This window comes from Chenopodium quinoa, unplaced genomic scaffold, assembly GCF_001683475.1.
Source record: "Chenopodium quinoa cultivar QQ74 unplaced genomic scaffold, ASM168347v1, whole genome shotgun sequence".
In the NCBI taxonomy this organism is placed as follows: Eukaryota; Viridiplantae; Streptophyta; class Magnoliopsida; order Caryophyllales; family Amaranthaceae; genus Chenopodium; species Chenopodium quinoa.
In genome coordinates this window covers 2785370-2857458 of record NW_018745068.1, presented here as the reverse complement: position 1 = coordinate 2857458, position 72089 = coordinate 2785370, and the positions used below count along the sequence as shown (strand labels likewise).

The following is a 72089-nucleotide window of genomic DNA, read 5'->3' as shown; positions in this document are numbered from 1 at the left end:
AGCCTTTGCATGGCAGCACTAAGCATCACAGCACATGCGAGGGCTGGGGCCAGCTCGAGGCTAGGCCTGACACTCGCAGCCTCGCACAAGCAGTGTCGCATGTGATGCGTGTGGGCTGGCAGTGCGTGGTGCGTGGCACATGGCTGATGCGTGTGCATGCGCACATGCCTCGCATCAAGCACAAGCAGTGCTAGGCACTGGCTGTGCTAGCAGTGAGGCGCGAAGAGTGAGTGCGTGGGCTGCTGGGGCTAATGGCAGCACTAGGTGCTAGCAGCGCCCAGCGCCAGCACGTAGCACCAGCACAGCCCAGCAGCAGCGTGCACTGGCTGGCTGGCTGGGTGCTGGGCAGCAAGGCACGCTAGCTAGCAGCCCCAGCTGGCACGCTGGCTGACAGCCAGCTAGCACACCTTGACCCGGTTTTGGGCATGGTGTGTGGGGACCAATGCATAGCCTTGGGGATCAAGGCAATGGTCCCCCCAAGCCTTGGTCCTCACTTGGCCTTCTCTATATTTGTGCCATATGTCGATTTGTGATTGAGTTGATTAATTATTTAATTTTGGAATTAAATAATTATCATTTTTACCAACTCTCCCACATTGATGGGAGATTGGAAATCAATGGATCATTTCCCTATAAATACCAATTGGTATTGGGATTTGACACAACCTTGAGTGGAAAAGTAAAGGTAACTCCATTGTTGAGTAAGCCTTGAAATTCGTAAAACTCCAAGTTTGTTTTGTCCGGGCCTCGACTAACCTTCGAGGCTTAGGACGCTCGGGTCGGGTCGAGGGTACGATCCGTCGGAGATCTCGTCTTTTTGGGATTTTGAAGTAAGAGCTCTTTAGGAGCGAAGCACGCGTCAAAGGTATAATTCTTATCCTTAATCTTGTTTGATTAAGTTAATTATGCTTGTTTAATTGCTTTAATTTAGGGGCGGGTCTTGGTGGGTTTCCTTCCGCGTAGTGTCGGGTCACTACGAAACCCTACAGCGGTATCAGAGCCACGCTCCTTTTAATTTTTTGAAATTATTGTTTAATTGAGGTGTTTTAAAGAATTTATTTTTCTGGTTCATGTTCATCTAATTAGATTAGATGCTCGTTTTAATTAAATTTTAAAACTCGATTTTATTATCGATTTGGCTGTTGAACCCAGATTTTGGCTCAAAAATAGTGATTTTTGGGTGGAATCGACATTCTGGAACTGTTTCAACCCTTACAGGATTGTCCAGAAGCCAAATTCGAACCAGAAACCCATTTTTTCTGGGGTTTTTTCGTTTTTCAACGATAGTTTTAATTCTTTTTAAACCTTGATTAATGCAAGCATTACAAGGTTAGATTAAATGCACATTTGCATCACTAATCTACTGGTTTTAAAATATCCTTGAGCATAATAATGGAGTGTTTATTAGTGCTTAAGTTGATATACCTAGTAATCACATAAACTTGTTTTTCACAATTTTGCTAATAAATTGCAATAAGGTGTGAAAACTTGTTGTGATTTTGTATTTTGAGTTCCCAAGTAATGTTAAAGTTCTAATCTTTAAGTGTTGAAATGATTGGAACCCTAACCCTAAATTCCATGTTGAACAAAGTTTGGATTTTTTCATGTTTTTGGTTGATTAAAATCCATTATGTTCAATTACTTGTGAGTAAAATTTGATTAATCTTCATATTGGAAGATGTAATCTTGGTATTTTACACAAGTATGCAAGTTGGAAAATTTTATCATTAGATGATTATTTTGTTTTTCCAACTCCCTTTTGTCAAATCCATGATTAATTTGCATATTGGAAAGATTAATTTTGGACATAGCTCATTTTATTTTAAGCATAAAGCTTGACCTAATTTTGTTCAAAATTGATAATTTTGGATAAATTTGGGCTTGTGCACCAATTAAAATAAAATTGTTTAAGTTAGACTTAACATTTGTTTTATTTTATTTTTCCCTCAAAATTAATTCTAAAATTTGATTTAGAATTGATTATTGTCACACACAAATCGGAATTAAATTCCGAGTTAAATGCACGCAAAACGATGCAAAATCGCAAGCGTCACCAAGGATAGCCGGGCTGCCTAGCAGCCCACATGTAGGCTGCCTGTGGTGCGCGTATGGCTGTGCATCGCTTGGTGCGTAGCTGTGTGGCGTGGAGGGGTGCGGTGTGGTGCATGTGCTGGCGCGCAGGGGCCTTAGGCTGCTGGTATGCTTGTGCGGCTGCTGGGCAGCGAGGCAGCAAGCCCCAGCCAGCCAGCCCCTGATGCTTGTGCCAGCAAGCTGCTAGCATGCGTAGCATGCGTAGCAAGCTGCTGGTGCCAGCATGCTAGGCAGGCTGTGCTAGGCGCACCTGCTAGCTGCCAGCACCACGCACCATGGCGCAGGGGCCATGGGCTACCTAGCAGCCATGGTGCGCCAAGCATCATTGGATGATGCTCTTCTTGCTTAAAGATGAGCTATGAATTTTGCGATTCTTCCGTATTAATAATTTTAATTAATTATTTTAACGAGGCTAAAAACCTCGATTTTCGATTTTGCAAAATTTTGACAAATTATGGGTTATGCCGACTTAATTAACCGGATTAATTAAGTACGGATACGGAATTTAGTGGGAGCTTAATTGAATGCATTGGCATTTTGCGTTTAGAAATAATGAATTAAACCACTTTGACTAGTTTTAATTAGGCGCGTTAATTGGATTAACGACCTAAGTTAGTTACTAGTTTTGTGTGTTTAATTATGTATTTCGTAAAATTGCATGGGCCGTTCACAAATAGTGAACGGGTGAATGAAAATTGCTTTCAAAACAGGTTGTTTGAAAATGGCAACTAGTGGGGCCCGACTAGGATAGAAAATACGGACTGCGTTCCGTTATGTATTTTTGTAAATCTAAATACGGTCTGCGAACCGTTAAGTATTTTTGTACTATTTAGATTAATCTTAGTCGTTTTAGCTAGCTTCTTTTATTTCATTTTGGCCAAGAAGTCTCAAGACGGCGTTTCGACGAAGACGAGCCAAGATGAAGACCCATGGAAATTGAAGATTTCAAGGGGTCATGCTAGTTGCCAAATGCATCCTTTTATGCCTTATATATATTGTTATATATATATTTTTGTTTGCTAGATGCATGTCTAAGATTTCTATGATGTTGCGATGATTAGTTAAGTTCACTTAAATCAACCAACATAGAAACCCTAGGTCCCTTAATAATATTGAGCTAAAATTTGCCATTCCAAGAACAACACTTACCGAACTAATGCGCGTACGTGATGGATTACGCCAAAGCGAGGCATCACTACTTCCCTAGGAACGTAAGGTATACTAGGTATACAAGTTGTCTTGGTTAAGCTCAACGATATCAGTAAGGAGTCCTTAGATGTCGTGGCAAAAGAGATAAAATGTCAAGTATGCATTAGATGCGACATTTTATCAAACCGAGAGTAGCTTGGAGCTATTAGCAATTGGATTGCTTACCTTAAGATATTTAATGGTTAAGACAAGCCAAAGCATGCTTGACCATTTCTTGATCTTTGGGATCTCGGAATCATTTTATTCTCGCCCATAAGGGACAATCTTAAATTGCGTGGATAAAATGTTCAATAAGTGTGAATAAATGCATGAACGCTTTAAATTTCAACTTATTGATGTATGAATGGTTTTTCATTTCAAATTCTTTCAATTGTAGAACAATGTCTGCAAGTAACTCAAACAACAACCAAATGTGCCCGGAACTCCCCGAAAAGTTGGCATTTCCCTTGAACTTGGTCAACTTTAAGGAATGGGAAGAGGAACTCAAGAAAACTCTCCGGAATTGTTCCTTGGAGTATACTCTTGATACTCCCATTCCAAGCTTCTTTTCTAAAGGGATCATGACCGACGAGGCTCATGAAGAGTGGTCTTCCAATTGCAAAAGGGTCTCACGACTCATGGCAAATTCCATCCCGGAAGACTGGAAGGAAACTCTTACCTCCTACCTTCCGGACATGTTCCTCAAAGCACTTGAGGACGTTGTCAATGTAAGAGTCACCAAGAGTGACAATGGCAACTTTGATGGACTCGTGTTTGACTTGACCAGGTCACTTTCAAACATGAGAATTAAGCCATTAAATGTTGGGTGTCTTGCTAAGGAAAGGCAACGGCTTTGGACCATGGTCTACAATGCTAAATTGAGACCAGGCATGCCCCTCCGACCTCATGTGCTTGGTATGACTTGGCTCTTCAAGCACATGCAGCTTCTCGGAATTCCATTGGAAGATGAGATGGCGGGGCATATCTTACTTGCTTCACTCCACTCGGGCTATGATGCACTTAGAGTGCATATCGCTGCGGGAAAGGAGACACACTCCTTCAAGGAGGTGGTGCAACTACTTAGCCAAGCCACTTCCTATGGAATGACCAAAAGGCCCTTGAGAGCTAAGAAGAAGGAGTTCAAGAAGGTCAAGGCAAAGATGAGATGCTTCCATTGTGGCATGCAAGGCCATTACAAGAGGGAATGCATGCTCATCAAGGAAGAGGGGATCACTTCGACCACCTCAGGTATCTTCCTTAACACTTGTGGATTAAGCTTATCATAAGGTATTGGATACCAAGTATGACTCACTTAATGTTGCCTTTTCAGGGACCAAGTGAGAAGCTTATCAAGTGTTGGTGCATGAAGACGACGAAGATGATTTTTTCGGTCGTGCTTGCATGCACTATTTTGTCTATGACATGTAATTAAAACTATTTCTAGTTTTATCATGCTTTGAACATATTATCCATGGTGTTGGACACCTAGGAATTTCAAATGTAAGACTTTTAACAATAGTTGTTTCAAGTTTACAAATTTATGTTCAATTAAATTGCATGTTTTACATATGACAAAAGTTGATACCACTAAGCTAAGACCATCGAGTCGAATCAAACCCACTTGTGGCATTATCGTCTTGGCCACATTAACATCAAAAGAATCAAGAAACTTCTTCAAGAAGGTGTTCTTGACTCATTTGACTTAGAGTCATTTGAAAATTGCGAAGGATGCTTATTAGGCAAGATGATCAAACAACCATTCTCCAAGTTGGGAGAAAGGGCAAGTGACTTATTAGGACTAATACACACGGATGTATGTGGACCTATGAGCACACCCGCAAGGCAAGGTTACCGATATTTCATCACCTTCACCGACGATTATAGTAGATATGGCTATATCTACTTAATGTCGAATAAATCTGAATCTTTTGAAAAGTTCAAAGAATTTCAGAAAGAGGTTGAAAATCAACTTGGCAAGAAAATTAAAGCACTTCGATCGGATCGAGGTGGCGAATATTTGAGCCATCAATTCGACGATCACTTGAAAGAATGTGGCATTCTTTCAAAGTTGACACCTCCTGGAACTCCTCAATGGAACGGAGTGTCCGAACGGAGGAATCGGACCTTGTTAGACATGGTTCGGTCAATGATGGGTCTTAGTGAACTCCCTATCTTGTTTTGGGGACATGCGCTACAAACAGCAGCACTAACACTGAATAGAGCTCCGTCAAAAGCTGTTGAAAAGACTCCATATGAATTATGGACTAAGAAACCTCCAAGGTTATCTTTTCTCAAGATTTGGGGATGCGAAGCATATGTCAAGCGATTAATTTCGGACAAACTTCACCCCAAATCGGATAAGTGCTTCTTTGTGGGATATCCAAAAGAAACCAAAGGGTATTACTTCTACAATAAATCCGAGAACAAAGTGTTTGTTGCTCGTGATGGTGTCTTTTTGGAGAAGGATCACCTTTCCAAAATGACAAGTGGGAGGAAAATCGAACTCGACGAAGTTCGAGAGGACGAGCAACAACAATGTCAACCTGACAAAACTGACAATCTGGATACTTTGGAAGCATCTGAGAAGATTGGTCAGAGTCAAACAGACAATGTAAATGCTCAACCGATTACCCTACGTAGGTCGCAACGGCAAAGATCTCAACCAGACAAATACCTTGGTATTGTATTAACTGATGATCAGGACATCCTAGTTATGGATGGTGAAGAGTCGGCGACATAAAAGCAAGCTATGACGAGCCCCGACTCTGCAAAATGGCAAGAGGCCATGAAATTCGAGATGGACTCCATGTCTGAAAATCAAGTCTGGGACTTGGTGAATTTGCCCGAGGGTTATACACCCATTGGTTGCAAATGGATCTTCAAAGTGAAGACAGACAAAGATGGAAATGTATCGGTATACAAAGCTAGACTGGTGGCAAAAGGTTATAGACAAGTCCACGGGATTGACTATGATGAAACTTTTTCACCAGTTGCAATGCTAAAGTCCGTCCGGATTATCCTAGCGATTGCTGCATATTACGATTACGAAATATGGCAAATGGATGTCAAAACCGCCTTCCTTAATGGGATTTTGGAAGAAACTGTGTATATGACACAACCAGAGGGTTTTGTCGCTCCAGGCAACGCTGGAAAGGTTTGCAAGATGAAAAAGTCCATTTATGGACTAAAGCAAGCCAGCAGGAGTTGGAATCTGCGATTTGATGAAGCCATCAGCAAGTTTGGTTTTATCAAGAATCCAGATGAGTCTTGTGTATACAAGAAGGTCAGTGGGAGTGATATTGCATTCCTAGTCCTGTATGTCGATGACATACTGCTCATTGGAAACAGCACAAAATTGTTGGAGTCCGTAAAGGGCTGGTTGGGAAAGTGCTTTTCAATGAAGGACTTAGGAGAGGCACAGTACATATTGGGAATCAAGATCTATAGGGATAAATCTAAGAGGATGATTTGATTAAGCCAGAGTACTTACATTGATAAGGTACTGGCTCGATTCAACATGGAAAATGCCAAAAGAGGGCATTTACCCATGTCCCATGGCATAACTCTCAGCAAGAAACAGTGTCCACAGACACCTGTTGAGCGAGAAAGAATGAATCAGATCCCATATGCTTCGCTAATCGGATCGATCATGTATGCCATGATATGTACAAGGACGGATGTATCGTATGCCGTGAGTGCAACGAGTCGATATCAATCGAACCCAGGAGAGGCGCATTGGACTGCGGCCAAGAATATCCTTAAGTACCTGAAAAGGAACAAGGATAAATTCCTGGTGTATGGAGGCCACAAAGAACTGGTTGTTGAAGGTTACACCGATGCTAGCTTCCAGACTGATAGAGACGACTTCAAATCACAGTCAGGATATGTATTCTGTCTGAATGGTGGAGCGTTCAGCTGGAAGAGTGCCAACCAGAGCACCACTGCAGACTCTACAACTGAAGCCGAGTACTTGGCCGCTTCGGAAGCAGCCAAGGAAGTTGTTTGGATTCGCAAGTTCATCGGTGAACTTGGTGTTGTACCCTCAATCAAGGGACTGATAGACCTTTATTGTGATAATAATGGAGCTATCGCTCAGGCTAGAGAGCCGAGAGAACACCAGAAGGTCAAACACGTGCAACGGCGATTTCACATGATAAGGGAATGGAAATCCGAAGGTGAAATCAGAATTTGTAAGATCGGCACGGATGATAATGTGGTCGATCCTTTGACTAAACCTCTGCCTCAAGTGAAACACAACAAACACGTTGAGGCAATGGGAATCAAGCATGTTGGAGACTGGCTTTGATATTCCCTGTACAAGTGTTTTAATTAAACAGGGTTGATTTAATGTAAGACACTGTACTAAAACCATTCATTAATGGAGTAATTAATTTTTGTGCAAAATTATCATTCACTCCATTACTATTTAATTGTGGTTTAGAATTAAATAATGAGTCCATTCGATTTACGGAAATATTCAAAACAGGGTATCAAGACCATGTCTTGGATAAAGAAACACCTGTTAAGTGAACGTTGAATATTAAATCGAAAAGTATCCCTAATCGAGGTCATCTAACAGATGGACGATTGATGACCGCATTAGATTAGTGTGTAGTATGATTTACAGCATCGTTTCTTGTGCTGCGAGGACGTGACAGTCATAAATCATTTGCACAGGTACAGTTTAGAACTGTACTGGATAAGACCTATGAGAGTACTTTAAGAAAATCAAATTTTGTCATAAGTACATTTCTCATTATGGCTATCGGAACTTATTTCCTCAGACCATGAGTACTGTGAAGTTTTCTTGTTTGAGTACTAGGCTCTTTGATGTTTGCTAACGTCTGCCGTAACTAGGGATCATAACGGGAACACTCGGGAGTCTATGTCCTCTTAGTAAGAAGAACTTACAATACAAGACTGGGATTGTCCCCCTACTAACAATAGGGAAAATGTTTTGTTGTTTAAAAAGGCCGCTCGAAGAGTGAGACTGTAAAATGCATGGCCATGCTCAGATGGATTTTAGAAATCATCTGCTTATTTGACAGTCGAACTCGGAGATCGAGAAACACTTCTGAACGTAATAAGGATGACAAGGAATCTTACCTTGTAGTTCACGACGAAACATTAAGTGACAAAGGAAATGAGCTATACACAATATGCACACTTGTCCGGAAGGACAAGTGGGAGATTGAAAGGAATGGTGTCCTTCCAACAAGTGTATTATTCTGTTAGTGGGTTCAGAATTATTACAGAGGTAATTCTTCAGTAAGGTCAAGTGATCGGAATGCCTAGGTGGAGGCCGCTTCCGATCAGTAATATCAGGGTACAATTGATATTACAGCTTAATCTTAACTGAACCCTTCGGGTCGAACCCAATCGAAACTCCGATCCAAGACGTCGAATTAATCCGAAAGGATTTAATGAGTCGATAGAGTTTTACGAATACAGACGTCGGAAATCGAGCCTAGGGCGTCGATACCGAGCGTCGCAAAATCACAATCGACAAGCATGAGCGTAGCCATAGCTAGGCTAGGCTAGCTCATCGCAACCTAGGTGCACCATGTGTGTGCTAGGCGCACCATGGTGTGCTAGGATGGCTGGGCGCTGTCGCAAGCCTAGGCGCCTATCGCAGGCCATGGCATCACCAGGCGCACCATCGCAAGCACTAGGTGCTGCGTGCGTGCGTGCCTGGCCTGGCAGCACCATCGCAAGCACCAAGTGCTAGCATGGGTGGCTGCCTGGAAATGGCGCGCCATGTGCGTGTGCTTGAGTGCTAGCCTTCGCATGGCAGCACTAAGCATCACAGCACATGCGAGGGCTGGGGCCTGACACTCGCAGCCTCGCACAAGCAGCCTCGCATGTGATGCCTGTGGGCTGGCAGTGCGTGGTGCGTGGCACATGGCTGGTGCGTGTGCATGCGCACATGCCTCGCATCAAGCACAAGCAGTGCTAGGCACTGGCTGTGCTAGCAGTGAGGCGCGAAGAGTGAGTGCGTGGGCTGCTGGGGCTAATGGCAGCACTAGGTGCTAGCAGCGCCCAGCGCCAGCACGTAGCACCAGCACAGCCCAGCAGCAGCGTGCACTGGCTGGCTGGCTGGGTGCTGGGAAGCAAGGCACGCTAGCTAGCAGCCCCAGCTGGCACGCTGGCTGACAGCCAGCTAGCACACCTTGACCCGGTTTTGGGCATGGTGTGTGGGGACCAATGCATAGCCTTGGGGATCAAGGCAATGGTCCCCCCAAGCCTTGGTCCTCACTTGGCCTTCTCTATATTTGTGCCATGTGTCGATTTGTGATTGAGTTGATTAATTATTTAATTTTGGAATTAAATAATTATCATTTTTACCAACTCTCCCACATTGATGGGAGATTGGAAATCAAGGGATCATTTCCCTATAAATACCAAGCTTGGTATTGGGATTTGACACAACCTTGAGTGGAAAAGTAAAGGTAACTCCATTGTTGAGTAAGCCTTGAAATTCGTAAAACTCCAAGTTTGTTTTGTCCGGGCCTCGACTAACCTTCGAGGCTTAGGACGCTCAGGTCGGGTCGAGGGTACGATCCGTCGGAGATCTCGTCTTTTCGGGATTTTGAAGTAAGAGCTCTTTAGGAGCGAAGCACGCGTCAAAGGTATAATTCTTGTCCTTAATCTTGTTTGATTAAGTTAATTATGCTTGTTTAATTTCTTTAATTTAGGGGCGGGTCTTGGTGGGTTTCCTTCCGCATAGTGTCGGGTCACTATGAAACCCTACAGGTTAAACCATCAATCATTGGTTCTATTTGTTTTGGTAATTTGTTTTCTTGTTTCAACTCGAGTTTTAGGTATTTCAGAATGTCTAGAACATAATTGTGTGGGGAACGTGTCTTTCTCTCTTGCAAATGACTCTCCTGATAATTTCTTCAATACTTTCTTTGGATGCACAAGCACAACTCTGTCACGTATACCCTACTCCCCTTATTCTAGAGACAAATATACTACTGTAGTTAACTCCTGTCCTCGCATTATAGCAGCTATAGTAAGTATGAAAAAAGTTCAATCTATTCTATTCTTTCCTTCCCATTCAAACATCCAGTTAGGGTTTTGATGACTAATTTCTACCTTTGTGGCATACTGGATTACTGGCATTCTCTTCATATTATTCTAGCTTGCTATATAACCATATAAAAACTTCAGGTTTCTCTAGTCTCTTTATAATTTTATTTTATTTTATTTTTTATTTTTTGGAGAATACACTAGTTTGTTTGTCATTTTAAGTTAGGTATTTGATGACTAATTGACTAATTTCAATGAACATCAATAAGATACAGAATGACCTGGCTGATTCTGTTACAGGTGTTGAATAATATAGAAGGTGTTAGAAATCCATTGCCTCCTGCAGTGCACAACTTCTATGTTCTGATTGAGACCACAGGGAGTGATGAATCCTATGATAGGTATGTATCTGAAGTTATTAAATTAGTTGTTGGTTTGCTGCTGTCTTGTATCTACCAAGGCACACAACAGTTGGCATGTTTTAATGTTGGTGTTTCTCTTCCATCAACGATGTCTAGATTGGTGGTACTTATAAGAGTTATAACACATATATACTTTTGTATTTATCTTTGACCAAGTAGCTAAGGGTTGTACCAAGCATAGACTCTCTACCCCCCTCCCCCTTCTCTGTTCCTAGGTTTTCTGTCTGAGCTGGTCTCTGCTCCCTTTTTCTCTAGCCTGACTCCTAACTGAGGCCCATCCACCCATCTTGCTAACTTTAAAGAAAAGTATGTGTAGTTTGCTTACATATTTTTGTATTGGTTGCCAACAGGATATTGTTATAAATAATGATTAGTAATTCATAGATCTGAAATTGGATGATGGTTATGTATCCAGAGAGAGGCTTGAGACGTTCTTGTTTGGCTTGATGGAAAGTGGTTTAATATTAGATGGTGTGGTTGCACAAGACATTAATCAAGTATCTTCATTTTGGCGTATCCGTGAGGTTTCAACCTTAACCTTTCTTTTGTTTTTCCCATATATGTAATGATGATTGCCCATTTTATATGTCTTTTTCCAAAAAAAAAACTTCTTTGCTGCCATCTTTTAAACAACCATCATCTGTGCGTTTTGAACTTTACTCATGTTGATTGTGGCCTTGGTCTATTATAATTTATAATTTAGTTCAATTATATTTCTATTATTTTTTTCAATTTTACGTGTAGGTGCATGAAGAGTTAAATGCAGCGGAAGAATAGTGAGTAGTCATCTAACAAATGGTGCATATATGTTGGCGACTCTTATTCAAGTTCCGGCTTTGTGAAGATTTGGAAATTTTGGCTTATTGGACGATTAAATGCTTTATATAACTTTTATTTTTTATTAGTAGGGTATGTCATACCAAAAACAAGCGAGTAATATTTTGTAATGTACGTATTTCGCATTATAATTATTATATATAAATGATACTTTATTTTGTTTTTTGTTAGTATATTTAGATTTGTACTGACTAATTATACATATATTATATTACCATTCCTTCCCAACAAAAAACAAAAAAAAAAAAAAAAAGATCAATCCGTTGCAGTAGATACGTACTCCTATCATTGTATTAATTAGCTTCATCCGTTGCAATAGGTTCAATTTCATCATAACTATTAGTCAGTACTCTATTGCCACGGATAAGTTATGTCGTTGCAACAGGTATTGGTCTATTGCCACGGATCAGTGGTGCCGTGGCATTAGGTGTCATAAGTCGTTGCATTAGACCTACTGCAACGCCAGCAGATGCCACGGTACATGGCCGTTGCATTAGGCCTAATGCCACAGATTTTGACGCCTAATGCAACAGATTTGGGGGTTGCAATAGATCAAAAATTTAGTAGTGTTTGTATTCCGCAGCGTTGTTGGTAATGTCGAAGTCAGGCTTAATTGAGATTGAGACATGTTCTTCCTTAGGTGATACTAATAAGACTCCTACACCACACCCTTTCTAGTTAGATGCGCCGTCAAAGTATAATGTCCAAGTATCATCCTCCGTGACCATTAATTCTTTATCTGGGAAATCGTCCCCTTGTGTTGGTGTTGAATCCTCAATTGGAAAGTCTGCTAAGAAATCCGAGACCACAGATCCTTTGATGGCTTTTTGGGGCATAAATCTTAGGTCGAATTGGGCTAAGTTTACTATCCATCTGGATATTCTTCCATTGAGTGTGGATTTCTCAAAGAGGTACTTGAGGGGATCCATTTGAGATACTACATAGACTGTATGGACGAGCATGTAATTCCTTAACTTGGTTGTGGCCCACACAAGTGCGAGGCACAACTTTTCGAGCGGTGTGTAGCAAACTTCGTACTCAAGCATCTTCTTACTCAGGTAGTAGAAAAAATTTTCCTTCCCTTCTATTTCTTGTGCGAGCATAGCTCCCATTGTTTCCTTGGTGACTGTTAAGTAAAGGCAAAGAGGAATGCCTGGCAATGCTGGTGCTAATACAAGGAGATTCGCAAGATAGGCTTTGATCTTATCAAAGGCTTCTTGACATTCATTGTCTCATGTTGTTGGTACATTTTTCTTGAGTTTCTTGAATATTGGTTCACATATCGTGGTAAGCTTTGATATGAACCTACTTATGTATTGCAACCGGCCAATAAATCCTCGAATTTACTTCTTGGTCGTGGGCGGTGGCATTTACATGATTTCGTTGATTTTAGTGGGATCTATCTCTATTCCTCTAGAGCTAATGACATAGCCTAAGAGCTTTCCTGAGGTAACCCTACATGCACACTTGGCAAGATTCAGCCTCATGTTGTATTTTCGAAGTCTTTCAAAGAATTTTCTTAAGGTTGTTTGGTGTCTGGGGCGATCCTTTGATATTACAATCATGTCTTCTACATAGACTTCGATCTCTTTGTGCATCATGTGATGAAGTAAGGCAGTTGCTACTCTTTGGTAGGTGGCACCCGTGTTTTTCAACCCGAATGGCATTACCGTGTAGCAGTAAGTACCCCATGGTGTTATAAAAGTTGTTTTCTCCATGTCTTCTTCCGCCATGAGAATCTGGTTGTAGCCTACGTATCCATCCATAAACGAGAGAAGTGCATGATTGGCCGTATTGTCTACTAAGATGTCGATGTGTGGTAAAGGGAAGTCGTCCTTTGGACTTGCCTTGTTAAGATCTCTGTAGTCGACACACATTCTTACTCTACCATCCTTCTTGGGAACTGGTACCACGTTGACGACCCATTCTGGATACTTGGATACTTTGATAAAACCTGCAGTTGTTTGCTTTTGAACTTCTTCTTTTATTTTATGAGCTTCATCGGGTTTTCATTCGACACAACTTTTGTTTTACAAGTTTCATTCCCGGAATAAGTGGTATAGTGTGTTGAGCAATTTCTCTATTTATTCTTGGCATATTTTCGTAAGACCAAGCGTAAACATCGATGAATTCTTTAAGTAGATCAATTAGTTGAGTTCTTTCCTCTTGATTTAGAGGTTAAGCCAATTTTAACCTCTCTCTTAACGGTAGGATCCACTGAGATGTTAATTGTTTCAGTTTCTTCAATGATTACTGTTTTATTCTCAAGTGTTTCCATTGCTTTAATTATTTCTTTGTCATTTTCATTGTTAGCAAAGCAATACTCGTCATCTTGGGTAAGGGAAAAGCACGAGGAGTAAGAGAAAGAAGACATATTATTGAATTCTTGAACCATTACGTTAAAAAGGGAAAGGTCTGACGGGACCTGACTACTAACTATTCTAGGAGTAGGTGCTAAACTATGGGATAGAAGAAGGTGCAACTACTAAGGATTTAGGAGAGTTACCAATGGAAGACTCTGACTCTGACTCAGACGACTCAGACTTTCAAACATGGGTCCTTGTCCTGTGGTTATGGATATCTTCCTTCCATTTGGTGTAGTCACCTTCACGGTCTTGCGCCATCCCTTGAGTAGTCCTTCTGCTCGGGTGATGAGCTTGGAGGGATCAAAGTTTTCACTTTATATCACTGTTTGGATAAGCGCGGAGTTGTAGTCAACACGCTTAGGTTCGTTCTTCTCATACCCAAAGAGGAGTCCTATGACATTAAAGTCAAAGCATGGAGGTGTTCGTTCCTTGTAAACAGGAGCCGGGATCTCGTCTAGAAAATTGCAATCTAAGAAGATTTCAGACCCTGGTTGTCGTATCCCATTTCTGACAAGTGGTTCTGGGAATTCGTAGCATGGGTAATCTTCTCCCTCTTTTATGAATTGTCCATTTAGAGTGAGAGGGTAGTGATCCATTGGGATTGCTTTTTTCTGAGTGCGAGCTGTCCTTCGTGCATTGGTTCTTTCCCGAGCTCGCTTAAGATCTTCTAGAGTTGGTTCAGAACCAACTCCAAAAGTATCTAATTTAGGGAGGCCAGGTAGTCCCATTCGTTTAGCTATCTCTTTCTTCTTTCCTAGAGTCATTCCATGAAAATGTCCTTGTTTCTTAAGGATAGTGTTGACCACAAGATTTGAGTGGGGATTATAGTCAAGAGGGGTCTTTTCATCTTCTTCGATTAAAGAGACCTCTTCGGTGATAAAGCCCCATAAATCTTCATCATTCTCATCGTGTTCCACATTACTGATTGGTTTATCGACCACTTTGATTCTCATAGGGGAAGCATCAATTGTGACGGGAATTCCTCCAACTATAGCCTTGACTTGTTGATGGAGAGATGAAGGGACGACCTTAAGGTCATGAAGCCAAGGGCGTCCCAACAATAAGTTGAATGAAGCCTTGATGTCTACTACTTGAAAAGTAGTGGTATGTTCAATGACTCCTTCGGTGACATTCATGGTGATGGTTCCAAGAGCTTGGCGACGAGTATTCTTTCTATCATGAATAGAAAGAGGGTCCCCAAGAGGCTCCTTGAGAAAAGAAGGGAGGGACATAGGATAGGAGGGGATATGGTTAAATTTCCATGAAAAAGGAACATGAGAAGAAGGGATAGGAGCAATGGTCTTAGAAATGAACTCTTCCTCACTACCATTCCTTACATCACCAATAAGAGCATGGAAGTCAATCATTGAATCTTCAAAAGAAGGACAGTCATGATCTCCATCTACCTCAAACATCCAACTTCTAAGAGAAATTACATCATCCTCTCCATCACAACAATGAATAACAACTCCCTCAATGTCCTTAAAGCCCAAAGTCTCAAGACCATGCATGAATGGATTTAAATTCATTTCAAACTCATCTCTCTCCCATGAAGCATCCTCAATGAACTTACTCAAAAGGCTATGATTTTTCATTTGAACCTCAAGGAACATTTTGGACATAACCTCAAACGAGTCCAAATACTCATGGAAAGAAGAGTCACAATCATGCACTTGAGACTCAACATAATCAACAAAGGAAAGGGAGGTTAGATTCACAAAATTATCATCGTCATCACTCCTACCTCCCTTTCCTTCACTCCTATGCTCACTAATAGGATCCTCACAAAATCTTGGTTGCTTAAAAACATCATCATCCTCAATACACACATTGGATTTGGAATTTTCACATACAAACATCAAAGATGACAATTGGCTTTCTAGCTCTCCATTTCTTCTTCTTGCTTCCTCAATATGATCCTCACTCCTTTTCATCATCTCCAATTGATTTCTCATAGAATTAAGAAACAACTCCTTATTAGGCCCAAGATCATTATCAAGCTCAACATGCCTTATTTGAGATTTAAAGATATCAATAAGAGACTCAAAAGGTGTAGAAGGTTGAGGTTCAACAAGGGAAGAAGGATCACAACCAAGATTGGAAGCATCAACATTAAAATCATGAGCATATTTACCACCTTGGGGAGAGGGGGCACAATCAAGTACATGAGATTCATCATTGAGGGAACAAAGCACATCACAAGAAGGCATGGTACATAATGAAGAATATTGAAACACACCATTAGCATCAACTTGGGCATGTACCTCATCATCATGAACAATAGGGGAAATAGAGTTGAAATAATTCGTTCTAGGTTCAATCATGGGATCATGTGACAAATCTTGGGAATTCATGCAAATATTAGAAGAATCAAGACATTTCACATCAATATTAGAAACATGATTACCCCTATTATAGACATCCCAAGCAAACCAAATATAAAAATCCCAAGCATCATCAATAGACAATGCTCTAAATTCACCATTATACATGATTTCAACTATTCCCCTAGTTTGCTCATTCAAACCAAAATAACAAATCTCACAAGCCTCCCAAAGACTACAACGATTATAGACCAAAAATCCCTCAAGTCTATTGAAATATTCACAAAAAGGCTCATTGTCATATTGAGGAAATGAGCGACAAGCCTTTTTTTTCACAAAACAAACAAATATCAAACAAAAGAAAAGTATATACAAAGACTTAGACTCAAGCAATCAAAATCACTCAAACATAGACACCGCTCCCCAGCAACGGCGCCATTTTGATGTAGGGTGAAGTAGGTCGTTGACTAATCCTCCCTAGAGCCAAACAAAATTTATAATCACTTAACAAACCTATATACAAGTATAGAGGTAAGTCAAGAGTCGAACCACTAGGAACGGTTATGCTTAAGTGTTTCCATTATGCGCCTAAGCTAGATCAAAGTCAAGGGTGAAGAATAGAGTAACCAATACTAATCAACTACCAAAACAAAGAGGCAAACAAATGAAACACTAGGGAATGGGGATCAACAAGTAATCATGATAATTGCAATAACTTGAGAAGGTCATGCCAATCAACGGTTGTGAAGACTAATGATAAGAGTTATCAATTGGAATCAAAGAGCTATCTCCTAAACATTAAGCTAGGTTTCCTATATAAATAACAAACTAGGAGAATCACAATTCAAACCAATCAACAATTGCAAATCTTAAATCAAGTGGTCTTGTCATTAGGAATCACAATGCAATCTAGCATAGTTCTCAAGGCATAATCAAACTACACACATGCAAACTTACATTAATCACTTTAATCTTAACAATCAATCAACATAATTCCCAAATCCATCACAAACAATCACTCTACAAGTTTCACCCAAACCCTAGCAAAACAACTACTCAAGAATCATCATCTAATCAACAAGCAAGTAAATGAAATCAAGAATCAACAAATTTGAAGAACAACTACACTAATCAAGATTCAATCATCAAAACCCAATCAAACAAACATGAAATTAAACAAAGCAATAAAATGAGATAGAGTTAGAAATGCTCATTGATAATTGAGAATATCTTCAATACAATTGTCACCCTTGCATCATCAAATATCTCAAATCACCATTGAAATCTCTCACTTTCTCTCTCTAAATCTAATCCTAAAACTTTACCTAAAACTAGAGAGAGAAACTCTCAACTAAGCTAAAATTATGAGGAAAATAATGTCTCTCAAAACTTCTTTTTCAAAAATCTGTTAAATAAGTGTTTATAAGAGGCGGGAAAAATGAAGTCGAAACAATCCGGAAAACAGGGAGAAGCGCTCGCGCAAGGGGTCTGCACGCCCGCACGGCTGTGATGCGCGATCGCGCTTTTTTGGGTTTCTTCGAGCTCTTCGTTGCTTCGTGCACTCGCAAATGGTTCCTCGTGTGTGCACGCAATGTCTTCATGATAGTCACTAAGCATGGAAGATTCAAATGGACTTGACGGTGGGTTCAACACCATGGTTTCATGAGAGCGCAATAGCTAGAACTTGGAGCATGCATGCCACTTTCTTACTTGTTGAGCTTTCCCAATGCTATAAGCTTGCTCCAAAGGCATCTTCCAACTTAGTAAGCCACCAATATCAAAACTCAAACCTCATACAATACCTACAACCACGAAAAGAGAACAAAAGAAGGAGAAACACTAGAAAATCCACAAAAACACAAAATAAGAGAGAATAAGGAAACTAAAGAGAAAATGAATAAAACCAAGCATTTATTAAGAAAGAAAGCTATAGAAAGAAGGTAAAAACAACCAAAAAACTCATCAAATGAGTGCCATAAATGACACTCATCAAGTGCAGCAAGTGGTGGTTCTTCCATATATTTGAGGTAGACGTCCTTATCATCACTATCCCAAACCCATTAATACTAACATAATTATCCAAAATATCCCTTTTTGTTGGGATAAGCCTTCCACTATATATGAATCCTTGTACAAGATCTTTGAATTTGAAACAATTTTCTATTGTGAGCCCTCCAAATTGATGGTATTTGCAGTAAAACCTGTCTGTTCTTTTGAGGGATTCAAATGGTTTTGGCTCGAGAGGTTTGATTCTTCCCATCTCAAAGAGCATGTTGAACATTTTATTATAGGGGACACCAATAGGTGTATAAACTTTGTTATTCCTTTTCATTGGTGGTGTAAGTATGTTGAAAGTGAATGGTTTCCTCTCAACGGTGTTTGAGGAAGGAGTATGGTTCTCTTTTTCAAGAGCACGCTTATTTTCAGCTTTCTCTGCTTTCCTGCGAATAATTTGAAGTTCAAGCCTTATCTCTTCTAATGTGTTAATAAAGGCACACACTTCTCCTCTAGTGGCATCCTGTTCACCAATAGTTAGGGGCTTAGCTTCTTCTTGAAAGTCGCTCATGGTATCAAAGAAAGTCTCCTCTTCCTTTTCAATGGCATGAACTTCCTCAATTGGTTTAATGAGGAGCGATGGATCCATAGGATCTTGCTCGTCAGAAATTGCTAAGGAATCCGAAAGTGGAGAAGTGTTGATGCTTGGCTTCTTGCTAGCAGGAGGCACTGGGAGCTTGTTGTTAATTAAGTCTTGGATAACTTCTTTTAATTTCCAACAACTCTCAGTAGAGTGGCCCCTACCTTAGTGATATTTGCAATGTGCATTCGGATTCCAACTAGTTGTTCTCTTTTCAGGTGCAGGATCTTGTATAGGTCTAATAGGAGTAATGAGTCATTTGGCATGAAGACGGTCAAAAGCGGTATCATAGCTCATTCCAATAGGAGTGAAGTCTCTCCTAAACTGCTTCTTTTGTCCTTGATTGTTCATGGCGAGGACATCATTTAAGTTAAAGGTGCTAACATTGTTACTAGAATGGGTGGCTTTGGAAGAAGAAGGATTGTCATTCTTCTTTCATTTCCAGCTATTGTTGTTGTTATTGTTAGCAGCTTTCTGTTTTGTAAGATCATCTTCAATTTCAATGCCTATATTATAAATAGCTTTGAAAGTGTTTAAATTGCATTGATATTTTAAATGCTTTTGATACTTGTCTTGGAGGTTCTTAATGAACATCCTTACAGATTCTTTCTCGCTTGGAACTTCGATCATTTTAGCGGAAGTTTCCCTCCATATAATATAGAAAACAATAAATCCTTCATTTTCTATCTGTTTAAGTATTTCGAGTTCCCTATGATCAGTTTCTACTTGGATATTACATTTGTATCTATCAATAAAAGCATGTGTAATGGATTCCCAAGTAGCGATCTTCTCTTTGTCTATAGAAAAGAACCATTGCTGACATACGGTTTCAAGAAAAAGCGGGAAGAGTGAAGGGAAAATTCTCCTATCAATTCCCTTGATGTCCATGATTGTTTCAAAAGCTCTTAAGTGAAAGTAAGGATTATCAGTTGGCTTAAACTTAGGGAAGTCATTGGTAGAGAACTTTTGTGGAATAAGTTCCTTATCCACTGAGATCCCTTTGGAGCTAATCCCATGGTACTTGTAGTCATTAGACATTTGACTCAAGTTTTCTTCTATGTGCTTGATGGTCTCGACTGGTACTTGTTTGCTAGGGTCGTTAACTTGAGTAGTGAGCCCTTTAAGCATCTCGGCGAGTCCATTGACAGTCAGCTTAAGTTGGTCAACTTCTTCTTGACTGGCCATTGTTCTGAACTTTTTCTTGTGTCGAATCAGTCTATCGAAGAGTAGTACTTGAATGAAGGTGTTGTCTTTGATTAAATGCCCTTCTCTCCTTGACCAAGTGCTGTAAAATTAAACCATTGACTCTTGTAATGACTTGACTCGAATTGACTTTTATTTTTATTGGTTTAACAAAAGCAAAAAATGGGTGCATATTTTGGGAATCAAGTATGGGGATTTTAGCAACATGGTTTATGTTGGGAGGATAGTATCTGACTTACCCCCAAAAAAAATGACGGAAAAGCGCACACAAGACTCTAGACATGGTCGTGACATATACAGAGTGTGTGCATTGACTAGTGAGTGGAAGTGACAGGCTCAATACTCGTGTAATGACCATGGGACTATGTGATTAGACTCAATCAAAAACCAAACTAAGACCTCGATTATTTAAATTAATTAATCAAAAAAAGTTTAGACTCGACGTAAAGACTCAGAAAGGAAAACTGAACCATCGTAAAACGATGGAACCATCGCATCGCGTTGGTTCTATCACAGCGCGATATAAATATCACATGGCGATATAACTAACGTTCTGTGTTTCAAGTCAAACTTTTGCGCCAGAACTGGAATGTCAGTTTAACTTGTTTTCGGTAATTCTTTAAAAAGGGAATCCTATAGTCTTAGTAGGTCAAGTATGTTTAGCCTTTCTTAATCCAACTTAATTAATTAATTGAGCAAAGTCCGTTTTTAGTCATTAGTTAGTTGATTAAGAATTTATAAACACAAGTCAACGTAAGAGGTTAGTTTATCACAAGCAAGAATATGCATAAGTAAAGAATGAACAACTAGTCAAATAGTCACAATATGATGCAATGAGTTTGCAACCTAACCATGTCTCTAGTTCTTTAAAATTCAAGAATTATGGTAGTCAAAGAGGGTCCATGGTTATGAGTCTGGATGCATCGCACGGAAGCCTTACCTTTGGAAGGGTTGGCGCGTATGGATGGGACCCCGCAAGTTAAACTTGCTTCAATGGTTTCGTGAATTCACAAACTCAGATGTACCCGTCGTTGCACGGAGCGTTCGATTAGGTAGATGGAGCGTGAATTCCCAGGGGATAAAACCATATGTAAAACACATGTGGGTTCAGAAAAGAAGGAAAAACTCAATCAGGAAGTAGAATTGGTGAAACAGTATTAGAATCAATCTAAACAAGAAGGTAGATATTTGGCTCTATGTTGGAAGAACTTGGCGTAAGAAAACAAGGTCCATCGCACACCGATGACCCCATCGCATGGCGATGGATAATGTCGTCTCGCGACAGTTCCTACACTTCGCGTTAGCTTTGTGTGTTCTTAGAATTTTCTGATTTTTCGTAGTATTTTTTCGATTCTAGTTGTGAAAGATATTTCCCAATTTTCCTACTCATAAAATTCCTATGTTTTTTGACGCATTACGGATGGTCTTTCCAATGCGAACTTTTTTATGCTTATGCACAATGTTAATCAAAATTACGCACAATGAATATCTAGAATCTTTCAAGTCTCATCCACTCATTCTAAAGTCAATTGCCAAAATAAATTTTAGGAATCAAAAATAGAAATCCTCCCCAGTGGAGTCGCCAAAAAAACTGTAGGGAAAATTTCAAACATCAACTTTGAGCCCCACTGTAGGAAAGGTTAGAAACGGTTAAGGCTAAAGGGAACTTTACGAGACTCTTCAACTCTTCACCTAACTCGATAATCAAAGATGTGAAAGGTACTCACCACTGGGTTTGGTTTTGGGGAGACACAATCATGTACCTTTCATGTCTTTGATTAACGATTTCGGTAAAGAGTTAAAGAGTCTTGTGAGTTCCCTTAAGCCTTGAACATATCCCTAACCTTATCTAAAATGTTTTAATTCAAAATCATTCATTTTGTGTCCTTAAACCCAAAATCATTCATTTCGTGTCCTCAAAATCATTCATTTCTTGTCCAAATCACAAAAACTTTCAAACTTGATTATTTTTGTCCATAATCCTGTTCCAATTGTTGTTTATTTGGATGAGGATTGAATGAAAGAGCTTTCTAACGACATATTATAAGCCCAAATCCGACTTAAAACGAATAAGTTAGGGCCAAAACACTAAACCGAGCCCAAACTGAGCCTAGGTGTAATACACTGAAAATTTCCTTCCTTTAAACTACTCCTTTTACTCTAACTAAAACCCTGTTTAGAAAATAACAAAAATATTACCGCCACCGTAATAACGGCCAAGGCTAGTTTTCAAAGTCACATAGCAAAGTCTAAAAACAACAACCAACTTTTAAAAATAAAACTTGAGTTCACAATCTCAAAACAAATGTAGAATAAAGCTTCACAAGTTGGAACCAATTCAAACATGGCCCTTCTGAAAAACCAATTAAAAACAAACATAATAATGTTAGTCCATAACAAACCAATAATTTAAAAATAACAAAGCTAAGAAACATATATAACAAGTAACTCTCTGCACTCTATCCCATCATGCTCTTCATGCTTCAAGTACCTGTTATTTCCTCTTTATTTCAACTCTCGACTCACCATAAAAATGGGTCATAGTAGGGTCAATCCAAAGGAAAGCCAAACACAAACACAAAAACAAAAGTACGAATCAGCAAAGCTGAGTACATATGCACCACACTAACATGAATATCTTAGCATCAAAGTAAAAATAATAATTAAAACATGCTTTCCACACAATCACAAATCAACTTACCTTTGACTCATAACTAGCAATATTAATTATTAATAATTATTTTGGATTACGCATCGAACAGGTTTCCTTATTTGAAAATAGCCCATTTAAATATTGAGATTCCAATCAGGGAGCTACCCCAATTGGCACCTACTATGTCACCTTGTGATGGAATTCCAGCGCATTAATAATAAAAGAAAGTATAGCGTCCTGTACCCCTATGGAAGCTATGGTTAAATATAAAACCCCATAATTCCCCCCATATGTTCATACTCAAGGTGTATACGCTCCAAGAGTTTTGGTGCATATCCTCTTACATATTACGTGATTTACTAATTTAACTCATGATGACTCAAACCAATCAATCAAGAACAAACATAATAGCAATCAATACATACTTCCAATTCATTCTTTAATTAATTAGTGAGCACATACTATTTATTTTAATTAAGGTTCCTTGCCTAATTTTGTGCACAAAATTGCACGATTACTACCTTGGTGCATAAAATGCACTACTAAACTTCCTTGACTCAAACCCAACTTACGTGAGTAAGTAAATATATAAATTAACTTCTTGACTCAACACCAATAATAAATGGGTGAGAAATAAATTCATGAATCATGCTCAATAATTCTAACTTTAGCTCTTTAATTCATATATAAGCCTTTCTTATTTAATACATGTCTTTTAATACTTGAAAATAAAACATACTTCCATGATTCATACATACTCAACTTGTATCATGCCTCAAATAATATATATTCACATGCTTGTATAAAAATTCATGCTCAACCAGCATCAATTCCAAGCATATATCAACCAAACATGCTACTAATTCGTCACTTAAATCATACTTTACAAATCCTAGCATGATACTACGCATACACAAATATTCTTTTGCACATACGTACCTTGAAAAATGCCTAAACTCGGCCACACTCGCTAGAAATCACCTAGCTCAAAGCTTCCTACAAATAAAAATACATAACTATAATTAATCTACTATTCTTACAAATTTCGAGCAACTATAATACACTTAAACCTTCCTAATTAACCCAAATTAATGATATAGAAGCCATAAAACCTTTTCTTTAAGTGGGTACTTCAAATCCTTTCAAAAAGACTTAATTTATGAATTAAATAAAATTCCAGCATACTTATTTAATATAAAACATCACTAATAGACTAGGAAATCATATTTAAATCATTAAAACCTTTTTCGCTTTTATAGGCAATCAAACCCTAACTTAATAATTAAAAAGTAGTGTGCATAGTAAATTCTAGCATTAATTTGAGGGCTTTAAACTCATTGAAAACATGTTAAAACCATTAATTAAACAACAACAACAACCTAGGATCAAACCCTAACCATAAACCATAAATTCCCAAATTCTAGGGTTTGTAAATTGGGGTTTTTTATTGAATAAAAATCTGAAAATTATATAAATAATTTAACAACAGCAAATAGCCAAAATCAATACCAAAACATAATCAAAATAATGCTTTAAATTAATTAAAACAATACAATAAAATTAGGAAGAGAAAAAGAGTTTCTTTTTTTTAATAACACTACCAAACCGCAAAAAGAGGAGAGAGAAGGAGGGGGTGGCGCACGGCGGTGCGTCGGCTGCTGTTGCTGGCCACGGATAGTCGCCGGTGGCACACGGCGTGAGGGGAGAAGAAGAGGGAGAGAGAGGCGTGGGGAGGAGAGAAAAAGAAGAAGAAAAAGAGAGGAAAAATAAGGAGAAAAAGAAGAGAGAAAATAAAGAGAAAACTTTTGGGATTTTTGTAAAATCTGACAATTATGATTTTAGAGTGAAAAATCTTGAGGTTTTGAAGTATTTATACTCCCTTTTTAAAACAAAAACTTATAATCACAAAACTACCATTACTAAGTCCTACTCCCCCTTAACTTCTTCCTTTGGGGCTAACTTGTTGGGCTCTTAAGTGTCCTCAATTTCCCAACAAGTTGATCCAACTATTTAAATAAAGATGACCCAATTCGAAATACTTTTATTGCCTCAATTAATGACCCATATTATTTTATGCACACTGACATAATATTTAAATAATTAATTTCTTTTAAAATGAAATGAATCATTTTAATCTATAAAAATAAAATAAATAAAATAAATACAATAAATAATTTATATATATAAAAATATTACAAAAAGAATATGGAGTATTATACTAGGTCCACCTTACCTACGACCCAATGATCATATGAAGGTCTAAACATCTTATTTCCAATCATTAGGATTCTTTAGGACACTTTTAGAAGGTTTTAATTTATCCTTCCCAAAAAGATAAAGATTAAAGAGTTTGAAATCAAATAAAATTTCTCTTTTGATAATCCTTATCCCGTTCAAATTCAAAGACGTTCGGATAAATATCATGATCATAATTCCATTAGAAATCAAACTCCGTACGAACTTTAATTAGATTATCCTTTAAAACCAGCAAACAACGCTAGGACCAACGCACCACGATGGTCTCAACGCGGCGCAACAAAGCCAGCGTGGCGCGTCAGAATCAGTTTTACTTCCATTCAAATTCTGATCTTTTTCTGATCGTCCAGACTCTCTTTTTTCCCTATAAATAGAGGTCTTTTACCCCGTTTTCAAATCAGCTAGAACCATGAATCATAAGCTATAATCGCCTAGCTCTAATCATCTCAATCCTTATCAAACATCTATGTTCTTAGCCTTAGCCTAAACACATCCTTGATATTCTCCCAAATCAGTCACAATACCTCATTCACGAGATTCAAATACTCTAAGCCATCCTCGACGTTGCTTCGACCTCGACATGAAAGGTTGATAGTTTTGAGGGTTTGGTCCTAAGTCTATATTTCAATTCATATTTGATTTATTCACTTTATTGATTTAACTTTCTTGAAGTTGTTTTAATAGCAAGAAGGTTGAGGCATCAAAGTAAGTAATTCAATTATTCTTTTGATTTTGGAATAGAAATCATGTTTACAATGTTATTTTAATTCCTAGTATCATGTCTAGGATGTTATGTTAATTCCTAGTATCATGTTTAGAATAACACTTTGATCTTGTTATTAGCAACATGCTAGGATTTGTTATTAATCCGTTTAGTATCATGCCTAGGATCTTATTACTATTGATGTTTTGATGATGTTTTTATGATGATGATTGCTGTATTAATCATATGTTGTTTGATTATTATGATTTATTGTTATTGTTTGATCACGCCCCTTTTTGCAGGTTTAAAGGGAATTTGTACTTGAAATCACGCCTAATAAGATAATTAATAATCTGATTTAGGCTTAATATGATTTTAATTCAAGTGATCACCAATAATAGATTTGATGGTGCTTTAATAATCAACCAATGTCGTAGATTAAAAGGTTTAGGATTAACTTGATGTATGTATGTTGATCGAAAAGTGCGCATGAATATCATAAGAATTGAGTAAAGACATATTTAGGGTGGGTTCAATCTCTTTTAGGTTTCCCTGAACATCCAGTCATGGTTCCGGACCACTATGAAATTAGCGATCTCCGTGATCGTGAATGGGGTGTAACCTTCACACCCGTGAACGGTTTACAAGTTCCTAAAACTTGTTGGCGACTTTTTTTCTCTAGCTTCTTTTCCTTGGAACGACGTCATGCCTAAAAGCATGAACCACAGTAGGGCGAGAGTTGAAAAATTCCCTACAGATATACAAGTAGCAGAATTGTGATAAGTAGTACCGTTAAAAGTCATTAATAAAAAAAAGTGATTATTAATCTTAACAATGCTAAGTATTTCCATTAACAATACTAATAATATAGTAGCATCAGTTGTACAAAATAGTAGCATCAGTAGTATAAGAGTGCATATAGGCGCATAGGGCCTATGTATTTTACATGCATATAGGAGGGCAATAGGGGATTCGGTGGTACATTTTCTCTCTTTTAATGATACAATGGTACATTTTTATGTACTATCATGTACTATTATGCATGTAGTGGTACTTTTTGTCATTATATTTTCTACCACCGATTTTTCTCAGATTCCCGATATTTACAAAAATGTCATCCTATTTGCATGTAATGTATATAGGGCCTATGCGCCAATACTTATCCGTAGTATAATACAAAGTGTCAGTAGTATTATAGAAGGATTCAGTAGTACTACTATAGATAGGTACTGATTTTATTTTTTATTTTTTTTTTTTTAAAAAAAAAAATGTGGGTCAGCTGTGTTGTTATGCATTTACATATTCTCCCTTTAGAATTCCTCGTATGTGTATCATCTCTCCACTTTGCTTTCAAGGGAGTTGTGATTGCCTTGAAGAGGAGATATTAGTTGCATAATATTAGCTCCTAATACTTTGATGTCTTTGGGATACAACATATGCTTGGACCATTCACAATTAATTAAACTACCCCTTTAATTATTTTTTTTTACCAATTTTTCTTATTTAGAATACCCATTTTAAAATTACCAATATCCCTCATTATTAAATTTTCTAGCGGTATTTTCACCATATTTTCATCATATCCCTCCCGTATACATATACAAAAATGACATTGATACGAAATACTTCTTGCCTTCATGGTCATGTCGCGTTCTCTCTCTTTATGTGTGTGTGTGTGGGTACCAAATTGTGCATTTTTTTTATCACTATTAATGCAATCTATTTACAGAGTATTACTCTATAATAAATTGGAGTTTTTTTAAGAGGGAATTTTCCCTCCTAAACTTTTTTTTTTTTTTTTTTTTGGTATAAACAAATTCGCCTAAGAAATTCCCAATTCATAATGTTTATTTATTATTATAATATTTTAGGACTATTATTATAATTTATAATATTTATACTTATATTTCTCTATAATCTTCAATTCAGTAATTCAATTATCGTTAATTTAAAAAATCGAGCATGGCTCAGGAATATCTAGTATACTTCATATAATAAATATATTATTACTGTTTATCAATTAGTATCTATGACAACATATATTTCAATCTTTTTTAAAGCAAAGGAAAAGCTAGTAGAAGTAAATTAAATTGCTTGAAATATAAATAAAATTGCGTTAAAAGTAATAAAATATGAAAATAGCTTGTATAGTTGCAAAATTACGAAACTACCATTAATAATACTATCTCCGTTACTTTTTAGTTGTAATAGAGGAATTTTGTAAGTCTCACAATTACTACCCTTTATAACAACTAAAAAGAAACGAAGGTAGTATGGAAAATATATAAACCTTTCGATTGTGATGATCCAAGGACTCAGATTGGTTCGTTGTTTGCTTTGGTTCTCAGCCTTCTAAGTTCCAACCAATGGAAACAAAATTATGCATTTCTCGTTCAAGGAGTTGGTTTCTTGTATTGTAGAGCATTAAATGGGCCATTAGGTCTACAATGCCAACTTGGTGTATAACTAATTTCTTTATGAAAACATGCAAAAGTCCAAACAATAATGTAAGGAGGCAACTAAGCATTATTCTTGTACTTAATAAACTTATATTTCTACTACAGTTGAACCTAATGATGGAGCCTCGTGCAAGTTGAAATTTTTTATAACGACTAAAAAATATTCAAACTGGCCCGAAGGGACAACTGACTCCTTGTATTTGAATTAGGATTTGATCTTGGAAAGATGTATCCAGAAATTCTTCATTATTAACAACTTTATCCATCTAATTAATAATTAGATTATTATTATTATTATTATTATTATTATTATTATTATTATTATTATAATACAAGTTAAAACAAAATTATTAGCTTTCCCTTTTAAGTATGCTACTTAATTTCAGTATTGAAAAATACAATGATATTAATTTTATTGAAAAACGGTCAATTTAAAGGTAATTTTAACTAGGGGCGAGCATATCGGATTGGGTAACATAATTTTTGGAACAGTTACGGATCAGGTTTTCGGTTTTTCAGGCAGTTTTGCTCAGCCCTAATTTTAACAATAATGTTAATGGTAATTAGGGTGGCCACAGCTAGTCATATCCGAGGAGCTTTTTCGGTTTGGCCTTATGTTACAACTTTACTTGTTGACAACATTAATGAGAGAAGTATGTAAACAAATATTTTTTTGGGGTGTAACTGTCTATACATTATTCTTAATAGTTTAAAAAAAAAGAAACAATTAATATTAATGAGGTCACATAAGTAAATAAACATTTTTAGAGGGTATAATTGTTCAAATACTATTCATAAGAGTTATGATAAACTTTTTAAAAGGTAGAAATTATAACCCGTTTAAAGATAACTTCTAATTTGTTATGAGTTTATATATATTTTAATAAGTTTGTGAAAATTCGCTTTATTCAAAAATTGTGGTGAAAATAACACATCTTTATATTTAGAACCACTAGAAGTACAATAGTCTTGCACTGTTTTTTTGGAACATATTTATATTTTGAACAACTAAAAATTGGAGTCACCGTTTAAGTTTAAGTTTAAGTTTGTGTAAGATCAATTTATACGAATTTAGTTTTGGGTAAAAATCACGATGAAAAGAATATGCAGCAAGTAGAAAAGACAACAAAAACCCAATCCAATATAAACTCGAACCAAATGGCCCAAACGAAAAGAGGTGTGAACTTTACCCAAAAAAGCATCTGTTTCGAATTGTAATTACCCTGACCTGAAAAATTTAAGACCCAAATCACATACGTAATCGATCTAAATTCAATTAGAATTCAAATTTGATCCAATCTATACTTAATTCGACATCAATTTAATCCGATCTGAATTCAACCCGACACCTACTCGACCCGAATTGAACTCAATTCGACACCAGTTTGAATTCAACCCGACACGAAATTGACCCAACTGATAGCCGATTCAATCTAATCATGTTTTGACTTAACTTAATATATATTAACCAATTCTAATTTAAACCCGACCATATTTTAATTCGACTTGATTTCAAACTAAACATAATTTTAAACCCAGCTTATTATTGACCTTTCCAATGAAGTTGACACGACACAATATGAAATCGACCTTAACACGACTCATTTTGATAAATTCGTCAAATATGCAATTATTCTTCATTTTATACAGTTTTTGATAGATTTTGTGAACATAAAATGAACTCGGGGCGACTCTAACTCTACCTACATATGGCGGTCAAGGAAACTATCTAAAATATGGTGCCCCCTTCATTTTTTAAGTGATGTTACACTTGCTTTAATTTTATATTATTTTCAGCAAATTATTACGAACCAAGTGATCTGATCCCCGTACAAGCTATTTTCCTTTTGTTATATGTAACTTTTTATTCTTTAATGAATTATCAACATGTTATCTTTTCTTACATCTTATTCAATACTTGGAATACCCATATTTACATCATATTATAAATTTACAATCAATTCAAAAATATTTAGTGACATAATAAATGGAGTTTAGTCTTCTAATAGTATAGCAATCAAACTATTACACTTAACCAAACACAAAAAAGTATCAATTTGGCATTCAACTCAATCCAAAACATTCCTTGCCTAATTAAAACTTTAATTAGTTAGAAAGTGAGAAATTACAAGGAGAATTGCTGTAATGCATAAATCAAACACGCCCAATATCCCAGAGCCAGCTGCAATGCATGCATAGATTTCACCATCAACTTTTAACCAAATATCATTTTACTACCTTAAACTTTTTAAAACACTTCCATTATTGTATACTTTTATTAGTTTTATGCTAGAATCCACGTTTTATCGACTCACTTATTTCTGAGGACTATATACTACGTATCTTATTTGACTTTCAACAAGCAACTGCACGCCACTATTTTAACAGCTCAGCTTCCTTGCAATACTATATATACTCTCCTTTACTACATTACTTTGCATTGTCATTTAGTAGTGTGATTTTGATTATACAAAACACTAAAAATGGAAAGTTACCACAAATATATAAGTGTTACTACATTATTCTTTTTCTTGTCTTTAATTCTTCCTCTAAGTTTAGCCCTTCAAGTTGGGTTTTATAGTAAAACTTGTCCGAACGCTGAAACTATCATTCAACAGGCGGTACAGCAGCGGTTCACGGCGGATAAATCCGTTACTGCGACTTTGCTTCGTATGCATTTTCATGATTGTTTTGTAAGGGTGAGAAATTAATTTCTTCTTAGCATATGCTTGCAATTTGTTTTGGAAAATTGGTTTTGATAATCCCAACTTTGATCGATTTTCTTTAAATAATCTTAACTTTTGATTATTCTGGAATAATCCCAACTTATATAGGTATCTCCCTAAAATAATCCGAAGTGTTATTTTTGTTGCTTTTGTTGATTCACAAACTTTTATATGTGGCTGGCCACACCGTGTGGCCAACCATTACGAGGTTATTTTGTTAGTTTTATAGGGGTTACTCACTTGGTCAAAAGTTACTAAGTTGGTCAAGGGTTACTTGGTTGGTTACGAGTTACTCACTCAGTCAAGGGTTACTAAATCGGTCAGGGATTACTCACTCGGTCAGGGGTTACTAAGTCGGTCAGGGGTTACTTGATCGGCTAAGGGTTATTCGGTCGGTTAGGGATTACTCGGTAAGAGGTTACTCGTCGAACAAGCAAGGGCTACTTGGTGTGTGTCAGCTGGCCACACGGTGTGGCCAGCCGCACACAAAAGTTGCTATTGTTGATCCCTTTTGGGACTATTATGTATAATAAAAATAAAAGTTCGAATTATTATAAAAAGATACCTATATAAGTTGGGGGGATTATTCCAAAATAATCAAAAGTTGGGATTATTTAAAGAAAATTTATCAAAATTGGGATTAATAAAACAAATTTTACACTTGTAGCATGAGAAGTTCACACACTTGAAAACAAAACTTTATCGTTGTTCCTCTAATATTAAATCGATCATCTTTTCAGAAAGTTTCACGTTTACTACAACATACTCATTTAAGGAAACAATTACCTTATCTAACACTTCAAATATCCATCATAATCTTGTTTTTAAATTTTAATAACTTTCTCATATAAAACTCTTTTTTTTTCTTTTTTTTTTTTTTTTTTTTTGAAGAGAAACATATAAAACTCATGTTGATACTTATTATAAGCGTTTTATTAGTTATGCTTGCAATTGCATGGACAAGTTTGTAATAAAGTATTTTCCTCTAAACTTTTTTCTCAGTCAGTATCTAAAATTTTGTACATACACTCCCCCTTTGAAGCATTATTAAAGAACGGGTCGGAAAGTATAAAATTCGACTACAAAATTTTGATTCATGACTTTTATTGTGTGTTTGGATTAACTAATATGGAGGGAAAACGAAGGAAGAAAATGATGGTGATCATCCCTTATTAGTTGGATGTTACATGGGGTTAAAAGGATCAATGCCCTCTATCTCCTTTTTAATAGATCAAATCCTTTTAATATTTGGAAATATTTATTTGAAAGATTAATTCAAGTGTAATTTCATCTTGTCTTTCATCACCTTATTCTTTTTCCTTTCTTTATCCTTCTTCCCCTCCTTTTCCTTCCATAATAGATATAAACAATAATTTTTTGCTTCTTAAAATTGAGTTTTCCATACTAATTCAGTCTTGAATAATGTTTTTTTTACATAAATAAATGCAACCTTCAGTTCAAAAGTTATTACTCCGTAACAATTTATACACAATTAAGACAATTGAAGATATTGTTTATATGGTGAGTATAGTGGGACTGTAAATAGGCGTGCATGATAGAAAATGTTTGATTAAATAAGAAAAGTAAATAAATATGTGTAGAGATATAATGTGAGGGAAGATAGTAAAGGGATTTGTCGAAAAAGAAATAAAGTGAGACTGTTAAGGGCTTCAAAAAAAGAACAAAACTGAAAATGTTAAATAATTATAAGAATAAATTTAACTGCATAATAACTAGAATTTGTTATATACATCCAGGTGTACGATATAATCGAAGTTATTTGCTCATTAATTTTTGCTCATTTAATAAATGAGCAAGTAACCCGGGTGTATGGTACACCTGGGTGTACAAAACATGCTCTCTATAACTACTTGTATGGTATAATCAAAACTATATTTCTTTCTCCTCTAAATCATTTGTGATTTTGTGATGTTTCTAATGAGAAAAAATAAATACTCTTATTGTAGAACATGGTATAACCTACCATAGATATTAGCACGCAAAATTTTGATTTGGTTAATTGTTGCCTTTTATATGATGGCTTTTGTATTTCTCTTTAAAATATTTGGGTTAGTTACCCCATACCTATTTTACTATTTAGGCTAGCTAGCTAGCTCACAGTTTTGTCCACTTGTACACCTCAATACAATTATGTAATTGTTAGTGGATCAACTCAACCAAAAGTTAAGCTGATGGTTGAGGTTTAGGAATATGTTTTATACTCTATCACGCCCTCTCACTGTCTCACATGTGAGCCCGGATTGAAGTGTGGATGTAGCATGGGCCCCACCATACCCAACATTTAATATTCCATTTTGAAAAGAGAGGTGAATGAGATTCGAACTCGTGACCTTTGTATCACGCCGACTCTTAATAACATGTTAAAGGATCATCTCAACCAAAAGTTGAAGTTGATGGTTGAGGCCCAAGAATATGTTTTATACTCTATCAGTAATCAATTAAAACATTTAATGTATATTCTCATTATATGATACATTTGCTTAACCATGTTACTCATTTTACAGGGTTGTGATGCCTCTATATTGATAGACTCCACTTCTACCAACCAAGCTGAAAAAGCAGCAGGCCCAAACGGGTCGGTTCGTGAATTCGCACTAATCGATCAAATCAAGTCCAAACTCGAACAATCGTGTCCACAAACAGTTTCTTGTGCAGATATCATAACACTAGCAACCCGAGACTCAGTTGTCCTAGCAGGGGGTCCAAAGTACAATGTCCCAACGGGTAGACGTGATGGGCTCATCTCACGTTAGAGTGAAGTCAACGTACCCGGCCCATCTTTCACCGTTTCCCAAGCCCAAAAATCCTTTAGTGACAAAGGGTTAACCCTAAATGACATGGTAGTCTTATTAGGTGCACATACTGTAGGAATCGCACATTGTAGTCTTTTTCAAGATAGGTTATCCAACTTTCAGGGAACAGGATCTCCTGATCCTACTATGAATATAGCTTTGGTTACAAAGCTAACGAGCGTTTGTGGGTCAAACCCGAACGTATATCCTACTGCTTTTCTTGATCAAAAGACGCCTTTCGTGTTTGATAACCAATACTACAATCAGATTAAAAGTAACATGGGGGTGTTGCAAATTGACCAAGAGCTAGCATTGGATTCCTTAAGTTCTACGTTGGTTACTAATATGGCAGCAAATAATGTTGGGTTTGGACAAAGTTTTGCAAAAGCCATAGTTAAAATGGGGAACATCCAAGTTCTTCAAGGGATTTCTGGAGAAATTAGACAAAATTGTAGGGTCTTTAACAAGAGCTAAATGCCCATATTTATATTTGTATAAATGTACTCTTATATTTTAAATTGTATAATTATTGAATTATTGTGGCATATGTGGTCCATAAGATGTTAAGTATTGTTTTGGGGTTTTTTTATGTGTCCTGCGGGAGAGTTACGGTTCCAAGACTGAGCTGTCGGATGCCTGTACCTGCAAAATCACGAAGACTCCGGTTGGTAGGAGCTTCGCCTCCGACGATCAAGTTAGTATACGTAGAGGAGGAAAAGAGTACAGAATGGATGAAATTCTTCTCGCTGATTGGGAGAATTCAGCAATTAATATTGCTCGGTAATAGTGTTTGTATTTATGAATGAATCCCATTAATGAGGTTTGTCCCACTATTTATAGTGGGGCAGACAAGTTCACCATGGAGGGTACCAAGGACACGTGTCAACAGGGGATTGGAGCCCTGTCGACTAATGGCGATGTACCACGTGTCACCAGCCCATTGGGCCACGTGTCTAGGGTAATTTTACCCTAAACATTTGCCCCTCACAGGTGCTGACGTGGCTGTGCCACGTGGCACCTATGAAGAACTTTTTTTTTTTTGAATCTCTTGGATTCTGGCTATTTGGGTAAAAAGGCGGGAGAAACAGAAGGTGAAGAGTCGGGACTCTTCGCCTTCTGAGTATGGGCCTATAAATAGGCAAGTCCCCTCCCTGAATCCTCATTTACAAACTTTGCAAATTTTTTGATTTTCGAGAGCAGCCGGTATTTGAGAGTATTTGCGAGATAAACACCGTGTGATCATCCGGCTTTCAACCGTCTGAGGGGTTTGATAATCAAACGAAATTTGCATTTGCACTTCAGACAACACAGCCGGCTCAAGAGACGCCTGTGTCTTTGCAAGCAATCCCACAAAATTCTCATCGATCAAGCGGTTTTCTCCTTCTCTCTTTTAGGTACCGCCTCTATTCTTTCAAGCTATTCTATGTATTTTCGCTTGAGTTTTTTGTTTACTTTCTCGCTTATTTGTCCCATAGTTAGATGTACCCTTTATACCCCCATCCGGAACATAATAATGAAACCAGCCGGTCTATTAGTACGGCTGAGTCTAGAACTGGAAACACCGATTGTAGCCCCTGGGATTTGCCTTGTTTATCTCCCAATCCGATCGTCTCCGTGTCTGTGCAGGACACAATGGCCAGAACCAAGAAGACAGTTGTGGACCCCAACTACAGAGGCGGTGGCTCTGACGAGTTGCCGCCTGATGAGAAGACCCCTAATGAGACAGCCGTGGGATCTCCCGGAGGTATTCCCAGCACACCTAGTGATGGAATCCTAGGTCTTGATCAGGGAGGCGGTGAGGAAGCCGCCTCCGTAGAACGAAGAAACTCATCTCAGGAGGCCTCCTCCTCCACCTTCGGCTCTGCTCTCGGTCCTATAGAGAGCAGCTTTAGCTATCTAACACCATCCGTTGATAGCGAGGAGGAGGAGAGACCCTCCTGGCAAGCCAAAGGTGATCCTTTGATGATCACTGTCTCCACAAAGGACAGGGCCATGATGCAGGACAATCTGGCTGACTTCATCCTTAAACGGCCCCTAGCCACAGGATATAGAATCTTGGTCCCGCCTGCAAAGGGAACAATTTCTTGGGAGGATGACCAGCGCAACGCAGACGACTGGTTTGGCTGCTATAAGGCGGCATTCTTGGCGGGGCTCCGCTTCCCCCTTCACGACACAATAAAGGCCATACTAAGGGGGTATGGCCTTGGCATCTGGCAACTCACCCCAAACTCTTGGGTGAATATTCTTGGGTACATCGTCGCCTGCGAAATGCAGGATTTGAACCCCGGATGGGAGGCGTTTGCCCACATGCACAACCTGAGTAGGAGCCCAGGCGGCTGGAGAGCCTGGTACACCCTAACCACCTACCAACAATATCTCATGACGCTTGACAAGCCGTCTAAGTGGTCAGACTGGAAGAGCCGCTTCTACCTGGTCAAGGCTCCCACCAATGTGGAAAACAGGGAGTTCCGGACATACAACCGGAAACCTGAACTTCTGGGGCAAAAATGCCGATTGCCCCAAATACCGGAGAGGGATAGGGAAGCAATCCTGGACTCCCAATTTTTCGAGCTCGTCCCTTCCACTCTCTCAACCGGAGAGGTAATAAGGGTGCCCAGAAACCGGGTGCCCAAACATGAGTTTTTAAGGGACGAGGCCTTTTTGTCCGCCTGCGGGCTCAGCAACATGTTCGAAAAACGTAGGTTAAGCATCTCACCCGGCGTGTTTTATGCCGGATGTCTATTTTCCCTTGATTACAATGCATGCTTGTTATTGTATTGACCTTGACCGGACGTATTTGATTTGTGTTTTGCAGAAGAAGCATAGAACATGTTGCCAACAGCAAAAACGCCTGCTAGGAAGGCTTCAGACATCCGCAAGGAGAATCTGGAGAAAAAACTTGCCACTCAGGCGGCAAAGAAGGTTAAACCGCCTGACTTTTTCTTGACTTGTTTGCTTTACTCCCGCTTTGCTTATTTCTTCACCTGACCGTTTGTGACTTTGTTTCAGGATGGGAGCAAAACTCCTCGCTCCTTGCAAAAGCAGATTCGGAAAAGGCCGACTGTAGAGGAGCCTGCACCTAAGGTGCAGAAGACCAGTTCCACCGCCCGGGCTACTACCGGCGGTAAAACAATAAAGACCCCAGGCGGGTCAACTGCTGAAACGGCCTCGAAAGAGATCACACCAATAGGGACCACAACCGGTCCATCTACTGCCAGAGGCCAGAGAGGCTTCCAACAACAAGGTACAAATCCCTTCATCCTCGCGCTGCTTGACCTGCCCATGCGGGTTAAGTCTTATTCTCAGTCTCAGCCGGGAGATTCTCCAATCAGCCGGCAATCTGTAGGCGGAGCATATGCAGCTTTCTCACCGTCTGTTTCTGGTGCAGATAATTCCCCTCGCTGGCCGGATGCAGCTCAGCATGTCCGAGCCATGCTGAAAGTCGTCCCCCGGGACGAGAAGGAGGCGATTCCTGGAATCAACACCTTCAATGCCTAGCAAACCCCAATTAACGATATGCTTGACTGGAGTAAGGGATCCCTTGAAAGGGGCACGTACGTGTTTAGTATAAAGAAAGTAAGGAACAACTATCTTCTTAGCCGACCGTGTAATGGTCGAGCTAGCTGATGTAAGCTTAAGACTGCCCACCCGGCATTTTATTCGTAGTATGCGCATCCGGTTTTTCTACTAACACCGGTTGTGTTGTTGCAGGCACTATTGCGCGTGGAAGGGCTTAAAAAGGCCTACATCCGCAAACAAGAGGAGGTAAGGAGAGCCAAACGTTCTGCGGATGACGCACATAACGTTGCTGAATATTCAATGATTGTGCATGACTTAGAAACTAAATCTATAATCATGCGACAGGCGGACCAGGTCAAGACCCTCCAAAAAGCCCTCAATGAGTCCAAGACCAAATTGGACAATCTCAAGGTGGCGCTGGACAACGCCGAGCAGGAGCTCAAGGACCATGAGGAGCCCCTCAAACGGCTAGATCAGGCGGAGAAGACCAGTGCCCGCCTGCAGAAAGAGAATGACCGCCTGGTCAAAGAGGCGGCTGCTGCACAGGGCAACTTCCAGGCCACCCTTGAAGCAGAACAGAGCCGGCTCATTGAGGAGAATGAGCAAGATTGCGAAACATGATGAAGAGAGCATTCTCCATTATCCATCCGGGTACAAACTACATCGTCTGGGAGCTTGCCTACAAATACGCAGATCTTGCCATTCTGGCTGAAGAGGAGGGTAAGCCGGGGCCTGAACCCTATGACAAGTGGGTTGAGGCGAAGTTCCAACGGATGCAGGAGGAAGCGGCTGCTAACGAGGAGGCAATCGAAGATGAAGTTGCTCCTGGCTCCGTCCCCACCACTGACCCGTCTCACCCGGAAGGGACTCAGGCTTAAGCGGACCGGGTGACTGTGCAGATAGAATAGCAACGACCTCCCGGCCTGCGTGCCGTGCATTATCTTGTAATTGCGCCGGATGAGTCGGCTTACTCTGCAATTGTTTTTTATTTTGAATATTAATATATATATTTTCTTACCGGCTGTGCCAGTTTTATTGAATGATTTCTCCATGCTTGCACATTAAATTTTGCTTAGAAATTTCTCCAAGTACTATTGCCGTGTGTAACAGAGATAGAGTGGGGTTGGGTATATTGCCCCCCGGATAGTTGACTGGTAGAGCTGAGCTTAGCCAGGCGGCTATCCGTATGCCCCTGGTTAGGGACCGATGAAATTCAAACACGTACAACCCGGATGAGAACGCGTTTTTAAATATCGTGTAGATTTTGTTCTACTAGGTTGCCGGTTGCGTTTTTTCGTTAGATGCTAAATGCTAGGATTGAGTTAGTATTAATGTTTTTCCTGCGTCTGCCTCTTCAGAAGTAATAGGCAGCGGTTTAGATGTATTGGGAGTATCGGCTGCCTTTTTCGAGCCTAGCTTCTATCGGTACTGTTTTTCAAAGAAAAAGTTGGCTGTACTTTTGGGAGTGCTAGTCAGCTATTCTTTGATGCGATGGATCATTCAGGCGGAAATAATCGGCTTAGTTTCCAGATATTAAATACGCCTAATTTTTGATCGCTAGAGCAATTTACCACCCAGAAGGGAGATGCTATCTTCAGTGAATTCACCCGTATGGGCGTCACCGGATGTGCCGCTCGACTAGTGCCCAAGACATGGCGCATGAAAATTTAAATGATAAAAGCCGCTTGGGTAATACCCAAGACATGGCATATGGAAAGTTAAATGAGGAAAGCCGCTTGTGTTAAGCACAAGACATGGCAGAGATATACAGAAACGTAATGAAGCAAACTGTTCTCATTAATCATACGGTAATTACAAGAGAGTTACAGTTCTTAGAAGTAGTACTTTTTTAAGTTGTCTACATTCATGTTCGGGGCAACTTCCTACCGTCTGGGGTCTCCAGGTGGTATGTGCCATTTCTAACCTCTTCAAAGATCCGGTAGGGGCCCTCCCAATTTGGGGTAAGCTTGCCCTGCTCATTTGCCCTACCGGTTGCCTCCATTTTGCGGAGTACAAAGTCCCCTACTTTCAAGGGCCGCTTGTGTACCCGCTTGTTGTAGGCTCTAGTCATTCTCAGACGGTAGATCTCTTGTCGTAAGGCGGCGTTGCCCCTTCGCTCTGGGAGAGCATCCAGGGCCAGACGCATGGCCTCCCAATTGGCCTCCTCATCATATAACATGACACGGAGAGTTGAATCATAGTGCTCAATAGGGAGAACTACCTCAGAGCCGTATGCCATAACAACCGGGGTTTCACCGGTTGCCCCCTTCTCAATTGTTTTGATGGCCTAAAGAACATGAGGCAACTCATCTGCCCACAGACCACCATCCCTTTCAACTTTCCTCTTAACACCGTCTGAGATGATCTTATTGAAGGCCTCAACCTGTTCGTTTGCCTGGGGTCTGCCTACAGACGCAAAACAATGGGAGATGCCCTGATCCCCCAACCAACTCTTGAGCACAGGCGTCTCAAATTAAGGACCATTGTCGAAGACCATAGACATGGGGACCCCAAACCGGGTGATGATGTTTCTCCAAATGAAAGAAATCACATCATTGGTCTTTATGCCTTTGACCGCCTCTGCTTCAACCCATTTGGTGAAGTAGTCTACGGCTACCAAGATGTAGCGTCGACCGCCTGAAGCAGGCGTGTAAGGTCCCAATATATCCATCCCCCATTTTGCAAACGGGACCGGACTGCGTATAGCTGTGAGATCCGTTGCCGGACGATGAATCAACCGGCCGAACCGTTGGCACTTATCACACCTCTTTACTAGGTCCATGGCATCCGCCTCAAGAGTGGGTCAAAAATATCCTTTCCGCCTGGTTCTTTTAGCCAGAGCTCTGCCGCCTATATGCGAGGCACAAAAGCCCGCATGCAGATCTTCCAGTACTTCCTTTCCCCTTTCTGGGGTTACACGCTTCAGAAACGGCTGTAAGTGTCCCTTCCGGAGGAGTTCTCCTTGGTGCATGACAAAGCTCAAAGCTCGCTTCTTGAGCGCAGCTGCTTCTGAAGGGACATCCAGGTGGCGCTTCGGTCCAAAATTCTAATGGGATCATGCTCTATGCTTCTTTTATCCATGACTTCCCAGAAGACTGTCCTTGGCGCATCACAGGAGGCGGATGATGCCAATTTGGAGAGCGCATCCGCCTGATTGTTTTCAGACCGTGGCACTTGACGTAAATGGAATTCATTAAGTGACGCAGCCTCTTCCCTGACCGCCTGCAGATATTTGATCATAGCCGGATGGGTGGCTTCGTAGTCACCATGGTATTGGCTAAGGATTAGTTGAGAGTCTGAGTAGGCGTCAACTTTCCTTGCCTCGGCTGCCTTACACATACGCATGCCGGCCAGCAAGGCTTCATATTTTGCCTCGTTATTTGAAGCCTGGAACTTGAACCGTAGTGCGTATTCAAACTTATCCCCTTCCGGAGAATGGAAAATAACGCCCGCACCACAGTCGTTTGCTGTAGAACTACCGTCTACAAACAGCTTCCAGACCTGATCAAGATTTTCCGGTTGCACCGGCCTAGTCATCTCAACAATGAAGTCAGCAAACGCCTGACCTTTCACTGCCCGTCTAGGTTCGAAGGTTATTTCCAAGCTTTGCATTTCAACAGCCCATTTGATCATTCTACCGGATGACTCTATGGTGGTCATTGGGCTCTTGAGTGGCTGATCAGTGTATACAGTTACCGAATGAGCCAGGAAATAGGGCTTCAACCGCTTGACTGCTTTGTAGAGGGCCAGCCGTAATTTTTCAACCATAGGGTACCGGAGCTCAACATTTCTAATGACATGACTGATGAAATACACCGGGAGTTGATTGTCTTCTCTCTCAGCAAGGAGAACAACACTAAGGGAGTGATCTGAGACGGCTAGGTACATGTAGAGAGCCTCCTGGGGCAGAGGGCTCACTAGCCTTGGTAAAGAATGCAGATGCTGCTTGAGCTTCTGAAATGCCGCCTCAACCTCTTCTCCCCATTCAAACCTTGACCTCTTCGTAATTGCTTGGAAGAAATAGAGGCATTTGTCGCCAGACCGGCTGAGGAATCTCCCCAATGCCGCCAAGCAACCGGTGAGTTTTTGGACTTCTCTTACAGTGCGGGGTGACTACATGTCAATTACCGCCTGTACTTTTTCCGGATTAGCCTCAATTCCCCTTTGATCAATTAGAAATCCGAGGAACTTCCCAGACTCAACACCAAAGACACACTTCTTGGGATTGAGCATGACCTTGTGCCGCCTGAGTGTGGTGAACGTTTCTCGGAGGTCAGCTAGGTGATCCGTCTGTAGCTTGGATTTGACTATCATGTCATCGATATACGCCTCTATATTCCTGCCTATTTGATGGAGGAAAACCGTGTTTATCATTCGTTGAAATGTAGCAGGCGCATTCTTCAACCCAAACGGCATCACAGTGTAACAAAATAACCCCTGATCAGTGACGAATGCCGTCTTTTCTTGATCTTTTTTCCAGAGGGGTATCTGATGGAAGCCCGAGTAGGCGTCCATGAAGCTCATCAAAGCATGACCGGCTGTAGAGTCGACTAAGCTGTCGATCTGTGGAAGCGGGTAACTGTCTTTCGAACATGTTCTGTTCAGATATGTATAGTCTACACACATCCGCCAGGTTCCGTTCGGCTTTTTAACCAGGACAACGTTTGCTACCCAATCCGGGTAGTAGCATTGCCGAATGAACCCAGCATCTAACAACTTCTTGACCTCGGCGGCTTCCGCCTGAGATCTCTCCTTGCCATGGTTTCTCTTTTTCTGCCTAACCGGCTTCTTTTTTGGATCCACGGCGAGTTTGTGGACAGCTAGATCCGGGCTTAAGCCTGGCATCTCTTCCACTTCAAAGGAAAAAAGTCTTTGGATTCCTTCAGCAGTTGGAGCAAATCTGCCCCCAACACCTCAAAAGCAACCGTCCCAACCTTGACGGCTCTATCGGGCAGGTTGTCGTCCAGGACGACATCAACGCTTTCTCCTGCCGGTTGGGGTTGAAAGTCATCCGACCTTTCTCCGGCAAGTGATTGCTATTGCTTTTCTTTTTTGACGGGTGCCAGTTGGTCCGCCTTTCTTTTCTTACCGGCTGCCCTTGGAGCCAGACTGCTAGATCGCAGTTATCAACGTCTATGGGCTCACCTTGACTGGTTGTACCCATAGTTGGCTTGACGTCAGAGAGATAGCACTCCATAGCCGTCTTCTGGTCCCCGTTTAAGGAACCGACTGTGCCATCATCCTTCTCAAATTTGACTAGCATGAGAGACGGGATAATGACAGCTTTAGACTCGTTGAGGGTCGGACAGCCAAATATCACGTTGTAGGCGGTCAGTTCCTCCACAACTAAGAACTTGAAAACCATGTGGCGTCCTTGCCCCTTTTCACCCAAACGGATAGGAAGGTCAATGCTTCCTACCGGATGCACCACTCCTCCCCCAAAACCAACTAAGGGGTGAGGCGCCTGCTGCATGTTGGTGGGCTTGTACTTGAGCATTGTCAAGCACTGATAGCAGATCAGGTCAGACGAGCTCCCGGTATCTATTAAGATCCGACCAACCTTTTGATTGGCAACCTTGCATTCGATGACGATGAGGTCATCGTGAGGCCGTCTGACCTTGCCCCGGTCCTTTTCAGAAACAAGGACCTAAGGAAAGATGTCTTTCGACGCCTGGCCCTCATCCACTGAGTTGACCAGCTTCCTGATGTTATCTTTCGTTCCCCGGATGGTTGGGCCTCCACCGGCAAAACCGCCTGCTATGGTGAACACAGTCTCTTCATCCGTTTTAGAGTTAGCAGGGCCTGTTTTTGCCGTCTGCCTCTTGTTTAATTTGGGGTTGCCTTTGGGTTTTGGCAGGTAAGACTTTAGGGCTCCCTCGTCAGCCAGACGGTCTAACAGCCGCCTGAGGCTATAACAGCCATTAGTGTCATGGCCAACATCCTCGTGGTATTGGCAGTACTTGCTCTTATCCCGGCTACTGGCGGGACTTTTCATGGCGGCCGGTTTCTGGAGGGACAACCGGTCCTTGATTTCCATGAGGATGGAGGTGCAGTCTTTTGTGAACTCGTACTTAGGGACGTACGGTTCGGATTTTCTTCTTGCCTTCTGGGCCAGCTGACCAGAACGATCTGCCGCCCAGATTCCTTTTCTTTTGTCTTCCTTTTTTGCCGGCTGCTGTGGCCGATTATCTCTCTTGTCATATTTCTTGAAATATGACGGTTTCTTTACAGCACAAAGCTCTGTCGCCTGTATATAAGCTTCTACTTCCATTAACGCCTCTTGGAGGGTGGCTACCCTTTTCCGGACGAGGCCGAACTTGAAGGTCGACCCGTCCTTCAGACCCTTGAACAAGTCTGTGTAAGCAACCTCGTCAGACAACCCTTGAATCTGAATTCTCATCAGATTGAACCGTCTGACGTAGGACCAGAGTCCTTCCTTCTCACCCTGCTGTACTGCCCCAAGATCAAGGCTGGTCTTTTTGGCAGGGATATTCATTGAGAAGTTTGACGTGAATAAATACGCCAAAGTTCTGAAGTTGTTTATGCATCCGGCTGGTAGATTACCAAATCACCGTTGGGCAATGCCCTTCAGGGTAGCCGGGAAGCATCGACACCAGGTGGCATCATCCAACCCTTGCAGATACATGAGGTTGGAGTATGCCATTAGGTGGTGCCATTAGGTTGGAGTCTTCCGGGTTGGAGGTGCCATCATAGGCACCTACCAACACATTCTTGACCTTAGGCGGCTGTGCCGCCTGGGTTATGTCTGGCGAGAACGTCGTTGGTTGTTCTCCCAAATTAAGCAGGCGCAGCTGCCAATCCGTGGGTTAGAACGGCTACTGCACATGACCCCCAAAGAGGCCTGGTGCGGAAAAAGGGGATCCACCCGGTACATATGGAGGACCATATTGTCCCGGCTGGATCACTTTGGGACCAGATCGCGCAAAAGGTTCGCGAGACTGACCCGTTTGGTCTGTTTTCGAGTGTCTGACGGAGACAGTACTGAGACTGTCAGGAAAGGTCGACGTTGAAGCCGACGCAGACAGTTGTTGATTTCTCTTCTCCTGGAGAAACGTCCGGGCGTCAGAGAAGGATTTCTTGGATCCATCCGGTTGTACGTGTCGGATGGATTTTCTGTGCTCCATTTGAGGAAATCGGAGCCTATTTAAGTCAATCTAGGGCCCCTCCCCCGCCTTGGGTTTCGGATGAGAAGTGGGCATGCGGTCTTTCAAAGCCTTCTTCCCAGATGATGAAGGCTTCTTGGCTGGCTGACCCTTTTGGGGGGTGGCTGACCGGATGAGATTCTTTATCTCGCCTTTGAAACTATTCATGAAAGTCATGAGTTCGTTTCTCGTGACGGGAGCAGATCCCGCTGCTGCTTGGGCTTCCCCAAACGGCATACCGTTTGTGTTGTTGGGAGCAGCTTGTCTCTCACCTCGTTCCTTCATCTCTTTGGAACGGGTGTGTTTTGTCCTAAAGGACCCGTCTGGGGCCACGTAGGTGTTGATTTCATAGTCATCACCACTTTCGTGGTCCGTCTGGACCTCCGGTTCGGCCAGGGGCCGTTTGTCCAGATTCGTTGGTACAGTATCAGAAGTCATCTTAGAAGTACCCACCCCACAGACGGCGCCAATGTTTCGGGGTTTTTTTGATGTGTCCTGCGGGAGAGTTACGGTTCCAAGACTGAGCTGCTGGATGCCTGTACCTGCAAGATCACGAAGACTCCGGTTGGTAGGAGCTTCGCCTCCGACGATCAAGTTAGTATATGTACAGGAGGAAAAGAGTACGGAATGGATGAAATTCTTCTCGCTGATTGGGAGAATTCCGCAATTAATATTGCTCGGTAATAGTGTTTGTATTTATGAATGAATCCCATTAATGAGGTTTGCCCCACTGTTTATAGTAGGGCAGACAAGTTCCCCATGGAGGTCAAGGACACGTGTCAACAGGGGATTGGAGCCCTGTCGACTAATGGCGATGTGCCACATGTCACCAGCCCATTGGGCCACGTGTCTAGGGTAATTTTACCCTAAACAAGTATCAAGTGAAAAAGCTAGATACATCAATTCATTAAAGAATTAAGTGTAATATATGGATTGCAATAATATAATGGTTGATTTAATTTATCAAAGATTTTCCAAGAACATTTGTAGTTAATAAATGTGCTTATGGATCATATATGAAGTTTAAAATTATACTAGAGTTGAGAAAGATAGTTACTGATCGTACTTAGTGTTAATACAAAGCAAATTACGCAAAAAATTGGCAATCAATTAAGGCAAAAACGTTTGATTTGGCATTACACGGTCAAAACGAGCAAAGTGGCCATGTTGGGCGAGCACAAGTCATGACTTCGCTATTATCTTAGTTTCTACTTAGATGTTTTGTGCCCGATTGAACAAAAGGTATTGACAATTTTGAAGGTTTTTCCATGGTGCTTGGCATGCCCAACTAGCGGAGTTCAAGTTCGACTGTTATAAACGGTTTTTGAATACTTTGCTTTGTGAACGGACATGATTATTGGTTATCAATTGTACTTCACATATGCTCCATAAATAAGAGTTTAGGTGACATAGTCTCCGTTCACTTCATCTTATTTTTGCTGAACTGAAATTAATTTTACTGAACTGAAATTATTTTTACTGAACTGAAATTAATTTTGCTAAATTGAAATTATTTTTACTGATTCTCTATTATATTTTTTCTTTATAGTTACTGATTTTTGCTGAACTGAAATTATTTTTACTGAACTGAAATTAATTTTACTGAACGGAACTTATTTTTGCTGAACTGAACTTATTTTTACTGAATTGAAATTATTTTTACCGAATATTATTTTTTTAAGGTGAACTGAACAGAGCATGATGGATGACGAAAGAATATACAAGTATCATTTTTATTGCTTCATTTGAGAGAAATTTTTCGAACAGGAGCATTTTCTTTGTGTTAAGGTAAGTTGAGGTCACTCAACTTTGAGTAAAGTTGCACTTAGGATACTAAATTTTGCAAAGTTGCACTTAGGTCATTCGTTCAGAACAAGCTACAAGTATATTCGTAACAATAAAAAATAAAAAAAATAAAAAAATAAATGAAAAAAAAACTCTTTTTTAGCCTGAAAACGCTGATCTTTTTAAAAGTTACATTAAGAGAATTCAAACAATATTTATCAGACTATATTGGTTTTTTTAAAAATCTTACGAGTACAATATTTCAATTGAGACAGTTTCAAGGAAACAAATAGAGTAATAAGTTGATCACAAGTCATCAATTGGAACAAATTATATGAATTTACCACAGTACATTTAAGGGTGCGTGGTGAATAAAGATGGGCCTCTCACGTTTTTATTAAGATGACCTTACATTTGTTTAATAATTTATTCTCCTACAATTTTCCCTAATTTCGCCAGCATTTCCTTGTTGGATGTTTCCCATTTTTACAATGGCTTTTACAAAGCTTTGTCTAAAATTATTGTTATTGGCGGCTAGGTTTGAGACCAATTTAGCACTTAAAGAGTCGAGAGCTAGCTCTTGGTCAATTTGCAATATCCCTCGATTTTTTCTAATTTGGTTGTAGTACTCGTTATCAAAAACAAAAGATGTGTTTTGATCAAGGAAAGTACTGGGATTTACGTTTGGATTAGATCCACAAAGCCCGCTAAACTTTTTAACCAATGCCTTGTCCATGGTACGATCAGGTGTACCTGTACCTTGAAAGTTGGATAACCTATCCTTAAAGAAATTGCAATGGGCTACTCCTATGGTATGACCAGCACCCAATAAAACCACCATGTCATTAAGGCTTAGCCCGCGAGCACTAAATGATTGTTGGGCTTGCAAAACGGTGAATCTTGGACCAGGAAGATTTACTTCACTAGCCCTTGAAATGAGCCCGTCACGCCTACCTGTTGGTACATTGTAGTTAGGTCCTCCAGCTATGTAAACTGCATCTCGAGTAGCAAGTGTGATGATATCAGCACAAGAAACCTTTTGAGGACATGCTCGTTCTAGAGCGGCCTTGATTTTGTCAATAAGTTCATACCCTCTAACTGATCCATTTGCTCCTGCATCTTTCTCTGCTTGGTTATCGCTTGTTGAGTCAATTAATATTGATGCATCGCAACCCTACATATACAGTTATATAATAAATTAATAAATCATTTATCTTTAATTATTCGTATGAACAAGTATTTATTATGATTCATCAAGTGATGATACACCAATATAAACTTGAAGAATTATTGTGAAATACAAACATATTAGTGCAATAAGTCAATAACATAACACACACAATATACATGGTAAAAATGTATGAGTTATAAAAAGTTACACGTTTAGTAAAGAAAATAATATGAATATCTATATATATAAATTAAAACTCAATGGGAAGACATTATGTTAGCATTAATGTTCAAACCTATGACCTCATACTTATTATATTTTAACTTTAACCACTATTCCAATAACACATCTCATATCTACAATGTTTTGTTAAAAAGAGTTAATAATATTCATAAACTTGAAGTCGAACGAAGCAAATTAATAATTTTAAATACTAGATATTGGATAATAAATTTTGATGTTTAATAATAATTGAAAAAATATATTTAAATAGTACGAGTATAGAAGTAAATATTGTTGGAATAAAGTAAGAAAATTCAAGGCATCAGGTCTAGCCGCCTGATCGGACGCGTGTCAGCCCGTTGGACTCCAACGATTTGATCTTTGGATTCCCTCACTTTATTTCTTGAGTAATTCTTATAACCCCCAATTTAAGAGGATGTTTAAGGTGATTAATCACCACCATTATTCACTTGATAAGTAACTCTCATAACCCTCCATTTAAGAGGATGTTTAAGGTGATTATTCATTTCCCTTGATGCTTGGGATTCTTCTTCTATGTTCTTTCATGTTTCTCTATAAATAGAAGAAGCCTTTTTTTTTTTCTTTTGATTTTTACACTTGAAAAATACATCAAGCACAATAGTCTAAACACATTCTCTATTGGGCATAAGTTACTTGACTCAATCTTCCACCCAAAAGTGTCTTTGTGTGGAAGTGGGTGTGTTAATCTTAGGGAACGTGTCACGGTGCCGACGAATACAATTGAGCACCTTAGTTGCGCCGAAAATTCGTTTTCAAGTTAGTGATTTGCATCACGACACACCGATATCGTTCCATTATTGTTTGTGGCATTATCTTTTTTATCTTAATTAAATATTTTTATACTATATATTGTACTAGAATACGCCTCTATTTACAACAAATGTAACTAATTTAATCTATATTTGTATTTTATTACATAATTTTTCTTATAAAATCTCAATTATAATATACATATAATGACCTGGGGCATTGTCCGGGCCAAAAACTAGCTAGTTATGTATAAATAGTGTGACATCATATCTTTCTCATATTATCATATTAACACTTTCCTCATTCAATCTTGTTTATATGTGTACTTGGGTACTCCCTCCATTATTTTTAACTTTCATACATTAGTAAAATGCAATAGAAATAAAAGTAGGAAATAAAGTGTATAATACAAAAACGAAAATAAAACAACACCCTTAAAAATAAATCTTACCCTAACAAAACAATCATGAAAATGCATACGTAACAAGGCAGCAGGGACTGTTCGATCAGCCTTGTATTGCTGCTGAACTACTTGTCGAACAATATTTTCAGCATTAGGACAAGATTTAGTATAGAAACCAACTTGAAGAGCTGAACTCAAAGATATAGCAAAGCATAAGAACCAGGAAATAATGCCTAAAGTGATATTCAAATGCTTATGAAATCTTGCCATTTTGATGGTGCTACTACAATTGTACTAGTTAATTATTATATGATGCAATGCTTTTTGTTTTGAGTGTACAAAATTGAAAACGTAGAGGTGGGTTATATATATGTTTTGAGGCAGCTAGATAAGATGGGACACTAAATGAAAGTCAATAGACAGGGTGGGTACTGGGTAGTACAATTGATGATTGTTTTTTTTTTTTTTTGACGGTAGTACAATTGATGATTGATAGACATACACCAATATGTTATTTTAAATGTGTTTGGTAGTAAAGAATCTTTCCGATCTACATTATTTTAATCTAAAATTTGTAATGTTTTGTAACTCCATTTGTATCTTAATAAGTGAATCACTTTTTAAAAATAAATAAATTTGAAGTGCAACACTTTCTTATATGAAAATATTTCTTTTTTATTTTATTATTTTTCTGTTATCTCTAAGGGAAGGTCTCTTTTAAATTTAAAGAACCTATTATTTGTAACGTTGAGTCTCTTGAAACAAAGAGACCTATTATTTAATTAAAGGGTCTCTTATTTGAGGTGTCTTTGTGCATTTTTGTAGAAATGAACCCACCCATTGGGCAATTACATACTCTTTAGCATTCATCAATTTTTCCCATTGTCTCTACGTACACTTACATTACATTTTTTTTATAGTAAAATAACCTCTCATACATCTTATATTCTTATATCAATATATTTAATTCTCAACGACGTCCTTATTTTACCAGGTATATTTGTCCATTTATGTTTAAATGCGGGCGTTACCTGGTAAAATAAGGACATCGTTTAACAAATCCCAAAAAATATTACCTAATGAACCAGTTGTAGGTCACTTTGGCCTAATAGAATAAGATACCCCCCAAAGGTAGGATTATTCATGTATAATCGAAAGGTCAGATTATTAGAATTAAATTTTCCTTAATTAAATATCTTAGTGTGCAAAAGTGTGAAGTTGGAAATATAATATGTGGGTAAATAATTTAATAAGCGAGAAAGTATTTTATTTACACTTAAAATTTTTAAAAAAAAAAACACTAACTTGAAATAATTATATTTAATTTTTTTTTTATGATAAATAATTACTTTTTATGTTTCTTATTTATTGGTTTTACTTCCCCCGAAACGAAAGCCTTCACACATTTTATTTATTTCTATCCTAGTTTAAAAGAAAGAAAAAATAAGAACATTAATTTACTAAATCTTGATCATGTATACCTATAACCTCAAATTTTTAATGTTAGTAGAGTGTATCCGTGGTAATGAACAGGATATATGACACATATATAGTATGAATGTTTAGAAAAGAAAAATAGTTTTTTTTTTTTTTTTTTTTTTTGTTGTTGTTGTTGTTGGTGGTGGTGGTGGATTGGTGGAGGTTATTTGAAGGTTTGCCTCCCCCCCCCCCAAAAAAAAGTGCACAAATTAAAATTGAAGGATTAAGGTTTTGGAAAGTGTTGGTGAGTAATAACTTCTATTGTTTTTATTTACTTGCAACACAACGTTTTGGCACCTGGTTTGAGGTCGAGATAATATAATGTAAACGGACATATTATTTAAATTAAATGTTACACATGATATCTGACCGTACTCTAATCCTCGTGTTAAAATTATTATGATAATATTGTTCGGTTACCTTCACTAATCATCTCTTAAAATTGCATGCCAAAAAGGTGTGTTGCAAGTAAAAAAAATAAAATAAAATAGAGAAATAGTTTGTAATTTATTTATTTATTTTTCTTTGAAAAAAGATGGTTTGTAATTTTATAACACTATAATAGCACTTTCTCAAAAATAAAATCCAAAAACAGTAAAAGAATTCATGTCAAAAAATAAAAAGCAGTATACTAATTGAAATTTCATCCTTATATATCTCAAATTTTTTTTAATGTTAGGTAGATATTTTCACGTGCATGGTTGCTATTGAAACTCATTGTAATCTCACTTGTAAGTACTGACATTAGAGAATGAAAAAATATGATTCCATTTTATAAGGTAGAGGAGTTACTCCTATTATAACCAATTGGTTTTAGTATAAATGTTCCTTGGGTCTTGTTTGTAAACCACTAAACCATAACTCTCTTCCTTATTTGGGTTACGGATGGCTTTCTTATTAAACCATTGATTTTTATTTTATTTTATTATATTTATTTATTTATTATTTATTATTTGTTTTTTTTTCTTACGAAATCACACCTCAGCAATAATTTTATTATTATTATTATTATTTTGGCCAGCTACTGATGAGTTTCAGAATCTCCAGCATTATTAAGTGCAATTGAGAAAATTATACATTCTTATATTATGATTTGTATTTGTATCATTCGTAAAGGTCGATCATATTATTAGCAACTTGATATTAATTTTTCATGCATGCAAGTTCTTAGAAGTTGTCCTGTACACTATAAATCTTTAAACTACTGCTTGGTTCGGACTTATTTGTTCTTGCTTCATTGTAGAATAGGCATAACAATACCAAATTTGAAATTAATGAAGATCAGAATATTGGACAAAAATTACAGCTTCAAATTCTGGTCTTCAACACATAATACAAAGCGCTGCCTTTTAATTTATTGATAGTTATGTAGCTTATAAATAATTAAATATAATACGGAGTACTAGTATATAAACATGCATGTACTACAAAGTATGACTTTGACGGATAGGAGTATAGGACAATTGTACAACGCTACGAGGTACATTATAACAATTCTACTGTATTAGATTGTGATTTTTGTGATCAATTAAATACATTCTTAATTTAAGACCATGATCTGTTCATCTTATTTTTCTAAATTGAAAAAAATTTACAAGCTGAAATTATTTTTACTAAATTGAAATTAATTTTACATATTAAAACTTTTTACTGATTTTTTTTTCTTTAATATATTTGCTCTTTAAAGTTACTGATTTTTAATGATTAAATATTAAATTTAATTGGACTTTTTTTTTTTCTGGATTGAAATTATTTTTATGGAACTGAAATTATTTTAAGAAATTTGGGTTAAGATAATCCCAACTGTTAACAGTGTGTGCAAAATTATACAACATCAACTATTTGCTATCAACGGTAAAGCCTTTTGTACTATATGTGCAAAATGGTACGCCAGCCACTTTAAATGCATTATTATATTGATATAATTAGTTTCAAAAAATATTTTAAAAACCAAAATTGACATAATATTTTTTTCGGTTTTTATACTTACAACACACCCTTTTTTTTGACATGCTAAGCTATTTGGAAAAGTGATTCAGACTATGTAAGCGGACAAATTATGCTATAAATTTAAATCATAGCAACTTAACATTTTCTTTAAAAAAACATAACACCTTTTTCTTATCGGTAGTAAAATTTGTTAATTTTTAATATCTCTCTTAAAGTGTGTGTCATGTCAAAATAGTGTGTTATTGTAAATAAAAATGGAGGAATTATGGATTTTTATAAAAAATTAATATAAAAATAATATAATAATGAATATGGATGAAATATTGTTTGAGATACCTTCTCCGATGGCTGGTGTACCATTTTGCACATATACAACAAATGAATTGCTAAAAGCAAATAACTGAGGCCGTATTATTTTGCATCCACCGCTAATATATATTTGGGATTATTTTAAGCCAATTTTCCTTATTTTAAATTAATACGTAAGGTGAAGACAACAAGGCAGCAATTACTTTTTAAACATTTTTATATGATATTTGAAAAAAAAATTATAAGATATTTATATAAAATTATAATTTATTACACATATGAAATATTGGAAGTTTACCCACAAAAAAAAAATCTAAAATAATATTAATATTGAAAAGTTAGACAAATAATTTTCTTATAATTTTTTCTATGTATGTTAAATTGAAAGAAAATACTTATAATTGGTTAAAATATATCATAAATGACAAGAAATTACAATATACGAGTATATAGGGTTAATAAGAATCAGAGACGAATGAGAAGGAATCTTGATCGTACAAATAAATCTAATGATTCACATTTCACTTGCGCAAAATGCACATTTAGCACAAAACTAATGCACATCCAGTATAAAATTTATGCACATTAATTTTCACTTTCATTTTTTCAAAGTTTTTACTCTCCAGTGCGATGACCTTTCTCTGTCCTCCATTAACGCTTGTTTTGAGTTCAAACTTTCAACTTTAGAGATGATAATTTAATTATGGTCATGAACGTCTTACAAACACAACAAGAAGTATCAATGAATTATATAGGCTTCGATACTGAGGTGGGTTCTGCATATAAACTCACATGTCAAATTGCATTCCTGATCTTGTAGCGTCAAATATTAGGCACACCATTTGAAATGTATATGTCTTACCTTGAAAATAATCCATCCTATAACTTTACAACGATGGACTATAGTGGAAATCATCAATTAATCAATTGACTAAATTATAGTTTAATCGCATATAAACTTACTTAGCTCATTTGGAAAATATTCAACTATATGCACATTTTATTCAAAATAAATGCTGTTTTTGTACAAATGATTTGCACATTTAACAAAATAAAAATGAACATATCATTAACAAAGAAAATATGCGCATTTTTTCATAGGAATAATGCACATCATTTTAAGAAATTATGCATATTTAACTTTCAGTTCAGATTCCCATCTTTTCTTGCTATGCTTCGTGACAAACTAACTGTAGTTGTCATCGAACTTCTGAATATTATAGAACATAGAGGGAAGACATGGGGAAGAGAGATAAATTATAGGAAAAATAAAGTTCTTATATGTACAATTTTTGTCATTAATAAAACATGTAATGAGAGTAGTTGATCATATATATCCTTGAGGTGCGAGGTTCGATTCTCATCGGGCATATATACCATCCTCCTACCCCCTCTGAACAGAACAAGTTTCAAAAAAAAAAAAAAAAAAAAAAAAAGCCCAAATAACACCAAATAAAAATATCATATTGCAAAGCTTGGTTATAAATCATATCTAGTCTAGCTCAAAAAGTTAGTTTAAGGGCTTATGTGATCTTTCAAAAAAAAAAAAAAAAAAAAAAGGCTTTTATGTTTACTTATGTAACACTTCTCTTTATGAAAATGAAAAGATAAAAAGAGAGAAGGGTCCTTAAATGTTATTATTTTTATTTTATGTTTTTAATATTTTTATTGGTGTAATTTAGTACAATTCTGCATATGTCAATGTCATTACTCTCATTAGCAAACGTTACCTCCTTCCTAACTACTCTAGCGCATATATAAACTTAAGTGGCTTGGGGGTAGCAAACTCGATCTCTCATGAAGTTTCTTACCTTGTAGTTTCAATTATAGGAGAACCTTTTACCGGGATTATTTGGTGTCTAGTCCTTGTAAATTATTTTTATTTATTAGTCAATTAAACTTAAAACCTTATTTTACTTATATAAAATAAAATGAGATACGTTTAATAATTAGCTTTGAACAAGAGTTGGTGATTACAATCCCGGCCCCTCGAATATTAACAGGCCAAGATCTGGGCCTTTGTCCGCCATTGGGTCCAAAAAATAAGACAATCAACTAGCCACTTGAACAAACTAGCTACAGTAGCACCTAAAACACATGCACAAAGCCACAAACTATAAAATTTGCATGTAAATTGTTTAAGCTAGTTGAAAGCTAGATTTCCATTTCGGGGATTTGAGGGAATCAAATCTTTAAAACAATTGTTAAGCAATTTCAAAAAGTAAAAACACATAACTGATGTGTTTTGTACTTTACATGTTGCTAGGCTGTTAATGCAAATTATCCTGGCCGCCTCGATAATTTGCTGGACTGGTCTTATTTGGCTTTGTTATAATAGTCGTTGTATACTTTACTTTTTCTTTTTTTTTTTTTTTTTTTTTTTTTTTTTTTTTTTTACATGTGTGCAATTTTCTCTTCACATGTGTGCATTTTTCCAAATTGATACTCTGTAGTTTGACTAGGAGTCATTATATATACGAATTATTTAAATCAATAAATCATGAATCAATTTATGCAAAAATTGGATGTTTGTATAGCATACACTTATTACATAGCAAGGCATATTTGTTATATATCAGCAAATTACAAGAATTTATACATGATTAGTCAAATAATGAGGTTCGACATTGGTTTTGCAATTTTCAACAATGCATGGTAGGGAATTTCAAAATAAAACTAGTTCGTGCTAGGACGATGTTCTGAGTTGTTATTTTTAAGTATATTCTTTACTCTTAGATATGTATGTAACTAATGTAAGGTTGTTATCTTTTAAATGATTACCATTCTACTAATTTTTTATTGGCTGATTTTGATTTATTTTTTAATGTCAAAATTAATTTGAAATATTTATCTAATTTTTAATATTCATTTATTAATTTATAAATAATTTTGAATTTTTTTTATAAATTTCCTAAATAATTTAAAAAAATTCATTTTTTATTATTACTAAAAAAAATTGTTAATTAATTTTGAAAATATAAAAAATAAAAAATAAATTTAAACATAAGAAAAAACATTTATATTTAATTTTGACATAAAAAATTAATATAAATCATCCAATAGAAAATTAGTATAATGGTAGTCATTTTAAGGATGACTATCATAGAATATTCAAAAGTTTATATTATTTGTTATAAAAAAGTTCAAGTTTAAATTATATTTGTCAATTATTAAACCATGCAATATTTGATGTTGTACTTCTATATATATATATTAATAAGTAAGAATATATAGACCTTGAGCATTGCCCGCGCCTAAAACTAGATATTGATTAAGTTACTTCCAAGTTATAGAATAAACATTTAATGGATATTTATATATGGATATACCGATTATTTAATGGATTGGGTGTAGCTTATTTACCTACATCTACCCATCATTCTATCTGTTTTATCGACATACATGTAACATGTATGTCACATGCATCCATACATCCATCCACTAATGTGATCAAGTCAACCCCCCGAAATACAAGGTCAGTGGTTAGAATCCGGAATAAAGTGTGTTATCGCAAAAAAGTAAATTATAATAAGTTGTGTTATGACAAACAAAAAAAAAAAAAAAAAAAATAAAAATTAATGCGGTTTTCAATAACAAAAGTGGTTTATAAGGAGGTTTTTGGTAATTAATTTTCCCTTTATTTTATAAAAAAATGAAAACAATATTAAATAACACCAATTTGTTCAAAAAAATAATGTGTAACAAAAGAAATTGTTATTCTTGTATTAATCTTAATTTTAGTAAACGTTTTATAAGTAATTTTCAATGGTGAAAGGGGAGAAATAAAGTTTGCTCAATGTTTTTGATGAGGTTAATAACTACACAATGTTATGTGTTGAATGAGTTTGTTTCATTGTGACTTCATCCACCCAATTAATTCATAAAATTTCAAAAATTATGTGTCAAATAACTTATTTGATTTTTAAAAAACATATACGAAGTATATAAATTTTAAAAGTCGAAATATTTAAAAATTTAAATAAATCTATACAATATATTAAAAGGCATTCTAAAAACGTTGATGTGCCATGTAGTATCTTTTTTATTGCGCCACATCACCTTTCCAACATCTGATGACGCCACATCACTCACTCAAACAATCATAATCTTTACGCCACATCACCCAAGAAACCAATGTTATTTATTATAAAAACATAAGGATAAGGAGATTTGAACCTTCAACCTCTTGTAAAAAAATGACTATTATCAACTATGTAATTAATGTGTAAAAAAAATTATATAAATGCAAACTACAAGATTCAGTAAAAAAGAAAAAAAAATTCAAAAAATAACTCAATTTTGGTTTAACGACAATTTTAGTTTTAAAACGCCTTTAATAAAAGTTATCCATTGCACGTTTACAACAGTAGCAACTTGGCGTAATGCCCAGACTACTCACTAGCTATATAGTAATTTATGTCCGTCTCCTCAAGTCTACAATCATACAAATTAAAATTTCTCTTACAATTATTTATGTGATATATGCGTGTATATATCTTGGGCTGCCTATAATCATGCATGCATGGTTTTGGCTATGCTTTACACAGCCACAAGCGCGAGTGATGAAAATCGATCCCAAGATCATCTGAAATCGGGAGGAAAGTTTTAACCACTTAAGATATCCCTCATTCTCATGATTTTGGCTATGCTAGAATACGGGTTTGTTGTATAAAATCATAGACTTAATTAGCACTTAGGCACGTGTCCTAAGCTGATTATTATTTTTTATTTATTTTTTTATTCTTTTCCTATTTTATTCTGTATTTTAGTTTTTTTTTCTTAAAAAAATTTGTTTATTGTAATGTAATTTTTCAAATTAGAAACTTTCAGGAACAATAGAGTTAATATAAATGAAAATGCACTACTCCGTCCAAACTTATTTTTCTTCTTCCCTTGTTAAGTACTCCCTCTGTTCATATTTATAATCTTTTACTATCTATTTTAATTAATAGATATGTTTTTTTTTTTTAATTTTTATCTTCCTACTTTTGCTTTATTTCTTTTATGGTAAAAAAATTCACTTTATATTATTTAATTGAATTCAATTACACGTGTATTTTTTTGGACATAGTTCAAGTGATTGATAATTTTTATCCTTTGTTAATCGATCGATCTATTTTTTTTTCCTGCTGATTAATTGGATTTTGTAATTAATTCTAATCTATATCTATACATCTATACTATTATTTTAAAATAATAATTTTTAATTTTTTTTTCAATAAATTAAAAAAGATGAATAACTTTCATTTGTGTCTTCTGGTTCCTCTAAATTTATGATTTTCAATTACAAAAAAAAAAAGTGATAGTTTATCTTCCATCTATCTCTCTCTGACTTTTTCCTCTTTCTCTATCTTCTCTCTCGACTATTCCTCTCTTTCACCTTAAATCTATAATTTTTCTTAAGTAATAAAAAAAAATAAAAATAAATTGTTGTCATGATTATACTTCGAAAAATAATAGTGGTACTGAATTTAAGGAGCATTCAAATAAATATTTTCTCAAATTTATTTACAATTTTTTTATTTATATTATATTTTTTATTTATATTTTCGTTACATATTTCCTTTTCATATTTAAAGATCTTGATTTTTATTTTAAATTTTATAAGGTTTAATTAATTTTTGACTTTGTTTTTATTTGTATTTTTTTTGTGTGTTTTTAATACTATATTTTTGGCTAAAAGTTGAATTAGAACTTCAAAACAGTTTCTTATTTAATCTTTTTGTTTTTTTATTTTTTATTATTTTTTTTTTTTTATATTTCGTTATTAATTAGCTTCACCTTTTGTTTATATGGTTACTATAGTAATAATTTAAGAAGAGTTTTATATGATTAGTTGTGTACAAATGATTTTAAGCATCTTTGCATTATCATAGTGTTTCATGATATTAACTAAGGAAACATTAATAATAATAAAATTTTGATCAAACATATAAGTGTTTTACAATGTTTTTTTAAGAAGAATATACTGCATTACATGTACGTAGTATTTCATTTTACTAATGAAATGCAATTTACACATTTTTTTTATTTTAAGAAAATCTAAGAACAATCCAAATACACCATATTATAATTCTTTAATTTAAAAAAATACATTTACAAAAAATTAACCGGTGAATTACACGGGATAAATACTATTATATATTTCAGAGATGCTGGGAATTTTATTTTTCATTGGGGATACCACAACCTAATATAACCTAATGTTATTATTGCTTGATTAACATTTGCCACACAACGTACGTATAGAGTTATTAACGGCTTAGACTACGCTTTGCCCCAATATTTTTCCATTTAATCGATCATTTTCGAAAGTCAATGGTATAATTTGTAGATTAATTATTTTTATTGTAATTGCCGACAAATTTTGATTCTCTAGTTGTCAAGAATAAAGAGGTTAAACTAAGACAGATAAGATGAAAATTAAGCTAAGAAGAATAATTAAATGTGGTTGTGATAAAGGATTAAAAAAACCAACTTGTAGGATTCCGATAACCTCAGCCGCACAAGTACAAATTATAGACGACACAATGTTGTTACATGAAATAATTAATTAGTTAAGTTGAATTGATCTTATCTAACATTATTAATTTGTACAAAATTATTTCATGCATGAACATGCAAATGTGTGTCCTTCGTCAACGATCAACTATCAAAGGCTAGAATTCCGACCATGTTTGGAAAAGTGTATACAACTATGCATATAACCACATTATCATAATCTTCTGTTATTCTAATTTGCCACCTTATTTTGTTACATACAGTAATAATTATCAAGTATTGGAATAAACATATATCCCAATCATTAAAATCTATCATATATGGGGTCGTAATACTAATTAAAATTAACCTTTTTGTTAAAGGACCAACTCAACCAAAAGGTTAAGTTGATGGTTAAGTCTCAGGAATATGTTTTATACTCTATCCACAAGTTCTTATATGTGGCTAGCCACATCGTGTGGATAGCTATTATAGGGGTTATTTCGTTAGTGTAATAGGGGTTACTTAATTGGTAAGTGTTAAAGGGGTTACTTCATCAATGTTATAGGGGTTACTCGGTGAGTATTACAGAGATTATTTGGTCAGTGTTATAAGGGTTACTTTGTTCTTTTATAAGTGGCCACACGGTGTAGCCAGCCACACAGTGTGGCCAGCCACACACTAGACGGGTTATCACGCCCCCCTACATAAGAACCCAACTAAAAGCTTAAGCTGATGGTTGAGGCCTAAAAATATGTTTTATACTCTATCATTTTTAATAAATTATAAAAACTAATTATGGTTCAATCAAAAACAATCTTGTAATTGAGTCGATCAATTAAACATAGTATCCCATCTAGAATTTAGAGTTAACCTCCACATTTTATTTTTCTTTTTCCATATTTTTGAGAATCGTACAATCTGTTAGCCTTGCCTTACCCTCCATTCCTTAGCTGCATCTCCCAATGGCCGACACACCCAAAATGCCACCCCGTCCGCCACTGCCATCAAACAACTATCATCCGACCCAAGGCAGTTGTCTCTCTTATATATAGTTTCCTTAATCATATAGACCCAAAAACTTCCGTCAATCTAAAACGATATCAAGAGCTAGTGTGACAAGGATATCGCGGGTTTAAATATATATAATGCACGTACTCCTTCTTGTGAAATATTTAGCTAGCGCATGCTTGGTATAAGAGGTCCATGGTTCATCTATCCATACCCTAAGGCCTTATTTAGTTCAACTTATATTTTAGAAAAATTAAGTTCAGAGTAGATTAGAAAAAGAAAATTCAGATCAGATCATCATTTTATATGCTGTTTTTTATTGCTAAATACCTTTAATAATATAAATAAAATATACATTATTACGAATCTAACAAGACTCCACTTGACATTATTTTTTTCATAGATTACCAAACACATAAGGTCAAAATTTGGTCACATCAGACAATCAGATCATACTAGATAAGATTATATCATATCAGACCAAATCAGATCATCAGATCAGAATAACAAAAATAAGGTGGACTAAACAAACCCTAAGCTCAATTGGTCTGGCTTTCATGTAAAGGGTGCGATAAAATATGAATCTTACATTCTACCCTTATTGTCAGCTTATGATTTTGGTTGAATTAATCCATATATACTTTAAATCGTTTCCCATACCAAATAACATATGAAATAAAAAAGTAATAAATACAACTTACAAAGAATTCAATACTATTCTCTATTCCTTTAGAAGTGAAATATCCTAACACTACTTAAGCTATATGAATAAGAAAATAACAATTCCTATTTTTTGTACAGATCGAAATAAACCTCATCAAAAACTATCTAATAATTGATGATAGTTGCAAATGTTTCATATGAGCTCCATAGAGACATATTTCAACCTTAATATGCATGAGAGATTAATAAAATTTAAATAGATCCCTTTTATTCCTATCTAATAAAATACACAAATTTAAATAATATTGTCCGAGTTGTCCAATACAATCCCCTTCCTCATTGCCTATTATTTGAAAATAATAATAATAATAAAAAAATCAATTTAGCCATAAAGAGTCATTAGTAGGACTGTAAAAATAGATTAAACCGTATTAGTATACATTCAAATGTCTCATTATGAATGGAATTACTTTGATTATGAACTTAACTTTCTACATTGCATAATCTAATCATGAATAATTGGATAGGGACAAATACTAAAGTTGGTTAGTAATATCTTGTAATCTACAGTTAATACTACTTTATTAGCAATCTAAATAGTTATTATCAATACTTCCAACTTTGTAATTGTTTATTATAACTAGGCAAAATAAATCTTTTCAACTTCGGTTGTACTATTTTCTTCAAATTCCATTTTATTCTGCTGGAGATTCTTAAAATATAATTAGTGGACTTAATTTTGTATTTAGTGGATGATAATATTATGCATAATAATGTAATAATCACCCAAAGCCGCCATGCATATACATGCATACAATAATAATCTTGTAACTTTTTGTCAAAAAATAAAAATCTTTTAACTTATTATGCTTTTTTTATATATTAAATGTCATAAAATGAATAAATTATGATAATTTTGGCTGAATTTAACGTGTTGATGCATGTCCCTAAAATAAGTTCATTTAAAAAATTGTTACACGTAGTCCCCACTCTTGACTTTCTATTTTGGCCTCCATTTTTGCCAACTTACCTTACAACTTCTATAAATACTCATTTTCATGTCTTATATTTTGCAAACCCAAAACATAACATAAACTACATCTACAAGCATATTATAACTTGTATAACTACAAAGATGGAGAGTTTTCTTAAGGATCTCAATGTGTTTTCATTAGTGTTATTTTTCTTTGCTCTTCCTATTTCTTCGGCCCTTCAAGTTGGTTTCTACAGCTCGTCTTGTCCGAACGCTGAGAACATTGTTCGACAAGTTGTGCAACAACGGTTCAATGCTGATAAATCTGTTGCTCCGGCTTTGCTTCGTATGCATTTTCATGATTGTTTTATCAGGGTAAGATTTTAGACTCCTACACGCATGATATACATCTTTTGACACATTATTATTGCTTGAATCTAGACAAAAAGGGAATTAGCTTATTAATATGTAATCATTTTACATGTTTGTGCCAATTTAAGTGATTGATAGAAGGTTGCCGTATAAATTTTATGAAGTTTTAACACCTTCAAACTTCTATGAACTACGACAAAAGAGCTACAATAATGCTAAATTCTTTGTATAATAAAGTAATCCCTTCTCCATGTGTACAGAAGGTTGCTTGATGTGTATGTTCACATAGATCAATCATTTATCCCATATTCATGGCTATTCATACAATAAGGACATAAAGTACATTAACGTTTCAAGTTAGAATTCAATAATGGTTACGCCACATGGGTTTAAAACTCTTCACAACCTTAGAATGACAGGAAGGGAAAGGGATTGAAGTTCAAATAGACATGAGATTCGATGAATATGTTTGTTTGGTAAATAAATGAATAGTTAATTGCACAATGTAACATAGAATATAGAGCGGCTACATAAAAATATTTTTGTACTTACCTTTATTGAGAATTTTAAATCAAAAAGTACAAGTGTCATTCATGTCCCAATAAATAATATTATATTTCACTTTTTTTTACACAGAAAAGGAAATATTATATTTCGGTTGTTGATATGAATTTCGTTTTTATTAAGTTGTATTTCATAAAACCTTAAAGTTTATATATCATGGAATGAACAATCAATTGACATTTTTATTTATTTATTTATTTATTTTTATATATATATATATATAGGGTTGTGATGCATCAATATTAATTGACTCAACAACCACCAACCAAGCAGAGAAGGCTGCAGGTGCAAACGGATCTGTACGAGAGTATGCACTCATAGACCAAATCAAGAGCGCTCTAGAACAAGCATGCCCTCAGAAGGTTTCTTGTGCAGACATCATAGCACTTGCTACTCGAGATGCAGTTTCCTTGTCTGGAGGGCCTATGTACAATGTGCCAACAGGCAGGCTTGATGGCACCATTTCTAGGGCAAGTGAAGTAAATCTCCCCGGCCCAGCTTCCACTGTTTCTCAGATCCAACAAGCATTTAGTGCCCGTAAAATGACTCTTAATGATATGGTAATCTTAGTTGGTGGTGGTCATTCTATTGGAAGAGCCCATTGTAATTTCTTTCAAGACAGGTTATCCAACTTCCAAGGAACTGGTGCACCTGATCCTACCATGGATAAGAATTTGCTTACCAAGCTACAAGGACTTTGTAGTTTGACCTTTAATCCAGCTACTTTCCTTGATCAAAACACAACACTTGTGTTAGATAACGAAGTCTACAACCAAATGAGAAAGAACAAAGGAATCTTGCAAATTGACCAAGAGCTAGCACTTGACCCTCTAAGTGCCTCAATAGTTTCAAGCCTTGCCGCCAATAATAACCTTTTCAGGCAAAGCTTCGTAAATGCCATGATTAAAATGGGTAATCTTCCAGGAACTGGTGGAGAAATTAGAAAAAATTGTAGAAGAAAAAACTAAAATAAAAAGAAGATCAAACTTAGGGTTATCTAATTAAAATTGATTGAAAGCCCTTGTTTTCATTTCCTCTGCTTTCGAAATAAGCGTATTTTATTGTTTGATTTCTTGTATCTTAATTCATTTTATGTATAATTTTGTATGTATAATAAAGAGAGTAATGTTAAATTAATTGTGTTTTTCTTTATCGTGTTCTTAGTCTATATAACTTGTGTTTGATTGATTGATACATTGAAAAAACAACTTGTATATAGTCACATGGTGTGGCCACCTTTGCTTATAAATTAGGTAGGTAACACTTATTCATATCGGCAAAACCCATAAAAAAAATTAAAGGCAACCTTATTTTTAAGTACATGATACATGGGTAACTACCCCAATTCAACGTACGAGTAGTCGAGTAACATAAGTGTTGGAGCTTAAGAGTTTTGATGATGATGAATAAAAGCAAACTTCAACTAATGTGGTTTCTCTAAGTGTTTGATTAGAACAGGTGAACTTGACTTTGAAAGTGAAAGAGTAACCTATCTATGAAGACTCAGTGAGATCTAAAGGAAAGTTAAAGAAAATAGAAGAAGATAGAGTTCCTCTTTGGAACTAGCTGTAATCCCTAACAGGAACATGAAGAGAAGCTCCTTAACAGGAGCTTGATAGCAAGATGAGAAGATTAGCTTGAACTAAGTTGAAGATAGAAAGTTCCACAAAAACTTTGTCTGCGAGTTCCAGCAAGGAGCTGGAGAGTTGAAGACAGTAGGAACTCAGTCCTGGTATGCGTAGACCCCAAGTATCCTTACAATACAGCGATTGATGAGACAATCCAGCAATAGAATAAAAGTTTTTTTTTTATTAAGGTTTTGTTAAGTTTATTTTTACTAGGATTGTGTTAAATATGTTAGGATAGTTTATGCATGAAATCTATTAGAAGCGTGGCAAAGCTTGGCAAGCTTTTAAATATGGAAAGTTTTATAAAAGATAAGTTATAATTTTTTGAAAAGATCTTTGAGAGATTTTATCTTATAAAATCCGGTTTTACAAACTAATAATCTTTTCTAAAATTAAATCTTTGTTAAGTTTTCCAAAAGATTTATTTCATAGTTGTGATTATGAAACGACAGTTTAATAATTTCCATCTTTTGAAAACCTTACTTCACATACGAGTACAACTTGTATATGTTAGACATTTAGAGTGTATGTGGGGAGAGCCCTCTCCTATTTGAGGAGAGGTCGCGGTTGGGAAGCCACAGAAAGCAGCGCCCGCGGCCTTATGTGCCGCGCCCTCTCCAAAGGCATGACCAGGCATCTCCAGAATTTTGGCGGTGAACCATGTTCACCCTGTCCGCGCCCGCGGCTCAGGCACCTGCGCCTGCGGCCCTCTGGCAATTGCGGTTTTCGTTCTTTTATTTTAAAAGAAACGATTGAAAGAGGAGTTGAATAATTCATTTTTTCTGAGTTTTTCTCCCTGGATTTTCTTCTCTAAGAATATTATTCTCCACATTTTTCATTGAGAAATCTTGCAAACTTCTCATTGAAAACTCTTGAAATATAGCCTTTCTTGTGAATTGTTCATCGTATTTAGATTCTAGTGCTAAGAACGAAATTGCTATCAATTGTATCTCAAAGAGGATTTCCGGTTTGGGGGAAATAAACCTCTTTAGGAAAGTGTATACACGCCTTTGACAGTGTATCAAGGTTTGAGACTCAAGTGGTCATCGGTATTCTTATATTCATGCTTGGTGTTGTCGGCTTGGAGGAAAGACAAGTTTGATCTCATCACACTAGTGTAGTCTTTAGAAAATTCTGTAATTTCTTAGTTCTTAACAATACTTGATTGTAATACATTGTCTTGTATTTGATGTTACACTTTATTTTGTAATCATATAATTTAGGTTTTGTTCCCACACAAATTTTAAGTGTTTTTCTTGTTGAATTCATTGAAAACCTGACAATCTAAAGGGGTTTAATTTAGAATCAAATCAAGTATGTCTAGTGTGAAGGAATTGACTACTAACTTTGTCAAACTTAAAAAGTTTGATGGTGTTGAATTTCGGAGATGGAAAAAGAAGATGTACTTTCTTCTTACATCTCTGAATGTTGCCTATGTGATAAGTACTCCAAGGCCGGATGAACATGAGAATGAAACCTTGGAATCCGTTCGGGAGAGATCGAATAGGACAACGACGATTTTATATGTCGTGGTCATATCTTGAATGGGATGGAAGATGATCTTTTTAATGTCTACCAAAATATAGAATCTGCTAAGGAGCTTTGGGAGTCCTTAGAGAGCAAGTATATGGCTGAAGACGCTTCAAGTAAGAAATTTTTAGTTAGCAATTTCAATAACTTTAAATTTGTTGATGGTCGGTCCATAATGGACCAATTTCATGAATTGCAACATATTTATGGTAGCTTGGAACAACATGGAATAGCCATGAATGAGTTATTTGTTGTTTCTAGTATAATAGATAAGTTACCCCCTAGTTGGAAGAATTTAAAGCATGATTTGGAACATTAAAAGGAGGACATGACATTGTCCGGTTTGAATTGGCCACCCATCTTCAAATTGAAGAAGGGATTCGTGCCATGGAAGGAGCTAAGGATGGAAATCCTAGCACATCTACCGTTAATATGGTAGATGAAGGAAGAGCTAGTGCATCTACTAGTGGAAAGAGAAAGAATGACAATTCTTTCAAGAAAACGTCCAAAAAGAAAATGACAAGTAATAAGTTTACTTGTTGGGAATTCGGTAAAGTTGGTCATCGCAAGAAGGACTGTTTTTCTTTTAATAAAAGAATGGAGAAAGCCAAGGAGGGCCGTGCTACCGAAAGCAAGGACCCACCTACCAAAGGTAATCCATTTCATGAGGTTAAATTTAATTCCGGTTTGGACTTAAATGCAACGGATCCTAACATTTTATGGTGCAGGATGATGACTCATGGTGGATTGATTCGGGGGCTTCAAGACACGTGTGCAAGAGTAAACATTAGTTCAAAACCATCAAAAGGTTGTTGATGGAGAAGACCTCTTCATGGGGAACAACTCTACCATCAAGGTTCCTGGAAGAGGACAAGTTGAGCTTGTGTTTAGCTCGGGGACTGCTATTATTCTTAGGAATGTTTTGTATGCTTCGGAAATTAGTAGGAATCTTGTATCTGGGCCTACCCTGAATAGTCTTGGCTATAAGCTTGTATTTAAAGCTAATAGATGCATTATTACTAGGGGTGTAACATTTGTAGGTCGTTGTTATTTGGATAATGGTTTGTTTAAATTCTCATTGAAAGAGAGTGGTGTTATGGATAATTTGTGTTAGAATGTTGATGTCAATGATAATCATGTTGATTTGAATATGTTTGACTTATGGCATTCTAAGCTAGGACATGTGAATTATAATAAAATGCTTTTCATGTCAAAGCAAGAATTGATACCTTCTTGTGATATTTCTCCTAATAAATGTTCTACTTGCATGTTGAACAAGATCACTAGAACTCCTTTTAAGAGAGTTAAGAGAAGTTCTAATATTTTAGAACTGATCCATAGTGACTTGCGTGATTTTCATAGTACTCCTTCTTTGGGGAATAAAAGATATATGATTACGTTTATAGATGATTATTCTAGGTTTTGTTATGTGTATCATTTACACTCCAAAGATGAAGCTTTAATTAAGTTTGATATTTATAAAAGGGAAGTAGAACTGCAAGTAGAATCATTAATTAAGAGAATAAGAACTGATAAGGGAGGGGAATATTATGATCCAGCTTATTTCCAATCTTTGGGTATAATTCATGAGACTACAGCGGGTTATGCACCACAGTCAAATGGTGTAGCTGAAAGGAAAAACAGAACTCTTGGAGAAATGGTTAATTCCATGTTATCTTACTCTGGTTTGAGTGAAGGGTTCTGGGGTGAAGCAATGTTGACAGCTTGTCACATTCTTAACCGGGTTCCCACTAAGGGAAAACAATCTACTCCTTATGAAATTTGGTACAAAAGAAAGCCAAACTTGAAGTATCTCAAGGTTTGGGGTTGTAGGGAAATCGTAAGAGTGCCCGGCAATAAAAAGAGAAAGCTCGGTGAAAGGGGTTTGGATTGCATTTTTATAGGTTATACTGAGCATAGCAAAACCTATAGGTTCTATGTAATAGAACAAAATGACTATATATCGATTCATTCGGTTATTGAGTCAAGAGATGCAATTTTTGATGAAAATCGGTTTTCATCAATGAGTAGATCGAAAGATCTACAACTCAATTCCAATGATAGGGAGATAGTAGAGTTGAATTATCAACTTGAAACTCATGAAAGTACATTCGATAATGAGAATGTTGAAACTCCTTAAGCTAGAAGAAGTACTAGGGAAAGAAGACCTAGAAACCCTCTTGATGACTTTATAATTTATTTAGTTGAAGGTTCTAGGGATATCCTTAGTTCAACTATTCCATATTATTTTAATGTGGATAGTGATCCATAGACTTATAGCGAGGCCATATCTTCTCAAGATAGTGCATTTTGGAAGGAAGCTATAAAGGATGAGATGGATTCCATCATGGGAAATAATACCTGGGTATTAGAGGATTTACCTCCCGATTGCAAACCTCTTGGTTGCAAGTGGATTTTCACTAGGAAAAGGAGACCGGATGGCTCCATAGCGAAATTTAAAGCCAGATTGGTTATCCAAGGCTTTAGGCAAAATCATGGTGTTGATTATTTCGATACCTATGGACCGGTTGCAAGAATTACCTCCATAAGGTTATTGATTGCAATGGCTTCGGTATAAAATCTAATGATTCATGAAATGGATGTCAAAATAGCATTCCTTTATGGAGATCTAGAGGAAGAAGTGTATATGAAACAACCTGAAGGGTTTGTTTTGGAAGGACAAGAAGATAAGGTGTGCAAATTGGTTAAGTCATTTTATGGACTTAAACAAGCACCAAAACAGTGGCATCGGAAATTTGATGACACGATTTTGTCTTTTGGATTCAAAGTGAATCAAGCTGATAAGTGTATATATAGCAATTTGATGACAAAGGTCATGGTGTCATCATTTGTCTATATGTTGATGATATGCTTATCTTTGGTACAAGTCTACAACAAGTAGAATTGACCAAGGAATTCTTATCCTCATTTTTTCAGTTGAAGGATTTGGGGGAGGCGGATGTCATTTTGGGCATCAAAATTATAAGGGACAATGGAAGACTTATTTTAAGTCAATCTCATTATATTGAGAAGATGATTAAACGGTTTAATATGTTTGATAAATGTCCCGTGAACACCCCCATGGAACCTAATGTTAAATTAGTTAAGAATTCGGGGAAAACGGTTTCCCAATTGGAATGTTCAAGGATAATTGGATCCTTGATGTATGCCATGACTAGTACAAGATCGGATATTGCGTTGGTTGTAGGGAAACTTAGTAGATTTACTAGTAACCCGGGTGTACAACATTGGTTTGCAATTCGGAGGGTCTTGAGGTACCTTAAGGGTACGTTAGACTGTGGTCTGACTTATAGTGGATTTCCTTCGGTTTTAAAAGGGTTTTCAGATGCTAGTAGGATCACACTTACAAAGAGGATGACTCTTCTTTAGTGGTTGGGTATTCATGTTTGGGGGAGGTGCCATTTCATGGTCTTCCAAGAAACAAACTTGCATTGTGGATTCCACTATGGCAGCGGAGTTTATTGCTCTTGCTTCAGCTAGTAAGGAAGCTGAGTGGTTGAGGAATCTCATGATAGGATTGCCTTTATTGCCTAAGCCAATGCCACCGGTGGCAATCCATTGTGATTCTAATTCGGCGTTGATAAAGACTTATAGTCAAGTGTACAATGGTAAGTCTCGGCATATTTCACTTAGGCATAACCTAGTGAAAGAGCTTATCAATGATAGGGTTATAAGTCTTGACTATGTTCCAACAAAGTTGAATTTGGCATATTGCTTTACAAAGGCAATGCCAAAGGCATTCCATCATATTTGCTATGAATGGAATGGGTTTATGTCCAAAAACACGAATTTGTGAAACTCAATCTAACGCTTGAAGAAACATCAAGTCTTAGATTCAATGTGGTTGAATACATTTTTGTTTTTTGTTAGCAATGTTTGATGACCCATATTGCTATGTTACTTGTTATGTGTAAGGTAGCGTATATTTAAAGTTCTCAAAGATTTAGAGTTGAGAAGCTCTAAATGAAAGTGTCTTATCACTAGGGCACCATAACGTATATGAGAACCTACCTATATGAGTTCGAAGTTTAGCCGCTTCAAGAAGTGTTAGATGGACATATAGACTTTGATGAACTTATGAAAGATACGGACACATGGTTGTTAAAAGTGTTAAGTGATGATTAATTCGATTTGTCTTGCGTGTACTTCACCTTCGAATGGTTGGATATATCCGTGTGATTCAATCCATATGGAAATCATGGGATCAGATCATCGTTAAGTGTGCTGTACTAGGTGTCAATTCAATCCGTAGGGACATTGGCATTGATGCATGAGATGTGGCTAAATAGATAGAAGTGGAGAAAGTTTTATATTGTACACTCTAAATGGGGGAGGATTGTTAGACATTAGAGTGTATGTGGGGAGAGCCCTCTCCTATTTGAGGAGAGGTCGCGTCTAGGAAGCCACGGAAAGCCGCGCTCGCGGCCTTATGTGCGGCGCCCGCGACATGTGTGCCGCGCCCTCTACAAGGGCGCAGCCAGGCATCTCCATAATTTTGAGGGTGAACCATGTTCACCCTGTCCGAGCCCGCGGCCCTGGAATCCGCGCCCGCAGCCCTCTGACAGTTGCGGTTTTCATTCTTTTATTTTAAAAGAAACGATTGAAAGAGGAGTTGAATAATTCATTTTTTCTGAGTTTTTCTCCCTGGATTTTCTTCTCAAAGAATATTATTCTCCACATTTTTCATTGAGAAATCTTGCAAAATTCTCATTGAAAACTCTTGAAATTTAGCCTTTCTTGTGAATTGTTCATCGTATTTCGATTCTAGTGCTAAGAACGAAATTACGGTCAATTGTATCTCAAAGAGGATTTCCGGTTTAACCTAAGCACCGTGTGGGGGGAATAAACCTCTTTAGGAAAGTGTATACACGCCTTTGACAGTGTATCAAGGTTTGAGACTCAAGTGGTCATCGGTATTCTCATGTTCATGCTTGGTGTTGTCGGCTTGGAGGAAAGACAAGTTTGATCTCATCACACTAGTGTAGTCTTTAGAAATTTCTGTAATTTCTTAGTTCTTAACAATACTTGGTTGTAATACATTGTATTGTATTTGATGTTACAATTTTTTTTGTAATCATATAATCTAGGTTTTGTTCCCGCACAAATTTTAAGAGTTTTTCTTATTGAATTCACTGAAAACCTGACAGTATATAAAGTAGAGTTCATAATTTGCACAAGTTGTAAGTTTATGCGTGTGAAATCTGAAGAGTGCTTTAAGAGTAAGTTTGCCAAGTCTAAAGCTTTGTCATATTAGTTTCGGATTTCATGTGTAGCTTTCCAATCACATATTATAGTCAAGAGTTTGTATTGTTTTGGTATTGGGGTGAGTGTTTAGCATATTGCATACAGTTTGTAGGCTTCAAGATTGAAGTTGAGTTTGTGAGTACTCTGGAAGTGCTAAGTGAATCTAAGTCTGGGACTTAGGTTGGGTAGAATAGGGTTCTACTGTGTAGCAAGTTCAGTTTGGAACTTGTGAGTAAAGGTCTATGCTTAATAGGTTGTAACTAGGTGTGTTGCCCTATTATAGTGGATTGATTTTGTTTGAAATCCCTTGGAGGGTCGAGGTTTTAGTTCTAGTTGAGCCCTGGAAGGTTTCCTTGTAAATCCTGTGTGCATTGCAAGTTCCTTTAATATTCTGTTTTTAATTCCGCAAAAGAAGTCACTAGGAACTCACTTACAATTCATCACCCTCCTTGTAGAATTCGTCTTAACTAACAATTGGTATCAGAGCACTGGTTCTCACGTATAAACAAATAACTTTGTTGAGTAAGTTCCTAAGGAGAGATGAATTATCGAGAGAAGCTTGAAGAAGGGTACTCTACCTAGCGTCCACCTATTTTCAACGCTAAGTTCTATACCAAGTTTGGCGCGTTATTGAGTCTGGTGATTTTGAGGTAATTAAAACTAATGAGAATAACGAGGTAGTTCCTAAACCTTTATCTGATTTTGAAAAAGAGGATTTTCAAAAATATGAATTGAATGCATTAGCAATAAAATTGTTGCATTGTGGACTTGGACCCCATGAACACAATAGGATCATGGGATGCAAGTCTGCTAAGCAGATATGGGATCTACTTGAAGTTATTCATGAAGGTACAAACGAGGTAAAATGCTCTAAAATTGATTTGTATAAATATGAAAGATTTGAAATGCTACCTAAGGAAACCATAGAAGAAATGTTTACTAGATATAATGATATAATTAATGAGTTGGGTTCCCTTGGTAGACATATTCCTATAGATGAACATACAAGAAAGGTACTAAGGAATCTTCCTCAAGATGAACGCTGGAGATCCAAGGTGACTGCACTGCAAGAAACCAAGGACCTCACAAAGTTCAACATGGA

General features: G+C 36.9%; 3 protein-coding genes and 1 pseudogene across 3 annotated transcripts; 3 read left to right on the top strand and 1 right to left on the bottom strand.

Moving 5' to 3' along the window:
• Nucleotides 1-10317: 10317 nt before the first annotated feature.
• LOC110709435 (probable D-2-hydroxyglutarate dehydrogenase, mitochondrial) lies at nucleotides 10318-11877 on the top strand. The gene is made up of 2 exons (XM_021887654.1): nucleotides 10318-10712; nucleotides 11149-11877. The coding sequence occupies exons 1-2, from the start codon at nucleotides 10588-10590 to the stop codon at nucleotides 11297-11299; spliced, it is 276 nt and encodes a 91-aa protein (XP_021743346.1). The 5' UTR covers nucleotides 10318-10587; the 3' UTR covers nucleotides 11300-11877.
• Nucleotides 11878-30614: 18737 nt separating this feature from the next.
• Nucleotides 30615-34253, top strand: LOC110709521 (annotated as a pseudogene).
• Nucleotides 34254-46343: 12090 nt separating this feature from the next.
• On the bottom strand, nucleotides 46344-49729 carry LOC110709520 (peroxidase 44-like). Its single transcript, XM_021887740.1, has 2 exons — nucleotides 48812-49729; nucleotides 46344-47349 (listed from the first exon to the last, which is right to left on the bottom strand). Exons 1-2 carry the CDS (start codon nucleotides 49031-49033, stop codon nucleotides 46594-46596), a joined length of 978 nt encoding a protein of 325 aa, XP_021743432.1. The 5' UTR covers nucleotides 49034-49729; the 3' UTR covers nucleotides 46344-46593.
• A 12004-nt stretch (nucleotides 49730-61733) lies between these two features.
• Nucleotides 61734-63714, top strand: LOC110709519 (peroxidase 57-like). Its single transcript, XM_021887739.1, has 2 exons — nucleotides 61734-62003; nucleotides 62789-63714. The coding sequence occupies exons 1-2, from the start codon at nucleotides 61791-61793 to the stop codon at nucleotides 63530-63532; spliced, it is 957 nt and encodes a 318-aa protein (XP_021743431.1). The 5' UTR covers nucleotides 61734-61790; the 3' UTR covers nucleotides 63533-63714.
• The last annotated feature ends 8375 nt before the right edge of the window (nucleotides 63715-72089 follow it).

Coding starts and splice junctions, on each gene's coding strand:
- LOC110709520 (XM_021887740.1), bottom strand. CDS start 49,033: ATGGCAAGATTTCATAAGCATTTGAATATCACTTTAGGCATTATTTCC. Junction 47,350..48,811: donor TTCATGATTGTTTTGTTAGG/GTAAGATTTATT, acceptor CTGTATATGTAG/GGTTGCGATGCATCAATATT.
- LOC110709519 (XM_021887739.1), top strand. CDS start 61,791: ATGGAGAGTTTTCTTAAGGATCTCAATGTGTTTTCATTAGTGTTATTT. Junction 62,004..62,788: donor TTCATGATTGTTTTATCAGG/GTAAGATTTTAG, acceptor ATATATATATAG/GGTTGTGATGCATCAATATT.
- LOC110709435 (XM_021887654.1), top strand. CDS start 10,588: ATGACCTGGCTGATTCTGTTACAGGTGTTGAATAATATAGAAGGTGTT. Junction 10,713..11,148: donor AGTGATGAATCCTATGATAG/GTATGTATCTGA, acceptor TTATGTATCCAG/AGAGAGGCTTGAGACGTTCT.